We start from the raw sequence: 72,089 nt of genomic DNA, 5'->3' as shown, positions 1-72,089 counted from the left end.
ATTCACCACAGGAAGCAGCCGTCCTGAAAAATCGAGCTGCAAGCTTCGAGTTGAAAAATGGAGAACTCTTCAAGGCGGGGTTTCTGAAGCCTTTGTTAAAGTGTGTCACCCCAGAAAAGGGGAAGGAAGTTCTCGAAGACTTGCACTCGGGATTCTGCGCCTCCCATATAGGCGGCAGGTCCCTAGCCGTCAGAGCCAGACGACATTATTTTTGGCCCACTCTTGAGGCAGACGCCAAGGATTTGGTAAAGAAATGTGACAAGTGCCAAAAATTTGGCAAACTCATTCACCGTCTAGCTACTGACCTGACGGCCATCCACAACCCAATCCCGTTTGCAAAATGGGGCATGGACATTCTAGGTCCTTACACGCCTGCTCCAGGCGGAAAGTGCTACATCTTGGTGGCTGTGGATTATTTCACCAAGTGGGTAGAAGCTGAGGCGGTTAAAAACATCAAAACCTCATACGTGATTTCCTTCATCTGGAAAAACATTATCACCCGGTATAGGGTACCTATGTCTATGGTGTTTGATAATGGTCCTCAGTTTGAGACGCCTCAGCTAAAAACATGGTTGGGAGATCAGGGGATCTCAAGCTATTTTGCATCTGTTGGCCGGCCCCAAGCAAACGGCCAAGTTGAAGCCTTCAATAAACTCATCTCAGACGGCATTAAGAAGAAAATAGAAAGAGCCGGTGGCTTATGGGAAGAAGAGTTAATCCATGTTCTATGGGCCATCCGGACAACAGCGAAGGGGGAAACTGGTGAGACCCCATTTCTCATGGTTTATGGTACTGAAGTCGTCTTGCCCATTGAACATTACGAGCCGACTCTCAGAGTCATGCTATATGATGAAGAGGTAAACTGGGAAGCAATACGCCTGGCATTGGATTCACTCCCGGAACGCAGGGGCAATGCCGCCTTGCGTCATGAGATTTACCGTCTAAGAATGACTAGATCCTACAAAAAAAAAGTACACAAGCGTCCCTTGAAAGTTGACGACTTAGTGTTACAAAAAATGGAGGCAACTGGTAGGGCCAATGAGCTGGGGAAGCTAACTCTAAATTGGGAAGGCCCCTACCGGATCTATGAAGAAGTAAGGGACGGCACCTACCTCCTGGAAACTCCAGACGGCAGGCGCCTGCCTAGAACTTGGAATGTAGACAATCTGAAAAAATACTACTTCTGAGAATGTAATTTTTTTGTAAACAGTGAGTCAGTTAATGAAGATTCAGACTTTGTTTGCAAAATTGATTTGTTGTTTTTTTATTATCCATCCGGGTAATACCCATACGGATTCTTCATTTACCTAACTAAGTTCGATACTTAGTAAAGGTTACATTTGTTTGACCGCCTGGGTAATACTCAGACAGACCCTTTGTTTATTTAACTAAGTTTGATACTTGGTGTGATTTAATAATTGTTTGTCCGTCTGGGTAATACCCAGACGGGCTTATTTGTTTAAAATAACTAAGTTCGACACTTAGTGTAAATTTAAAGATGTAACAATGATCCGATTAAAAGCTAAGCACAAAAACGCTTAGTGGCTATTCAACCGGTCCTAAACAAGACCAAAGGCTAAGACAGCCGGCTGGTTGCTTATTTTATAAAACTGCCTGTCCCAACATGGACAAAGGCGTCTGGCGACACCCCTCTGGGTGCAATCGTCGCAGAGAACAGACTATTTGTCGGTTCTACGTATCCATATAGACGACAAAAATTGAACGACCGAATTGGTCAACTCATAGCCGTCTGACCAGAATGATCTGTGATGAACGATCAAGTTACCAAATACCGGATGCCCTGGGGCATCAATCGGTCTCCGGTTGAAGTTCTCACTTGGGTTATTGATTCCAAAATTGCACTCTCTATCCCAATTAGGGAAAAAGAGTTGTTCAATGGCTACGAAATCACTACCAAGACGGACAAAACGCCGCCTGGATAGTACCTGGAACGCATGTTGGTGAACGGCTGTGCACTTGGCTTGGGGCAATCACTATTGTGATTGATTGACTTACCAAATGTATCATGCTCTTTGCAGCATCAGACGTTTCCAAGTCAATCAACCAACTCCACTTGAAACCAATCACACAGCCGTCCAGGGGCAAGGACAACCGGACTATTGATTAGTTAGGCAAAAAATCGCCGCATGCTTTTGATAAGTTATGGAAAAATGATAAAATTTGCAAGAATTAAAATTCAGACGCAAAATGATCAAAACCGACTCAGTCGGTGCATTTCATAAAAGTCCACCCAACCAAACGGTTGTAGTGGATTAAATGTTAACCGGACCTCGTCCGGGAGAAAGAGAAATTGTCAATTAACCCGGCTCCTTAGCCGGTAAATACAAATACACTCGGCACACAGGCCGAAAAAAACAAGTTTTGGCATACTGCCGCTGAATAAATAAAAGACAAAAAACAGAGATTGGCATACTGCCGCTGAAAGGTCACTTCTTGCCTGCAGACGGTGCCTCCTGGTCCTCCTCGTCATCTGAGGGTATATCTTGTGCTTCACCCGGACCAGGTAGCTGAGGCGCGGAAGGCTAGTTGTTGGAGTTGACCCAGGCTTCAAAAGAGTCAGGCTCTGGCTCGCCTCTATCCCTTAAGTACACTACGTACTCGGCATAGCTGTGAGCCAGTGCCCAGATGCTGTAATCCGCGTTTGGGTACAAAGCAGCCAGGCGATCTTCATACGGGCTTCATTGTCAGCGTCACTTTCAGAAACTAGGCGGTTCTATTCCGCCTCCAGGGTTACTGCAAAGTTCTTCTGAGCCTGAGCAGCCTCCTTCACTAGCTTCTCAACCTTGGCCTTCAGTTTGGTTTTCGCTTCAGAAACACCCTGAAGTGTGCCAAGGTCCGTCTGGGCCTTCTTGAGCGCCTCATCAGCCTTTTTGGCGCCCTCATCCGCCTTCTTCCGGGCCTCCTCTGCCTAATTCTGGGTCATCTCAGCATCACTCGCCCGCTATTTGGCCGTCTCCAGATCCGCCTCCAGCTGCTAGATTCTGGACGCCTGTGTCATTATTATTGCTTTAGTTTCAAGTTCATTTACGATAGTTGAGTGTAAAGCAATATTATCAGCGTCTATGGCGGACTTCTTGGCCCTTTTTACCTCTTCCCGTGTGCGGGAATAAGGACATTTGAGCCCGTCCACTCGTAGCATAGCCTGCAAAAAAGCAAGCGGCATGAGTATTGCAGGCGGGATAAAACACTTGGAAAAAATAAAATTGGCAAGTTTCTTACCTCAGCCAGAAGGGATAGAATGCGTTCCAAATTGAACGTCTCTATCCCAGGGATGTTGTCTTTATCCCTCTTCCGGACGGCGTCAAGCATGGCCTTGGCATGCTTCTGGACGTCTGGCCAGCGGGGAGATTGATCTGCACCACAATCAATACGTGGTGAGTGCGAAACTAACGCAGCACCTATTTGTTGCCGACCGTCTAAAGATGACGTTGTTGAGAGTGGGATTTCACCCGCAAAGGCCACCCCAACTCAAGCGGGGATTCAAAAGGGTTCTTACCTTCAGAGCCAGCCAAGCGGGAACCACTTGCAGGCGTGGTGAACCCCCCGGTCGCTGTTACGGGGTTAACGAGGTCAAGAACCAGGCTGCCGCCTACCCTCTCGATCCACCCCGCTATCTGTAATTGTTGATTCCCGGCTGAGGCGCCAGGAGTTGAGGCGGAGGTAGATTTTTTGGTTTTGTTCAGAACGAAGGGGGTCTCCTCCCTAGCCCGTTTGAGTTGCTTCTCAAACGTCTTTCCAACCTTCCCCCCTGCAAAAATAACCAAGTTAAAGTTAGCATCCGGAAAAGATAATCTTTAAGACCGATTTAAGAAAGGGTTAGGCGTTTATTACCTTGGCCTTGACCTCAGCCGCAGCTTTTTCCGCAAGCTGTTTGCGGATGAGTGCAGAGGATCGCTAGGGAGTCTTCTTTGTTGGCAGCATCCTTAAAGCTTCTTCTGCAAAAAAGAAAGAAATTTATCAGCATCATAAATCAATTTTGGTACAAAAGCACTACAGGCGTATATAAACTCAGGTGCATACGTTTGGGGAACATATTCCCTAGCCTGCAGGCGGCTAGGAAGCACTCATCCCTGAACCAGGCACTTTTGGGGATCCAGTTCTTGGGAACTTTTATTGTTTCCCCGGTTGACAAGGTCGCGTCTGTGAGGCGGAAAAAGTCTGCCTCAATTATCTTGTCAAAATCCTCCTCAGGGATCCGGGGAAGAGCGCACTTCCGGCCCATCAGGTCAGGTTTTTTATTATATTGTCGGAATTCATAATTCTCCCGCCTGCTGTGAGCCGACATTAGGTAGAACCTGTGCTTCCAGGCGTCAAATTTGGAGACCTTGTCCAAGGTCATCATGTATTGAGGATGCGTGGTTAGAGTGTACCACGCCCTCCAGCCGCCTAGGCTTCGGCTGAGATAGTGCATGTTGGCAAAAGCCTCCCAGCCGGGGTTGAGCCCCTGAAATTCACAGGCGGAAACGTACCCCAAAATATTTGTCCAAGAGTTGGGGGTAAGTTGCCAGACCCCGAGGCCATAGCCTCTCAATATTGCCTTCACCGCCTGGTGAAGGGGAAAGCGAAGGCCAGCCTTGAACGCCGCCTCATAACAACCAAAGTAGTTGTTGGCGTTCTCCTGATCATCCTCCCAGTCGATGGTGCCACTCTCAGGCGGCACTCTTATCCTATACCCGTCTCCTAACGGGTGCATTTGTGTGAAGTAGTTTAAATTCTCCTCCATTTGGAGTCGGTCTTTAGCAGAGACGTGGATGTTGAAGGGGTCATCCTTCTCTTTCCATTTCTTCCTTTCCTCCTCCTCGCTATCCTCAAGCGGGGGCAGGTCATCGCTGATTTCAGAGGTGGAGGCGGAGCTGTCACTCTCCGTCTCCTCCTCATCCTGGGCCAAAGGAGCTGAGACGGCCTCATCGCCGCCTTGGTCACATTCCTCCAAAATGGAGTCAGCGGAAGTAAAGGAGGCGCGCGGAGGGGATCTCTCCAGAGCCGTCTGATCTCCCTGACCAGACGTTTCTCCCTCAGGCGTTTAGCCGCCTGAGCCTTCGCTTCTGTAATTTGGATCAATTGTCGTCTGCATTATCCAAGCCATTGTGTCCTGCACAGACACGTAACTGGTTGGAATCCAAGGCAAAGGGTGGTCCCAACACCCCGAGACGGCACTCCCAGTCCTAGACTCGGCCGTCCCCGGTGACCGGCTGGACTCTAACCTAGGTTGTGCCGTGTGTGTTGGTGATGCATCCATTTATTGCAAGAAATATGTACAAGTGGTGAAAAAAGAAAAAGAGTTGAGAGAGGCAGAGACGGTACCTTTGGATGTGATATCTGAAGATAGGCGGGTCCGGCTGGGTTGATGGAGAACAAACTTTCTTGCTTGCGCCTGACTCAAACGGATGACTTCTACTCTCTCAAAGTTTTCTCTCTAGAAAATTTTTTGTAAACGTACAAAATTATGAGGGTAAAACGGCTATATATAGAGGGTAAATATGGGGGCATTCTCGTAATTTACTCGGAAGGTGAACGGTTACTCTTCAATGGTAAAATTACCGCCAATCGGAGCGTGACACGTGTCACAGATGCCACGTGGTGTGCCACGTCACATCTGTGAGGGGCAAATGTTTAGGGTAATTTTACCCCGCCACGTGGTCCAATCAGAGGATGACACGTGTCAGCCTCAGGTTGTCCAAAGTGGACCAATCCTTGCTTGACACGTGTCACTCCAGAAATTAAGGGGAAAAGGCGGCCTTCAGGCCCAAATCCCGAGAAAGCCGCAAAACGGCGCAACCCACCAATGATTAGGGTTCAGTGACCTAATCAGGGGCACAAATTCCAAAGACCCTATAAATAGGGAGATGTCCCTCTGTTTGAGGGCACGTTTTACCATTTATTACAACAGTATTCTCTTACATCATAGAAAGACCTGAGCTTGGAATCCGAGCAGATACCCACCTAAATTTCCGCACTTATTCTCTCTCTTCAAGTTTCTAACTTGTGCGTCGGAGGCGGAGCACCACCCAACCGGTGTCTCCATTTGTTTTGTAGGTACAGCTCACGCCGGATCAGTCTTCGTGTTGTAACTCTCCCAAGGGACAAAAACACCCAAAACAATAGCCATATCCTTTCAAATTCTTTGTGAAATGTTGAAGTAATTGAATCCTCTTTAGCCTTCGGAGTCAATTGTCTATATCAAGAACAATAGCTCTTTGCTTTGTTGGTTTCAACAAGTAAGACTTGCTTGTCTTAGAACGATTCCGAATCGAGTAACTATCAAGAGCCTATCTAATAGAGTCTTGAGTACGTTCTTGTCAATGTGACATTGCTAAAGATGTTCAGAACGCAAATCATGCTCATGACTTTGAGCTTTTACCATTTTATCATGTTAAGAAAATGTTTGTTTATAATCAAGCATTCTTGACTCATGGCTTGGATAATGGCTTGGATAACCATGCCATTCAAATAAATCTCGCAATTATTGCTCATTGCTTTGAATGTGAGTCTGTCCGTGTGTAAACGGATCAATTGCTGATTATGGAACATAATAATAACCATTATTCGTTCCAGCCTTTAGCTTAAAAGGTCTTTAAACAAAGAATATGACCTTACAACTTATGTAGCTCTTCTTGCTTCATTCTAAGCTTGTAAGTCGATAACTTAGCTTAACTTCAATAGTTTTAGGTCACTTTCAAAGTGGAACACTCAAGTAGTATCCAATACTTGTGAAGATAACGAGTTGCTAAGTTAACAACAATAACATGAACTCATGGGTTGAAATGGAATCTAATTCCTTTTTCTTCGCTCCTTGCTTCCTATATTTCTTATCATACAATATCTCATAACCTTACTTTAAGAACCATTACACTTTTTTAGGCATAATCAAGCACCTAGTGCGCCATAAAACAAAGTTCCATCTTCCTTTAATTCATTCTTGAACAACTACATCAATGAGTCCTACTCATTTATGTATGAAGCGAAAAAATACGTTGGTTGTCAAATATTGACAATTTGAGTTTGCAACTCAACACTTCATGTTTTATCAAAACTACCTAGTATTTTGAATGCATGATGTCCAACCGTCCTTTTGGACTTTGTTATAAAAGTCATTTATGAGAATTGTATTTTAGAAATGCTTTTCCTTTCTGTGAGATCTATCCTCAAAGATTTACTTTACCAATCATGGAAACAATATTATTTGATTTAGAATACGATAAATATAAGTGCAAAGTATAACCATTTATCAAGAACATAAAAAGTTGGAAATTTAAAAGCATTCATGCAAACTTCAATCTTATTAAACGTCTTATTTACGCATAAAAATTTGTCCCTATTTGGCGAAAATAAGGCGATTCCAAGACCTAAAGAAACAATGAGTCGTTAAGCATGCTTTGGCTTGTCTTAACACTCAATCTTCTATGGCAAGCAACTCTTTGCTAATGGCTCCAATCCACTCTTGGTTAGATAATCGTCGCATCTAATGCTCTCTTGACGATTTATCTCTTTTGTCACGGTATGTGAGGACTCCTCACTCATACCGATGAGTTCAACCAAAACCAACATGCACACCCGGTGTGCCTTACGTTCCTTGGAGTTGTGATGGTACCTCGCTTTGGCGTAGCCCACTGTAGGGAATAGTTTCAAGCCTTTAAAATCCCACTAGCTTGAACCCCACTGTGATCATACACTAAAGTACGGTGGCGTCCAAAAGGGAAGAAGATAGAGCAAAAGAGTCGCCAACAAGTTTTTAAGGAACTTGTAAACCGTTCACGAGGTGAAGGTTACACCCCTTAACGATCTAAGAGATCGTCAACTCCATAAGGTCATGAACCAAATAAGGGTTCGGGGATGATGGTACAAATCCAACCTAAAAGAGATTGAATCTGCCCTAATAATAGGCCTCTACTTTATTCTGCTCGTATTCATGTGCGCTTTCTGACTAACATACAATCAATAGGATTAACCCTAAACCTGTAATCTATGTTGGTTGAATTTAATGCACAAATAAATCTATTATTGGTGATCACTTGAATTATAATAACAATTAACCTAACAAGATTATTAATCATCTTATTAAGCGTGATTGCAAATACCAATTCCCTTTGAGCATGCATAAAGGTGATCAAACAATAATATAAAATATAATACATATCAAGCAACATAATAAATAATCATTATGAATAATAATAATAATAATCATCATAATAATAATAGTAATCATGAATAAAAACAATCATTATCAAAATAATAATAATAATATTCATAAATTATTATAACAATTATAATCATAATCATGTTCATGTTAATATTAAGGCATAATAAACATAGCAAGATCCTAGGCATGATATTAACAAGATTAATAACAAACCCTACCATGTCACTAAACAATAAAAATCAAATCTTTAGCCCTAACATGATACTAACAATCATAAATATTAGGAAGAATATAGGAAGCATCATACTTTTAATCATACTTGATATTAAAATTACCCTAGACATGATATTAGGAATATCATAATAACAATCTAAGCATGATTTCTACATCATAATATCAATTAAACCATTAAAGTACTTACTTGGATGCCTCGTACCTCTTTCTAATAACAAAATACACACGTTAGTAACTTCAAGGAAAATAAATAATCAAAACAATTAAATTAAATAATTGAAAGAGAGATTTGGGACCAAACCCTCAGAAATTAAAACCTTTCACGTCTAGGGCGAAGGCAATTTCGAATATGGCTAGGTGTATCAAAATCTTGTGAATGCGGAATTTAGTATGAAAAAGCAAGAAAGAAAGAATGCTAACAGATATTAATGTTATTGAAAATTGATGAAAGAAAGATGATGAATCAATAAAATTGGATGAATGAAAAAGAATGAAAAAGAATAAGGAGAATTGGTGAATGTTGGTGATTGTTGATGAATGAAGAGAATTAATGAACCGTAATTGATTGATGAAAACGGAGTTTTTGATACGATATTTATAGAGAAAATCATCCAAAAAAGATAATTTATCAAAACAGAGTCTGAAGACCACAAAACCACCCTGGCGTCAGCCCTGGCTCATTGGCGTCAAGACCAGTGGCTAGCGCCAGGCGCCAATGGCTGGCGTCTGGCGCCAAGGCCTGGGGTTGGACGCCAAATTGGATTTCAACGCGTTTTCGAAAATCTGATAAATTTCCCATACTGGAAGATAAAATAATATAATTTCAGTCGAAAATGCTATTTGATCTAATTAAAACTCTGAAGAATCCTAATTAAATTAAGAATGATAAGAACCTTATAGAATGTTCTAGAAGACTAAAACCATTTCTAATTACATTAGGAATGATAAATAATATTAGGCCCTCCCCTGGATCATTGGGTCGTACTTAAAACTCAAACCGAGCCCAGTTTAGTAAATTGGCCATAAATTCCTCAATATTCATCAGAATTGGGCTTATAATATATCGTTGGAAAGGCCTTTGCAAGCCCCATCCAACTACACCACTATTGGACCCATATAATGGACCAACCAAACTGTATTGGCTGTTTTCTTAAAATAAAGTTTTCAAAAACAGGAAGAAGAGAAAAGAAATAAAACTTTCCGCAACACTAGACCTTTCCACACTTTCGTTTCATTCGATTATGATTCGACGTGAAAGGTACTCGTCACTGGGTTTGGTTTTGGGGAGACACAAATGGGTGTCTACAGAAGCCCCCACTTTGACTGAGTTTGGAGAAACGCAAGTTTCGAAAAACGAAAGTCAAAGTAACGATAGGGACAGAGAATGATTCAGAACGTTCTGCGATCCTAAATCAATCTTGTAACGCCGATACCTGCAAAACAATGTTAGTTAAACAGATAAGAGAGTTAAGAAACGCGTATCTTGCACCGTCGAGCACACGTCTCTGAAAGTAACCGATTTGTTTTGATGACCTCCTGCAAGCTAGAGAGTGTCATCCCGCTTGAAAACCGCTACGCCTTGTAACTGCTTCCAAATTAGAAGATTGCTTCGCCTGAAACGATCCTCCTCCGCAATGATAATATTCCACGTCCAAGGGAATATCATCGAAGATTATTTCTCTTGAAACAATCTCCATCCGTTTGTGACAACTCTCCACAATCTAGGGAATGTCACCTTGTTGTTTCGATGTTCACTCGTCTCTGAACAAAGAGCTTCTTTTTTATATGTCTCTAATTTCCGCTGTGATAGTCTTCAAAAAGATCACTGCTTCTTAATGTTTGCTATGCCAGTACGTCGGTGCTTTGCTGCTTGTGAACCAGTATGTCGGTGCTTTTGCTGTGATGACAATCCTCTTTTCTTTGGGAATAGTTGCCAACACAACTCTTGTATGATGTATGACAATCTGATTTAGGGAAATTTGTCAATGCCACGTAAGAATCCATCCTTGGAAATGTTGTCACGATGAAGCGACAATCCGTATCTCAGAAAATTTGCCAAAATCCAATTTTGGGAAAAGTTGCCAATGCTTCGTAACAATCTTTCATAAGAACTTTGCTACGATCGACAATCCACATCTTGGAATATAACTCTTGAAAGCAATCCACCTTGGAAATTTGCCAACTCTATGCGACAATCCTTTTAGGAAAATATTGCCACAATTGACAATCCGCGTCTTGGAACATTTGCAAAAAAGAGTCGACCGACAATCCACTTCGGGAAAATTTGCCATTTACAGCGATCTATGAATGTATGACAATCCGAATTTGGAAAAACTTGCCAACAAAGAAGGAGCACGACAATCCACGCTTGGGAACCTTGCCAGAGATGACAATCCAATCTTGGAAAAATTGTCGTTTGAAGAAGATGCACGACAATCCATTTTTGGAAATATTGTCAGTTGGGGATGACAATCCAATTTTTGGAAAACTTTGTCATTTAATAAGAATGCGCGACAATCCATATTTGGAAACATTGTCGTTTGAGTGCTTGCTTAAGAACCGATGCTTTGGTGCTTGTAATGAGCCAATACTTAGGCGCTTAAGCTAAGTGAGACGATCTTTCGTCAGGTCCCGATCACTTAGACTGTAATCAAACCGACTACTTAATCATGTCAAATTGCTTATAGGGGCTAACTGGCATACCAAGGAACCCGAAATTGCTGCATGAAGTCGAAATCACCTTTTTGAGAGGCTTCGAGCTCTGTCGTTGCTGAGATATCTCTGGCGCCAAGAATTGGAGTAGGGTCTTCCCTATTCCGCTGCACCTGTATTTATTTTTTGACTATAGAACTTTGCCAATTTCTTTAATTATCTTAGGGTTGACCTAAGGTTTAGCGTTACTTGACTCATCGACTTGACATGACTCAAGGCATAAACTTGACTCGATATGATTGACTGACTCGAGGTTGACTCGACTCGAAGTGTAATGACACATGTGTTAGACTCAAATCAAAATGATATGACACGACATGACTCAATGTGTACATGATTCGTGTGTGCATTGTAATGTGATCGCACGACTCGAAAAAAGCAAAAAAGCAAAAATTTTCCGTCAATTGTGGAGGGTACCGACTTTCTCCCGAAAAAGAAAGGCGTGAAAAAGAAAAATCAAAAGTTTGAAGATGCATGTTGAATGAGCTTAGTCAAATGTTGTTTGATACTATCTCTCAAGGTGCAAGGATTAATCCATCCTAGGCTATCTCAACTGTTGACTCCATGATGAAAGTATTTGGGTAACTTAGGCACGGAGGCTAAGCACTTCATACTTCTATGTAATGACAATTATGATTGATTTTGACGAAGCATGCTTCAGCGTTAAGATTTCATGACAAAGGGTTCTTAAGGGAAATATATTTGGTCATGTATGCGTGATGTGTGTGATAGTGACACTAAAGTTAGGCCGCAAGAGCTAAGTGTGTGGAAAAATATATTATTGAAAAGAGTCAAATGGTGGTGACTCTTAGGCTAGGTAAGCTAATGATGTAGGGATCAAGCCCCCAAGTCTAGCTCTAAGTGAATAAGGATGAGCGTTGGAGATCCCTTGATATGATCATGGTGTAAGTGTGTGAATGTGATTATGAATGCATGTTTATTACGGCCGCACCTCGATGTGAGGTTGCCTACGTATCCGTTAGGAATCAGGCCGAACGTAGCTCTAGCCGAACCTCGCACAAGTGTGTATACCTCAAAAAGGTCTTTTAAGGGTTGTAACGTGGTTTAGGCTAAAGGTTATAGAAGAAGGGGATAAAGGCTTAAGACCCTAGATAAGCCCCCAAGGTGTGCAACCTCACTTTTGAATATTTGTATTTTATGCTTGAGTTTCTACTCTTTTTTAGCTCCTTTTGCTTTAGCATTTATTTTAGTTTTATAAGTGTGGGCAATCCCGATCATGCGGTCTATCACTCACTTGGCATTCATGTTTCTCAGGCACGGTACCGAGCACTCGATAAGAGACGCAATCTAAGACGTGTTCTTATCGAAGATATTTTCACATCATAGACATTGGAACACTTGCCCTTCTGTACACTTTTATTTATTTTTGCTTTTGCTTATTTTTGTTATTTTTTGAATTACTCAAGCTTTTAATGAAATTGAAAATTGCATAAGTTGCACACCATCCCATCCCAAGGTTAGATAGATGTAGGTTGAAAAAAGAAGGGTATATCGTTAGACGAGGCTCAAAGTGGTTTATGAAGAAAGGATTGTATAATTAAAGGGCGAAAGGAGATATGATGTGGCTACAAGGGGTGCCTCAAATCATTAGTATACCTTGTGCTTAATTCGACATGTTTTTTTTTAATGCAATGTAATGCAATGATCATATATAAGGAAATAAATGCTCATTTTATTAAAAAGGGAAAAGAAAAGAAAAACTACAAAAATAATCTAAAGGAAAAGAAAAGGTGCCTATGCTAGACTTATTGGGGAAAGAAAAGATGAAAAAGAAATAGAAAAAGAGGCCATGAAATCTTGTCATTGCAGCTCGCCTCTTGTCTTGTGTCATTCGCTTCATCATCACCCAGTCTTCTCGCTAGCTAGAGGCAATGGGACCTTGTTTGCTTCTATGAGGTCTTGAATGAGATTTTGAAACCTGTAGCATTCATCAGTGGTATGACCGTTTCCTCGATGGTACTTGCAATAGGAATTTGGATTCCATCTCGAAGATCGATTTTCTGGTGTTGGATCCTCGGTAGGGCCAATAGGTTTGATTAATCCTCGATCATAAAGACGATCGAAAGTAGCATCGTAGGTCATTCCAATGGGTGTGAACTCTCGCCTGGGTTTCCTTTTAAATCCTTGATTGTCCATGGCTAAGACGTCATTATGGTCAAAGGTACTAACATTATTGCTAGAGTGGGCGTTTTCGGAAGAAGAAGGATTGTCGCTCTTCTTTCCTTTCCAGCCACCGTGGTTACTATTGTTAGTAGCTTTTTGCTTTGCGAGGTCATCTTCGATCTCGATACCTACGTCATAGACGACCTTGAAAGTATTCAAGTTGTGTTGATATTTTAAGTGCTATGAATACTTTTCTTGGAGATTCTTGATAAACATCCTCACGGATTCTTTTTCAGTGGGGACCTCAATCATCTTGGCGGAAGTTTCCCTCCACTTATTAAAGAAAGAAGTAAAGCCTTCATTCTCTTTTTGTCTTAGCATCTCAAGTTGTCTATGGTCGGTTTCAACTTGGGTATTGCACTTGTACCTATCGACGAAAGCGTTCACTATCAATTCCCAGGTAGAGGTTTTCTCCTTGTCAAGGGAGAAGAACCATTGTTGGCAAACGATTTCAAGAGATAGTGGGAACAGAGAGGGGAAAACCTTCTTATCGATACCCTTAATGCTCATTATAGTTTCAAAAGCTCTTAGATGGAAGTAAGGGTTATCTGTTGCCTTGAATTTAGGGATGTCAGTGGCGTTGAACTTATGCGGAAGAAGTTCCTTGTCCAGCGAGACCCCTTGCGAACTCATGCCCTGAAATTTGTAGTCACTAGATAGCTTGCTCAAGCTTTCTTGCATGAGGTCCATCCGTTGTTGCTTCACGGGATCATCAACTTTGAGGGTGAGTAGTTTCAGTGTTTCAGTCATGGTAACCAATTGGTTCCTAAGCTCATTGACTTCTTCTTGAGTTGCCATTATCTTCTTAGCCTTCCTCTTTTGACGAATCGGTTTATCAAAAAGCGAGACTTGAATAAAGAAGTTGTCCTTGATTAATCGCCCTTCTCTCCTCGACCAAGTACAGTGGAAAAGGAATTTGGGGATACTTATTGTTAATTATTTAACTCAAACTTTATTCAACATGCAATGGATGGAGGAGGTGTAGAAAAATGGAAGAATGTGAAGAAAGATTTAGATGGAGGGATATGAAGAATTAGGAATAGAATGTATCCCCCAACTCAAATGACGGAAAAGACCGACTCATGCATGAACCTAAGACATGGCCATGGTGACATGTGCTCAAAGTGTGTGCTAAGACTAGTGAGTGTAGATGGTACTTTAAGACTCGTGTCATGACCATGTGGCTAGACTATGTGACTAGACTCAAGCAAAGACTAAGTTAAGACTTCACGTATATGTATTAAACTGGACAGACTGTGGTATTTTAGTCATAACTTTTGATCTGCGACTCTGATTGGGATGAAACCAACGCCAAATTAAAGATAAAACTCGGGGCTACAGATCCATAGGTTTTACGACTCGTAGTTCTTTATAGAACTCGATATATGACCAAAACAAGTTGACGTTTGTGCAGTATACGGGAATAAAAATCCGGGTTGACTTAAAAGAACTATGACTCGATTTTATGTTTATTTTTTTAGCTCAAATTAATTAATTAATTAATTAATTAAAGTTCTTTAAGTCATTAATTTTAATCTCAACACAAATCAACAAACTGTTAAGAGGGACATAGAATATATATGCACAACAAATAATCCACTTTCTCTCTCTAGAAAACTTCTCAAAGATTATAAATGAGGGGAGAGAAGGAGGGGTAAAACCCTATTCATAGAGGGGTAAAACGGGGGCATCCCCTTCACACCCCAAAAGGTAAACTTTCTCATGGCTAGGATTTTACTTGTTACTTGAAGCATTTTTCCATCTTGCCAAATCCTAAATTTTGGCTCGACATTTAAGATTCTCCGACGCTCGGTTTCGACGCTCCAAGATTGAATTTCCGACGTCTAAATATTAATTACTCTGTCGACTCATTAATTCCTTCCGAATTAATTCGTCGTTTCGGCTCGTTAGTTGCTTGGGTGTGATCCGAAGGGTTCAGTCAAGATTAAGTTGTAACATTAATTATGCATTAATATTACTGATCAAAAGCGGCCTCCACCCAGGCATTCCGATCACTTGACCTTACTGAATATATTAGCTTTATAATAATTCTGAACCCACTATCAGAATAATACACTTGTTCGAAGGACACCATTCCTTTCACAAACGGTCCTTGAAAGTTGGGGACTTTGTGTCATGAAAAATGGAGGCAACCGGTAGGGCCAATGAGCTTGGAAAGCTAACTCATAATTGGGAAGGCCCCTATTGGATTCATGATGAAGTTAGGAATGGCACCGACCGCCTGGAAACTCTAGACGGCAAACGACTGCCTAGAACTTGGAATGTTGATAACTTAAAAAAAGTACTACTTCTGAGGGTTGTAAATTTTTTGTAAACAAGAAGTCTATCAATGAAAAGATGCTTTTTGTTTCAATTACATTATTGTTTTTGTTTTTATGTCGTCTAATCAATGCACAGACGGACTTTTAATGTTTACTTTAAAAAGTTAAGTTTGAAACTTGACACCAAAACAAACTAAGCACAAAAAGGCTCAGTGGCTACACAACCGGTCTTGATTAAGACGTGAGGCCTATGGCCGAATGGTTGCTCATTTTACAAAATTGCTTGTTCCAATATGAAACTTGGTGTTCGGCGACACCCCTTTGGGTGCAATCGTCGCAGAGAGCACTCTATAGTTTGCTCTACGTACACATGCAGACAGCAAAGATTGAATGACCTAATCGGTCAACTCATAGCCGTCTGACCAGAATAATCTGAAGAACGATTAAGTACGCGAGAAGCCGGATGTCCTAGTACATCAACCGGCTATCGACCAAAAGTTCCTACTTAGATTATTTATTCCAAAATTACACAGGTTTCCCTAACGGGGGCAAATGAGCTTTGTGTAATGGCTATGCAACCATCCCAGACAGTTGTTTACCGCTTGGGTAAGAGGCTGGGAATGTCTGCTTCAATGGCCGGTTGTGCACTTGGTTTGGGGAAATCACCATTGTGATTGATTGGCTTATAAACATCTCATACTCTTCAAAGTATCAAACGTTTCCAAGCCAATCAATCAATTAAAAATGAAACCATCCACACAGCCGTCCAGGGGAAAGAACAACCAAATTACTATATGTTGCATGCTTTTCATAAGTTAGGCAAAATTCAAGTATATATGTAAAATTCAAGATTCAAATGCAAGTGCAATATGTGCAAAACCGACTAAGTCGAAATACTTCATAAATAAAAATCGGCATTAAGGCCGAATAATATTGTTAACCGGATATACATCCGGTGAAAAGAAGAGAAAACTTGTTGACCCGACTCCATAGTCGGTAAAACTACAACATTACTTGGCACGCAGGCTAAAAAGAAAGATAAATGGAATACTGCCGTAGAAGAACGAGTGGCTGGCTCAAAGCTGTTGAGGCTGCTACTCAGGCTGGTCCTGACCAGTGGGTAGGGCTTCTTCAATTGCATCAGTCGCCTGGGATTGATTAGTTGGGTCCTCAGCATTAGCATCAACCATTTGGGGCTGGGGGGGCTTGATTCCCTTGGCCTTCAGCTTGCTCCCCTTCACCATCTGAGACTTCATATCCTAGCTCAATTACCCAGGCTTTGAATTGATGCGGAGCTGCCTCTCCCAGCACTTGGGATCATACACCGCTGTGGCTCAGTCATACCTAAGTTTGTAGACTTCACAGTCTACGTCTAGGTAGAGGTGACCCCAAGCAATCTTCAGGCGGGCCTCATTGTCTTGCTCATTTTCTTCCACCAGCCGGCTTTGTTCTTTGGCGAGCTCATCCCGCTACTGGTTCCTCAGGTTGACCAGCTCCACCCCCAACCAGGTAACGTTTGCCCGGAGTTTTGTATTCTCCTGATCAGCCCCCTCCAACGCCTTGAGATCAGATTGAGCATTTATCAGTTGTTGCTCAAGGTCATTGGCCCGGTTATCGGCAGCATCATTAGCAGCCGTCAGGTTCCGAATCAGCTCCTCCTGTTTCAACTCTACTACTTTAATCTTTAATTCGCACATATAGTTAGCATATTTAGTAGAGTTGAGATTTTGAGTGGCCCACTTTTTGTCATCATTTACCTCTTCTTGCTTCCGCCGGAAGGGGCCCCGTAACCCATCCACTCTCAGCATCACCTAAAAAAGAGGGGGTCAGTCGGAAAGTTCAATACTTAACGAAATAAAAATAGAAAGCATAGTGTTAAGTTGAGATCGACTTACCTCTACCAGCTAGCCCATTATCCGGTCAAAGTCCACTACCTACAGATCAGGCACATAATTCTTCTCAGATCGGGTGAAGGTCCTCACCATCCGCTTGGCAAACCCAGGCAGATGCGGTGCGTCAAAGGTAACATCTGCACCATAAGAAATACTTGGTGAGAGGGATGCAGCATAGTTGGCATTCATTTGCTGCCGGCTGCTAACTGAACCTCCAGAGGGGTCAACCTTAGTCTTGACTCGAATAAAGTCAAGCGGCCAAGGAAGTTCATTTCGATCCTTACCTTTGGTCTGGGGTTGAGTCTGGGGTTTTTGGGCATCACCCTCCCCAGTCATTGCCGCACCACCTGCAACATTGGGTGGTTGGCCACCCTTCGATGCCAGAGGCATCCGGCACATTTTTTGAGCGCTCTGAGTTTTCACTCAGAGTCTTCATAGCAGCAGGAGTTTTGCCCCCGGTCGTAGGATGATCCGAGTTGGCAGAAGAGGTTGTCTGGGAAGGGTTTTTCTTGGCAGCCTTAGCAGGGGAGTCTTTTCCAACTCCTCACCCGGTCTCTTATCAGTTTTAAGATTGAGCGGGGCATAGTTTTGCCAGCACTCTGTAGAGAAATGAGTCAATAAGATTACAAAACGGCAAAATGTTGGAGAAAAATCAAAAGTAAAAATAGCAGGTGGTCTTACCCTGCCCTTCTTGGCCTCCTTGGCCTCGACTGCTGCCTTCTTGGCTTGCAGCTGTTCCTTGCGCAGCAGCGCAGCAGACTTAGTCGGAGTCTACTCTGGGTCCACCATTTTCAGTGCTTCTTCTACAAGGAGCAAACAAACAGTTAGACAGAGCAATTAAAAGAATTGAAGTATGTAAGAAGAGACGGCAATTTGCCGGATGTATAGTGGGTCTACCCTTGGTGAACATCGTGCTAAGTCCGCAGGCGGACAGGAATCTCTCATCCTTGAAAAAATCTTGATGGGGGATCCAGTTCTTTGGCATGACTATGTGAGTCCCATTCCCTAAGGGCTCAGTCGTGGTCTCAAATAATCCCGGCTCCATTATTTGCTCGTAAGATTTGGAAGAGATGCGGGGGAGGGTACACTTCCTGCCTAGAAGAGCCGGTTCTCTATTGTATCGGCGTAGGGTCCGGTTGTGACTCAGCCTTGGAGAGGACATCAAATAAAATTTCTCCTTCCAGCCGGTCCATTGAGGCACTTTGTCCAAAGACATGAAATATTGGGGAAGTGTGGTAAGAGTATACCACGCCCCATGGCCGACTAGGGCTTTGCTCATGTAATGCATTTGAGCATAGGTGGCAAAGCTGGGCTCCAAATCCTGAAACTCGCAGGCGGCGATGTAGCTCAGAATATTGACTCACGAGTTTGGGGTGAGCTGCTAGACGCCTACGTCGTACCCCTTAAGAATTTTTCTAATCCCTCTATGAAGAGGAAACGGAGGCCGACTGCAATTACCGCCTCGTAGCAGATGAAGTAATTGTCAGCATTTTCAATCCCATCGTCCCAAGCCATTACAATATCCTCAGGCGGGACCTCTATTACCCACCCCTTTCTAAAAGGGTGCTTCTCCTTGAAAGACTCAAAGCCGCTTTGTAACAGGGCAATGTCACCCGATAGCATCCTAGTCTTTTTGGGGCTAGGGAAAGTTGAAGCTTTAGCCGGCTGTTGGTAATTAGCCGCAAAATTGTCTTAATCGGAGCCAGAAGCCTCTGCTCCAGATCTTTTGGCGGCTTTTTCACCGCCTGCTTCCTCTCCTGACCCCTGAGAGGAGGCGGCCTCTTCACCGCCTACCTCCCTTACACTTAAACTACTTGGGGAAGAGGGAGCCCCATCATCGGAACCACTTTGCCCCTCCGACTCCTCCTGATCTCCATACGGAACAACCTCATCTATGGGCACTTCCCTAGCACGCCGGCTTCTCGGCTTAATAGTCGTTTGTTTAACTCTTGCCATTGTGTCCTGCACAGACACAAAGAGGGAGGAATTCAGGGATGAGCATAACAGTTCCGACAGTCCAGAAAAGGCATTCCCTGTTCTAGATTCAGCCGTATCGGGAGACCGGCTGAATATCCTAAGCAGTGCCGAGTGTGTGGATTGAGAGTCCATTTTTAATTTTAAAGAATATGTATATTGACGGAACAAGAATGTAAACAGATGAAAAAGAAGAAAAAAGCTGAAAGAGGGTACATGCGGTTACCTTACTTTGGATCTGAACTTTCTGAAAACTGCAACAGACGGTGACCGGGTGTTGTAAGTAAGCACGCGGAAATCTTGAAAGATCTAGTGCAAGCGGGATCAGAGTATCTCTCACTAGAATCTCATTTTCTCTCTCTAGAAAACTTCTCAAAGATTGTAAATAAGGGGAGAGAAGGGGGGGGGGGGGGGTAAAACCCTATTTATAAAGGGGTAAAACGGGGCATCCCCGTCACACCCCAGAAGGTTAATAGTCGTTGTTACTGTTCAACACTCACAGGGGGACGCGTGTCACAGGCGTCACGTGGCCCGCCACGTCACCTCTGTGAGGGGCAAATGTTTACGGTAAAAATACCCTAGACATGTAGACCAATCAAAGAGGTCCACGTGTCAAGATTGCACAGGTCACCATAGATCACTCACTAGTTGACACGTGGCAGCCACATATTAATTAGAAGAATTGCGGCCTTCAAGGCCCAATTCCCGAGAAAGCCGCAATTGCGGCGCAGCCCACAAAACCTAGGTCAGAGTGACCTAGGGAGGGGCACTTTTCCAGAGTGACCCTATAATTAGGGAGATATTTTCCCATTTTGGGACACATTCAATCATTTATTACATCCATTTTCTCTCTCATCAGAACACCTGATCTCAGAATTTGAGAAGATCCCACCTAAATTTCCGCACTTTTCCTTTCATTCAAGTTCTTACTTGATTTTCGGAGGCGGAGCTCCTACCACCAGGAGTCTCCGCTGTTTTTGCAGGTACAAGTCCAGCCGGACCAGTCTTCGAGTCGTAACTCTCTCGAGGGACAAAACACCCAAAACACGTGTCATTTAAATTATTTAATTATAAAAAATTTTAATATCCTCGTATTTAATTGGATACCACTAAAATTTATAATCCTACATGACGCGTATACATATACATATACATATATACACATACATACACACACACACACACACACACACACAAACACACACACACACACACACACACACAAATATATATATATTCCTCATGTGATGCCCGGGTTGTTTATTGAATTGTAAGATAATTTTTTAATCTATATATCATATTTTAAAATATATCATTGATACAAATTAGTTAGGAATTAATGTGCTTTTGTGACGATTTTCTATCTAATAGGCATGTAATGACTAATAATAATGTTGGCGGAAATGTTCGATTTAATACACTAGAAAAAATAGCAAAAAAAAAAAATAAATGAAATAAATGTTCAAAGCCCGTTGGGTTGATCCGAACCTAAAATTTTGGGCAAGAGTTGAACATTTATTGACTCATAACTTGAAGTGATCCAATTCAAGATGACTCGTGACCCGACCCATCATTATTTTAGCCGATTAGTATTCATTATAAATGGATGTTTTAAGCTTTGAACTATATTAAAATTGTAATCTAATAATTTTTTTGAATAAAATTATAATTCAATTTGTACATCTGAAATATTGGTATTTTATCGAAAATAAAATTCTAAACTAACAACTTATCCTGAAATTCTATTTAAATAGAATTCTAAACTAACTTTTTTATTTTGTAAAGTCTAATTAAGTCTATCGTACGTGGCGCGACACTTGACTTGACAAAAAGTTGGAACACCAAGTGTCGCTGTCTTGTCACCTGACTAAAAGTTTAGCTTTATAGGTAGTATATTAGTTATTATATGATATGATATATTAGATTGATAGATTTTCTCATATTTTCGCACACTTGAATCTGTTACTCTATTAGCATCCTTGTTCTTATATTCTGACGTAACACATAATTTCGAATGTCTCTCTAAAACAGGCTCATCATAAAATCATCCCTTTAACAATGGCTGAACTGCCTGCCCATCTCTCTGCCAAAAGCTTACTTAAACTTCTCAAATCCCAGAAAAACACCAAGACTGCTCTTTCTCTCTTCGACTCAGCTACCCACCATCCAAATTACACCCACACTCCCATCATATACCATCACATTCTTCGCCGATTAACCGATACTAAACTCGTTAATCACGTCACTCGTATTGTAGATTTAATCCAAACCCAAAAATGTAGCTGCTCTGAAGATATTGCTCTTACTGTTATAAAGGTTTATGCTAAGAATTCCATGGTTGAACAAGCATTAAGTTGTTTTAAAGAGATGCCTCAAATTTTTGGGTGTCAACCAGGTGTTAGATCGTATAATACAATGTTGAATTGCTACGCGTTATCTAATCAGTGGGATAAGGCTGAATCTTTCTATAATTATTTTCAGGAATCGGAAATAATGCCTAATCTTGAAACGTATAATATTTTGATTAAGATTTCGTGTCGAAAACGACAGTTTGATCAAGCCAAGAAGCTTTTGGACTGGATGTGGAGTCATGGAGTACGACCTGATGGCTATAGTTATGGGACTTTGATCAGTGGGCTTGTGAAATGTGGTAATTTATCGGATGCCTTGAAGGTGTTCGATGAAATGTCTGACAGAGGTCTTACCCCTGATGTTACTTGTTATAATACTTTGATTGATGGATATATGAAATCTGGCCTTGTTGATGATGCTAAAGAAATTTTTCAGAGGTTGATTACTGATTCTGAGGTTTATCCAAGTGTGGTGACCTATAATGTTATGATCAACGGTCTAAGCAAATGTGGCTGTGTAAGTGAGAGTTTAGAGTTTTGGCGCCGGATGAAGGTGAATGAGAGAAAGTTAGATGTGTTTACTTACAGTAGTTTGATAGGTGGACTATGCAAGTCTGGAAATGTTTCTGAGGCTTCAATGGTGTATGCTGCAATGATTGAGAGTGGGCTTCAACCTGATACTATTTTGTGCAATGTCATGCTTCATGGGTACTGCAAAGCTGGGATGACTGAACAAATTTTCAACTTATGGGAGTTTATGACGAAAGAAGATCTTGTTAGTACCACTAGTTTCAATATTTTCATTAGGGGCTTACTTGAAAATGGTAAGGTGGGTGAAGCACTGTCTACCTGGGAATTGATGTCGGAGAGCCATTGTAATAGTGATTCAACAACTTATGGAGTCTTGATTCATGGGTTGTGTAGAAATGGACATGTAAACAAGGCACAATCAATTTTGAAAAGTGCAGAGGATGGAGGTAGATTGGATATTTATGCCTATACACCATTGATTAATGCACTGTGTAACAATGGTAGACTTAGTGAAGCAGTGGGTCTGCTAGGTGAAATAGCTAGACATGGACACACTTTAACTTCCTATACTTTCAATGCTGTAATAAATGGGTACGTTCGAGAATCCAAAATGGAGAAAGCCATAACAATATTCAAGGAAATGGTCAGTATGGGTTGCCTGCCAACTCCTGTTACATATAATATCTTGTTAAATGGTTTCTGCAAATCAGAAAGATTTGAAGATGCATATATACATGTAAAGGAGATGCTGGAGAAAGGTTTTGAGCTAGATGTAGTTTCCTACAGTTTGTTGATAGATGGTCTTTGTCAAAGTGGAAAGATTAGCAAGGCTCTTCAGTTGTGGGGTCAGATTCTAGGAGAAGGTCTTACGCCTGATGTGATCATGCATAATATTATTATAAACGGACTTTGTTCTGTTGGAAGACTAGACAATGCTGTGCAATTATTCACAAATATGAGATGCTTGGACTGCATGCCAAATCTAACTACCTACAATACGCTTATGGAAGGATTTTATAAAATTGGCGACTGTGATATGGCAGCTGCAATCTGGGCATGCATTCTAAAAACAGGACTTCATCCAGATATTATATCATACAATATTATCTTGCATGGACTTTGCTCTAGCCACAGAATATCCGATTGCATGGGATTTTTACTTCATGCCATTAGTAGTGGAGTGATTCCTTCTGTTGTTACATGGAATATCCTTGTGAGAGCTGTTACTAGCAACGGGATTCCATTTTATTAGTTATGGATGTTGCAAATTTTGGGATGTTTGCTGCTTCGTATATGAATTTTGTGACAAAACTTTGTCATGAAAGGCAAGAGAGTTACAAGTGTTGTGGCAATCTTCAACCGTGTCCAATCTATTTCTGCATTTGGATTAAACTATGGCACAGTACTTGACGTGACGGCATCAGAAATTATAGATGGAGATTGTCACGTATGGAAGTCCACTTTCCAGGTAAGGTTACACATTAAGCTTTATTTTTTTATTTTTTTATTTTAATGCACAACAAGATTACTCGCTTATCTTTTTACGTAGTATTTTAAATTGTGTGTTGATTTGGTTATAAATATATAATTATATAGACTTAGAGGTTGTTTGGTATCAAATTGATAAAGGTAACGGATTGGAAACAAATTAGAGGGAAAAGGTTAATATATATTGTTACCCTTAATAGCTGTTTGGTATCACTAAGGAAACGTAAACGATTACAACCAATTGGTTTCCTCTTGTTGGTATAGATATCTTGGAAAGAAACAGTTTTCCTTTCTTTTTTTGTAGAGCAACATAGCTTTGTCTTTTGTGTATATTTCCGCAAGAGTATCATCGTGAATGCATGGAACTCCGAACAACCCCTTAGTTTTCTTATGAGTCTGCCAGATAAGATAGAATGCAACAATTTAATGAGACAGTCTAAAGTGACTAATTCTTAAAAAATTTCTGACATAGCAATAGTGGTAGTCTGGTAGAAATTGCAGAGTTTACCCACCAACTAATTAGATCAGCTCCATAACTGGACATTAAGCAGAACAAAATAGAGTCTATTTTTCAGAACTTCAGAAATACTTTTGTCAAAAAAAATGATGCCATTTATGAAACTGACTGAACTTATTATGTAGTCAGACAAATTTTAGAATATAACTGTAAGACGCTAGTTTAATATCAGAGCTGCTGCTACTATAGTGAGTGGAGCGGTTTGTACTGCATACTGATTCAGTGATGATGATGCGCTTCTATTCTTATGATACTCTCAAGTGAAGCAAAATATGACAATTATCCTGACTCAATGACTGCAGAAGACATTTCAAACTAACAGCCAACACCTTGACAAGCAAATTTGTAATTCAAATATTGATTCATGCCAAGATATTCAATAATAAAAATAGAACATATGATAAGTGGTCAATAATGTTCCGGTAAGTTTATAAAGATGTCATCAGGCATAACATAGAATACATGAAATAATTTACAATCATACGCATCCTTTCATGTGTATATTTTCACATGACAATCAGTACCATACCGAAAACGGAATACATTCATTCATCAAAAACCAATGGCATAAATAAAAAAAACTTTATATTTTCTTATTTGTCAGGACACTGCTAAAAGGAAATGAGCAAGATAGCAAAATGCACAACATGAAACACAAGACTAGGCCATATTAGCACCAGTGAACTTTTTCGACCCTTTTCCCTTATAAGCAGTAAATGAACTCCATTAATCCTAATTAATCATACCCTCTAATTTCATATTATAAAAGTTAGTCCTAACGAGTTCAAATACTATGCAAGCCAAATAACACCCCCAAGTTAATAATACCAGTGTTACGGTTTCTCCCTTGGGAGGGTTTTTCTAGCCTCTAAATTTTTTCTGTTTTTTTTAAGGTTTTCCTTCACTCTTCTTCCTTTCTCTACTCTTCTATCTCTTTTCTTTCTGGTCTCAATTGTGAATCTTTGTAGAAACTTCCACTGTATTTTTACCGATGGTAAGCCTCAAATTTTTTTTACAATGAATAGATCCCATCTTTAGGATGGTGATTATTCTATTAGGTTTCATTTCTTTGTTTGTTATTGAAGATATAGGGTTTCATAATCTTTGGAAGTATCTAAAAGAACATACGAGTATTTTCACTCAAACAACTATGCTTAAGTGGATTTCAAGCCAAATTCGTGTTAACTCACAAAGTGTATTGTTTCGGATGACTTTTTATTAAAATAATCGTTGATTGAATATGCGATGTAATTAATTCTACGGTGATATGTACTTATATTGGAATTTTAGATTTTTTCGGAATTGTTTTTAAGCCTTTTGGCCATCGTTTATCAAAGAAACCCTTTTTCTTATTGTAAGAAAAAAAGGTGTTGATATGTTGAGTGACTTAAATTTGAGCCAGGTTAATTTTGGTGAAACAAATTTGTAGTGTGAGTAAAGTTAGAGTCTTAGAACCAATTAGTTATCTGATTTCATTTCGTCAGCTTAATTTACCAGCAAATTTATTCAAGAAGAAAAACTTAATTATCATTGACATAGTTTGAAGAAATCTAGCAACCAACATCAGGATACCCCTAAAAAAGCATATGCCTCTCATGTATCATCTAAGCTTTGTACAGACAAAAAATTAACTAGCAAACTAAAGTGGGATTCTAAGTATTATTTATATGTACAGACTTTAGTTTAAGAAGCATCTATACTAGCAGATCATGAAAATAGAACTCTAATGAAACTAGCCTTTTTATAGCTCTTGATATCAAATCAATTAAAAATTAAGGACACCATGCCCAAAATCTTCACCAGCTGCTACAGAAAAAGAAACAAATTTTGAAGAAACAAATTTGGAAGAGTGGCTTCAGAAATCAAACCTCTGGGCAACATGGTCTAGATTAGTATATTTTATGCATTTATGTATAACTGTCACATAGTTGACAAAGTACAAGCATGTAGTAAATCTAAGGGCCTAAGGCTTATTATCTTAATCTTGACTGTATTAAGTGGCTTTAATTGTATCAACCAGCCTATGACTGAACCACAGCAAGTGATTTTTGTAACACACCCCTCCGCCTACAACAACCCCAGCTACTTCACTATTGTAACAGGGTGCTGCCCTAGTGCCCTCCATTCTCAGGTCATGAAATTCTAGCAACAATTCTACAGATTGGCCTAGTTGGCTCAACATCTCCTGTCTGGTGCTCTTTCCTGGCACATGTTCATATGACAACTACCCATTTATACATAGGCATAAATCCACAATTAGAATAATTTAATTCCCACTTTTTTTTTTTTTTTTTTTTCTTTCTTTCTAAATTATAATCAATAGTAATCTATGTCCTATTTGAGGAGCTGAAGTTTTACAAATATTTGGCCTTAAAATAAAGTGGACTAATTCATTTAATTTTTTGTTTCTTTTTCGTAACTTCATAAATATCACAAAGACTTTGATCAAGGGTTAGATAGGTCGTTAAGCTACTACCCTAATCAAATTAATCATTTATAATACCTAAACTTACACCAAACTAGTTAGTGGCAAGTAAAGGGTCGAACCACTAGGGAAGCACACTAATTCAACATCAATAATCACTAATGCGAGAGTAAAAAGGGGATTGTTTTTTTTTTGTTTTGTTGAGTAAGAACACTAAAACTACAAATAAGCAAGAAAATGATGATTTAAATCATCGGAAAAAGACGCTAGGGATACGGGGGTGTCAAATATGATTAGAAAGAGATGAATATAATGATTATCATGAAACACATGCCAAAGAACACAAGATTTTACCTAAACAATTCATTCTCATGCAATAGTCAAGGCAAATCAATGAAAGAAGTCTACACTAATAAGGATCATTCTCATGCATCCTATTAGTTACAATCAAATCAAGAGAATAAGAGAGAGAAACTCTCCTAAAACTAGAGAAAAAGATCTAATAATATCCAGTCCTCCTCTACAAAAACAAGCCTCGATTATAAATAGATACGCGCAAAAACGCTGACAGGGCTCGCTGTGAGCCCGCGTACGGTAGGTGTGCGCCCGCGCCTTTGTGGGTTGGGGCTTGCTGGCTGAGTTGTGCGCCCGCGCGCCTTGGGTGTGCGCCCGCGCAAATCTCTCTGCCTTGATTCTGAAATTTACATCCTTCTGCGCGGGTTCTGACAGGGTTGTGCGCCCGCACACTACGGCCGCACTCTCGCGCACATTTTGCGCTCCCTCGCACCTTGCTTCTTTGATTCTACTCTCGTGCTTACTTGTCCTCTTCTTTGCAATCCAAGACTTCAAATACCTAAGCACAAGCACCAAGGGAAGCAATAAGGTAAAGGCAACGGTGAAAACACGCAATAAAGGGAAGCATTTAAGCATATACGCGATTTCATCCAAAACACATCGAGACATGTATGAACGCATTATTTGAACAAAAAAACTACAAAACACCTCAAGACAAGCTAAAACAAAGCATAAACACTACCCTAAGCGTGACATAAATGTCACTCATCAACTACTTCCTAAGAGTGACATAAATGTCACTCATCATATTTTGTTTTACTATTATATAACAAGAACTAAAAACTTAAAATATAAACATAGAAAATAAGAGAATTTAAATAAATTAAGAAAATAAGCTAAAAACTATTGAAATACATAAAATAAAGATCAAATAAGGAAAAAAAGAAAAAGAGAGAAGCGTAAAACTAGGGAAATTATTAGAAACTAAACCGGAAAATAAGCATAAAAGTACCCTAAAAGTGACATAAAAGTCACTTATCAAACTCCCCCAAGCTAAACTTTTGCTCGTCTTCGAGCAAATTAGCACGAAACACGAGAGAAAGGGAGAATGATTTATTCAAGCAAGAAAAACTAAAAAGAGAAAGAATATACACTAACGCACTTTCGTAGGAATCACGGTCAATTTTAGCAACTAAAGACAAGCCCTTTAAACCCCTAGATCGCCCCAGAGGACGAGTGTGCTCTCGTGGGGGTTTTCTAAGGGCTTAACCCACAACTCTAGACAAAAACCAAGGCAAAACAAAAAAAAGAAACGCAAACACAAAAAAACAAACACAACCATGACCAACATAACATAGCAAGGTTTAGGAAAACCAATCAAGTTCAAAGGCGGAAAATACTCCATTTGGACTCAAAAAGAAGAGACATGCACCAAAGAATACTCACCTTTCTCAATACAATGAGGGAAAACACGTTCTAAGATGCTCATGGTTGAAAGAGACAAACCTAAGTTAAGCATAGAGAACTAGAGAATTCATTCTCCGCCCTAGCCCCATCTAAGACGGTCCACGTTCTCTCCACTAGCTTCAAATCACCCCCTAGTTAGCTCCTCATGATTCCACGAAGGAACCGGAACAAGTAAAAATAAGAGAAAGTCGGGGCATCTAATAAAAGCTTTTACCTCATACAATTAGGGTTACGGGGATGTTTAAATAAAATCTTATCATAAGTATCTTATTAGACTTAAAATAGGTTTATAGTTTTAATAAAATAAGAAAATAAATTTTAACTTATATAAAAAAATAAAATTTATAAAATCACAAAATTAGTGGGTATTACAATGAAATTGGAACTAAACACCAAGTTTAGTCGAAGCACAAAAGGCCTTAGAATCTGAGTTCGAGTTTTTTATTAACATCACAGTACACGGGTAAAGAATTGTAAGAAATATCATGGCCACCATGAATTTCTTCCAAGGCCTTAGTTCTCACTCTGTATAAAGTGCTTGGGGCCATTTCCACTCCATATCTCTTCCATAAAAGCTCGTTAAGAGTCAGTAGGGATGTCATTATTAGGCCCGATGTCATCTAGTAACACTCTCTGAGCCCATTTCACATTCACCATATTGTTCCCAGTATGGCATGTGTGTTCTGAGTTCTGTATGCTTTTAATTGCACAGGTTGTAATGTACCATCTAGTAGTAGTACAAATGCATATAATCTCCACCTATAGTTAACATCAGAACACCTAACGGGCTAACACCATACCTCAGGTTACTAGCATAATCTACCACTATTGCAAACCCACACTGTATGCAATAGTCTCTTTCAACATCCCTTAGATGTTGCTTGTCCTTCAACACAATTTTCCCAAACCCTTTATCTTTGTACACTTCTCCATTATTATACAACTTAGTTAGGTAGTTATCTTCTTCATTCTCACACTCAAACTAAGGTTCATCAAATAGGTCATATGAATCTACAATCATGGGCCCATATTCATCCTCTTCAATCTCATCTTCTAGTTCAAGACTCTCTTCTTCTGTATCTTCACTCATCTCTTTACCATCACTCTCACTGGAATGTATCCTTCATCCTCTTCATTACCATCCACTCCATCATCATACACAACCATCATAGTGTCAACATAATCATCCCCTAAGCTAATCCCATTCCTAACTTCAGCATTATTCACATCACTCTCACCTCCACCACTTGTACTAGAACTAATCACAATGCCTTTCCTCTTAGAAGTTGTCCTAGGCATTCTTCTTTGTCAAATAGATGACACCCTAGAAGACTTAGATGATTCATTCATCTAGCTCCTGCACCAAACTCTCCAATGTTCTTCAAGGGTGGTATGATTGAATGGTTGTGTTCTGGGTAATGGTCTCAAGCACTTGGTACCAGGAAAGACTTGTTTGAGGTTGCTTAATTTGCATTGGTTGCCAATGGGGGAAATGGTGAACCAACACTCTAGTGCATTCCCTCTTCCTCTCCCTGCCCACTCTACCTCTCCTAGACTCTCTCTCACCTCTTCCTCTACCAGCACCTCTCCTATCCCCTCTCTCTCTCCTCCCATTACCTCCATCTCTACCAGCACCTCTCCCTCTCAATATCTCTCTTTCAAATCCCTCAATTCTATCTAGTTCAATGTTAGCCCAAGTGGCATTTGGGTCATAATTTAGCACCTCAGGTTCTATAACACATGGTTTGGTAATTTCTGAACATGCTTGTCAAATTCAGCCTTAGTTACTAATACAACTTCAGGCATTTGGTCCTTAGTCACAACAGATCTTTTATTCTCATAGGTGTGAGGTTTTTTGTGATGAACTCGGGTCAACCGATAAAAGTCTACAATAGAAGAGTTAAGCACGGACACCAACAAGGAAGCAAAGTAACTCCAATTGACTAGAAGAACAAGGAAGCAGGGCAACTCCAATTTTCTAGAGGATAAGTTTAATTAAAGTAGAGAAGAAGGAATGGAAGCAAGCAACTTTTAGTTGTTTTATTATGGTTTTTCTTTTTTTAGCTTAGTAATCACAAGTAAGCTCTAAGGTCAATATCCTGACCATTAGTATAAGTAATTTAATATATGCAATTGAGAAGGTACTCAGAAAATTGTGAGGAAACTTGGAGATTAGCAGCCTCCCTTGGAGAGTAGTAGCCTCAAGCTACTTTTGTATCCCTTTCATTGTTGAATATTAATGAAATCAGTTCTTCTCTTCATTATTGAGTGAATTACAACCTTAGTTTATTACAAATTGGTATCAAAGCGTTGGTCCTGCGACTGCCGGCGACCGGAAACCACCACTCCGAAACCTCTGTTATTTATATAAAAAAAAAAGGCAGGGCCCACCTTAAGCCAACGCGCTGGTGTCGTGGATGGAAAAATGCAGGAAGTGGAGTCTCGGCTTTTGTCGATCGAGGAAAAACTCACGGGTCAGGATGCCTCGATTGGGCGGGCGGTTGCGGAGGCGGTGAGTTGGGCCATGGCGGAAACTCAAAAAGCCATCACCGACAACTTTGCGTCTTTGTTTGAGGCGGAGAAGAAACGCCACGAGGAGGATAAAATTCCTTTGAGGAACAAATCGACCATTCCGGAAAGACCAAGAGGTTCACGCAAATTTGATGGCGTGTGAGAACGAGAAATTTCGAGCAAAACTTAAAGCAGCTGTGGCTGCCACCACCACGAGTCCCCGACCACCGCCAATCCACACGGTGGAGGGCGAAAACAACCAAATTCACGGCGAGAATGAGGTTCGTACTCCCATTGCGAGGGGATTTGGTATGCCGGAATGGAGGACAAGAGACCCACGTGGATGGAACGATGAAAGAGGAGGAGAGGGGCGTTGGAAGCACAAGAAATTAAATATGCCGGTGTTCGAGGGTAAGGACTTCGATAATTGGGTCATGAGGGCCAAAATGTACTTCGATTTCTATCAACTCACCGATCAAGACAAGGTCACCGCCGCGGTGGTGGCGATGGAAGGTCCAGCCCTGCAGTGGTACCACTGGGAGAACCGTCGTCGACCATTTGCACATTGGACGGATCTCAATTGTCGACTCTTAAAGGAGTTTCGTCCGGCCAACTCCGGAACCCGGAACCCTGAAGGAAGACATAAAAGCTGAGTTGAGGTTGTTAGATCCGGCAACAATTGATAGGGCTATGGATTTAGCTGTCAAAATTGAAGAAAGAAACAGAGTTAGCAAAGGAAAGGCTAGTGTTGGCCTGGGCCAAGTGGAGTGAGTGGGGGCCAGTCGGGCTCTGGGGGTAGAATTGGAGGTGGGCTCATTCAATCATATGGGCTGCCAGCCGTGGCCACGGGCCCTGGAGTCTCGTGGATCCGTTAGTGTCGGACGATCCAATTCGGTTCAATCCACTCAACGGCCAGGTAACGAGCCTAGAAGGTTGACGGAAAGTGAGCTACAAGACAAGAGGGCAAGGGGACTATGTTTCCGATGTGATGAGATATGGGGGGTTGGGCATAGATGTAGAAAGAAGGAATTGAGTGTCTTGCTTACCGGAGATGGTGGTGATGATGACGAGTTGGAAAAAAGGGAGTTCGAAGAGGAGTTAGAGGAACCCAAGGAGGCGGTAGGGGTATCACTATGTTCGGTGGTCGGAATTTCCAACCCGAAAACCATGAAGTTGAAGGGAGTGATACAAGGAAAAGAGGTGGTGGTCATGGTCGACCCCGGGGCCACCCACAATTTTATTTACTTATCACTCGTTGAAGAGGCTAAATTACCACTAACGAAGGGTGGTGAATTTGGGGTGTCACTTGGTAATGGTGATACCGTGAAGGGAAGAGGGGTTTGACAAGGTGTTCGGGTAAGGCTAACCGGTGGCATAACCGTGGTGGAAGACTTCCTACCACTTGGGTTAGGAAATACCGACGTAGTACTCGGGGTGCAATGGTTGGAAAAACTTGGGACCGTCACCACGAACTGGAAGACTCATAAAATGAAGTTCACGGTGGCCGGAGTACCGGTGAAGCTCATCGGAGATGCGTCATTAGAAACAGCCAAGGTCTCCCTTAAAGCCATGTTTCGGATTTTGGGTAAGGAAAAGAGTGGGCTTTGGGCGGAGATGAATCAAGTGGGGCAAATTGAAGTTGGGCCCCAAGCTGAAAATGGGCCCAAACCCAAGGCTCATCCGCCAGAATTTTTGAAGTCCATTTTGGAGCAATTTGCTGAAGTCTTCAACATGCCTACTGGACTTCCACCGACTCGGGGCCACGAACACTTAATCATTTTGAAAGAAGGCAACAACCTCGTTAGTGTAAGGCCGTATCGGTATCCACAAATACAAAAAGATGAAATTGAAAAATTGATCCGAGAAATGTTGGAAGCCGGTATTATCAACCCCTCAACTAGTCCGTTTTCAAGCCCGGTTTTGCTAGTAAAGAAGAAAGACGGATCATGAAGGTTTTGTGTCGATTACCGTGCCCTCAACAAGGAAACGTAAATACCCGATTCCGGTAATCAATGAGTTGTTGGATGAGCTACATGGAGCGGTAATTTTTTCTAAGTTGGTCTTGAAGTCCGGCTATCATCGAATCCGAGTTAAAGCCGAAGACACCCATAAGACGGCTTTCTGAACTCATGAGGGTCACTACGAGTTCCTCGTGATGCCGTTTGGGCTAACCAATGCCCCGACCACGTTCCAGTCGTTAATGAATGATATTTTTCGGCCCTTTTTGAGAAAATTTGTTCTAGTGTTTTTCGACGACATTCTCGTGTATAGCAAGAATGAAGAGGAACACCGAGCACACTTGCAACAAGTTCTCACGAAACTGGCTCAACATGACTTGTATGCTAATTACAAGAAATGTGAATTTGGGAAGTATGAGGTTGCTTATTTAGGCCATGTGATTTCAAGTCAAGGAGTGGCCATGGAACAAGAATAGATAAGGGCCATAATCAGTTGGGCTAGCCCACGAAATTTAAGGGAGTTCAGAGGATTGGGTTTGACTGGCTACTACCGCAAATTCGTGGCATGCTATGCCCAATTAGTCGGGCCTCTTACGTCTCAACTCAAGAAAGATGCGTTTGGGTGGTCCGAGGAAGCGGCTCAAGCCTTCGAAAAGTTGAAGGTGGCGATGACCACCGCTCCGGTGTTGGCTATGTCGGATTTCGGCAAGGAATTTGTTGTAGAAACCGATGCTTCCGGTTATGGACTTGGGGCCGTGTTGATGCAAGAAAACCAGCCCATTGCATTCGTAGTAATCTCTTAGGAGTAAGGGCTCGGGGGAAGTCCATCTACGAGAAGGAACTCATGGCTATTTGTCTAGCCATAGTCAAATGGTGGCATTACTTGTTGGGCCGACACTTTGTTGTTCGGACCGATCAACAAAGTTTGCGGTATATTACTCAACAAAGGGAGGTGGGTATGAATACCAAAAATGGATGCGCAAACTAGTCGGGTTCGATTTCGAGGTTCGTTATAGGCCGGGGGCCTCCAACCGAGTGGCCGACGCCTTGTCTCGTAAGGGGTGCGAGTTTGGAGCCTTAGTGTACACTCAAGGAATGGGAAGAGTTGCAAAAGGAAATTGACACTAATCAGTGGATCAAGGAGCTCAAAGAAAGTTTTGGGCCAGACATGAAAGGGCCCAATGGATTTACTTATGAAGAGGGATGAGTCTTGTATAAGGGAAGGATAGTTATTCCAAAATCATCCAGCATAATCCCAAAATTACTTAAAGAATATCATGACGCTCCCACAGGAGGTCACGACGGCGAGGTAAAAACATACCTCCGGGTGGCGGCGGAGTGGTACTGGCCGGGCCTCCGCAAGACCGTGGGAGAGTACGTGAGGAGCTGTGATGTTTGCCAGCGCAACAAGGCGTCGCAAAGGCAACCGACGGGGCTGCTGCAACCCTTACCGGTGCCGACGGCGGTCTGGGAAGAGGTTTCGATGGATTTCATCGAAGGGTTACCCATTCCAAGGGGGTGAACACTATTCTGGTGGTTGTGGACCGTCTATCAAAGTACGGGCATTTCATAGGGCTAAAGCACCCATTCGACGCCGTTAAGGTGGCCGGAGTTTTTGTCAAAGAGATAGTTCGGCTGCATGGTTTTCCCTCCTCTATTGTCTCTGATCGGGACCGCATTTTTATGAGTATTTTTTGGCGTGGGTTGTTCCGGCTACAGGGGACGCAATTACAAAGGAGTACCGCTTATCACCCGCAGTCCGACGACCAATCTGAGATTGTGAACCTGCGTTGCTTCGCATCCACCCAGCCCAAAACTTGGGCCCAGTGGCTGTCGTGGGCGGAGTATGCTTACAATACTTCACCACACAGCGCCACTAAGACCACCCCATTCAAGGTGGTCTATGGTTGTGAGCCACCTAAGTTGTGGCGTGTGCAATCGGCCTAACAATGGTGGGGTCCTTGGAGGAGCAATTGCGCGAAAGGGATTACATGCTCGATGAATTGAGATTGAATTTGTTGCGTGGCCAACAATTAATGAAAGAGAATGCAGACAAACACTAGAGAGATGAGCAATACGAAATTGGAGATATGGTCTTTCTCAAGCTCCAGCCTTACCGTTAGAAATTATTGGCCAAACGGCCCTTCGAGAAGCTTATAAGGAATACGGGGACAAAAACGGGTACGGATACGGGAACGGGATACGGCAAATTTTTTTTTCATCATTCATCAATTAACAACTATTTGTTGTAAATATCAAGTGTATCTATTTTTAACAAGTTGAGCTTGTAAGGAATTAAGTGATTAATGCATATTGATTAAAGTGATTCGATAGAGGTTTACATGTTTCTTGACTTGATTGGCTTAGCTACCCTTGATTGGTAGCATGATCGTAAGATCTAAGTTTGGCATGAATATGAGCTTAGGTTGTTTTAATTGAATGCATGTTGGGCTTCCAAAAAGAAGCACATTAAAAAGATGGAGGTTACGGAAATGCGCATGTTAAGGTGGATGTGCGAGAACACTCTAAGAGATAGAATCATAAAAGAGGTTATTCGCAAGAAAGTAGGTGTGATAGGTGTTGCAAACAAACTAAAGGAAAATCACCTGTGTTGGTTTGGGCATGTAAGACAAAAATCTGAGGGCGCACCGGTACGAAGACTGGAAGAGTGAGACCATGGAGGGGTTAAACGAGGGAGAAGGAGACCAAAAATGACTTGGTTGGAAGGAGTTAGGATGGATATGAAGTATATGGATTTGCATGAGGATGAGGCATTGGATCGTAAGGGATGGAGGAGGAAGATTTTTGTTGATGACTACACGGAATAATAAAATTTGGTTCATTTTGCCGACCCCACTTATGGGATTAAGACTTTCATTGATTGATTGATTAGGCCTAGGAGGGATCAAAGCTTAGGAGTTGGAGAATTGGTTTTGTATACTGTTAGTTGCTCTCTACGTTCTAGTTTTTGCTAAGCTTTAATTGATTAATTGCTCTCTACATAGTCATGGCTAAGCTTTAGTTTATTCATACCCCAATTATCTTGATTACCATGATTTTGTGTGGATCCCCATTCCCTACTGTTTTAAGTTTGATAGAACTTACCTAAGTTTGTTGCTAGACTTTGCTTAGTTGTTAGACCAAACCATTTCTCCCAACTTCGATTTAGCTTGATACACAACCTTTGCATTTCATCCCGCTTTTCCTCGTGGCTTGACCCTTCACTTGCCACTACTTGTTAGTAGCTTGTTTAGGTGTAATAATTTGTGTTTAATAGTGTATAGTTAGAAAATGACCTACTTTTACATCTATGAACATCCTTTTTTTCCTACAATGAGTCAGCGAAACCCAAATCTTGGATAGTTTAACTTATCATCTTCAATATAGAGAAGAATGTTTTGATACAAGAACAACAGAACCAAACACTTGTTATTGTTTGACATGAGACGATCGAAAATATTCTTTATCCAACCACCCTTTTTTTTAATTCTTTTTGAGAATATTTGTTCTTGAAAACAAATTTCACCTAAAACATTTAGCTTTGGTATGTCATCTTTCACTATAAAAAAGCCCATATCACCTTTAAAAGTTTGAAACCACTTTAAGTTCAAGGGTCTTGGACTCTTCTTTAAAGTTTATCTGTTCTTGAAACATGTTTCTGCATACTAGAAGGGCTAAAATAACACAAATGGGTAAATTTGAAAGATCCAGTTTATTGTATTAAAATTATAATTTTATGAGGCTTATAATTTATCTTAAATCCACTAAGATATAATTTCTAAGGGGCTTGTAATTTATCTTAAATTCACTAAGATACAGTTCTTAGAAATGTCATAATTTGTTCTCACTAAAGTCTGCTAAATATATGGAACAATTAGTTATCTTGTTTAGCTACCTGTTCATCAATGTTGTATTAGCTTTGTCAAATATACATAAAACTTTGTCAAATGCCGTACCCTGTTTTCCTTGTATCAATTTGCATGCTCATACTATTAAATATAATGGTGCAGTATATATTTTGCCTATTTGGTGTTGTCCAAATTTATGTCACATGGAAAGCCAGGGATTTCTTAAAATTCTTATTGCAATCAACGATATACGTGATTAGGCCTTTACTAAAAATAGTTGACCTCTGGTTTTAAGGACTTTTGATGTAATACACCATTTTGGATAAATCTTGATTTTTTTTTTCCCTTTTGTCAGTATAGTTTGACATAATTGCACTTTGATTGCTGTGGGGCTGCCCTCAAACATAAATTCTTCTGACATTACTTGGCTAACTTGATTATTCTGCGGTCTATTTGATCAGAGAGCTCAATTTGAGTCATTTCATGAAATTGATAAAATTCTCCAATTTTATGTTTGGATGAAGAAACTATCTTATGCACAACTTAATTTAGATGATATAAGTTGGCTGCCTGAATCAGTTGTAAATACACTCATATTGTCTTGAGTGCAATTGATAGCCGAAAACTAGTAATATATAGTAGTGATGCACCATTCACCTTATCATTGGACTTCAGAACAATATTTCTACTAATGTAGTTCTTATGTATCCAAATAATTATTTTACCTTGTTTCAAAAATTAATTTTTTACCTGTAAACAAATTTGGTACTTTGGTTTTAAATGAAATTTCATTAACTTAATTCTGACAGGTTATCTTTCTTTTCTAAATGAACTTGGTCTGTTAGAAATTTGATGGAGCTTTTCAGAATTAGTTGATGTACTTTTTTTGTTATAAGTTAACAGTGTTGGAGCCATTAATATATCTTTGATAATACAGTGTCACAGTGTCTCTTAACTAGAACAATTAACATGATTATCTCGGTAAATTTATTTTGACATGCATCACTCACTGTTCTCTTTCCCAGAAGCACAAATTATAGGATTTGTACTTGTACTCAGTTGTATTGATAGCTTGCAGCAGAGTGCAACTGGAAGCAAATTCCACTATTGAGTATATGCATAAACAATATGGATTGTGTCGATTCAAAAATTTGAACATGCAGTTCACAACATTATACATTTAAAAGTATCAACTATGCTTGACTTAATAGGTTTTGTTGCCGTCAGAATTCTCAGAAAATCCCTGAAACGGGGAAACCAATGAACAATGCAAAAGCAGCAACCATTATTATGACAGTATTAAATCTAAGTGATGTGCAATGTTTGGTTCTATGAAGTTATGCTGTATAGCCTGTATTTACTAGTTACAACATTTTAGCACATAATATTCGTGATTTTCAAATAGCTGAATGGAAGAATAAAAAACCGCCTTTACTTTTTTTCATTATCTATATCCTGTATATCATCCTTCTCGCTATCTTTTAACAAATTTTGCTCATAGATGAATTGGCTGAGCAAACCAATAAATATTGCTCCAAGAACACCTATTTTCCGCCAGTGTGAGGAAGCAATATATGAATCAGCAATACCGACAGCCATGAGACCCATCAGTGCAAGGTATATATTTCTTCTGAACTTGGATGCAGCAGTATCTTTAGTAACAGCAGCAAGTTTATTTGTTTCCTCTCTGGCCTTTTCTTTATCCACTGGTTTCTTTTTCTGCAGGCTCTGAAAGAACAATCCTTCATTTCGCCCCTTTACGATGTCACCTTCAAAGTCGGCCAACTCCTTATCCCTCTTTGCAATCTCCTCCTTGCTCATCTCTGATGATTCCTCAAAGGCTTGCATCTTGCTTTCGATATTCTCCATAATCTGCTTATCATAAATCGGATCAAGTACTGTGTTACAAAATATTAAAATTTCAAATGCGAGGAAGAAGAATTAAATTGATGAGCAGACCCGAGCACTGGCTTCATCTAGATCTTTTAACGCGTTTTCACCGATTGCATCAATCTCAATATTGGCTTCTTCAGCAAATTGAGTCAGATAAGCAGACCGCTCGTCCAAGTAATCAGTAAGTCGATACTTTTGAGCTTGAAGCATTGCTATCCTGGCCAGTAATTCTTGTTTCTTTGGGTCTCCTTGTGGTTGGGAACCCTCTGAGTTCAAGTCCTTGGGTACGGACCGGCAAAGAGGGAGTGAGCACAGCTTCCATAAGGTCCTTGGACGGAAGGTCGGATGCAGGATATTGCTGGTGTTGTTAAATGGGGTTTGAATGATCTTTACTCCAGCCATTTTCTTTCTGTTTTTGTTGTTGAATGAAATGTAAAGTGTTAGCGAGGTCGAATATTGTCGACCTCTCGCTAGAGTGCCGTATGTTATCTGTTTTGCCCCAAGTTATAGGTGTCTAGTGTCTACGCTATGTGGGGTTGCTAGTTTATATTGTGGCCGAAGTTCATGTCGTTTTGCACATTTACCGAGCTATGGAGTATCTAATTTTGTACGTAGTATTCGATTTGATATAATATAGCTGCCTTCTCTGCCAAAAATCTAGATTTGTATACGCCGTATTTTCTTAAAAAAAAAAAGAATAGTAATTTGAAAAGGTTACAATAGAGCTGTTAATTCGGGTATTCAAGTCGGGTTCCGGTTGGGTCAAATTAGGTCTCAGGTTAAATCAGGATCAGATTATGTCAATAATCTAGCCTCATATTAGGTTCGGGTCGGATCAATTTCGATCAGGTTATTTCGATTCGTTCACCCTTTCTGGTGTAGGTCGTGATTTGGGGTATTTAGTATCCCCAAGTGGATCAATGAGAGAGCGACACGTGTCATTCTCAGAGGCGTCCAAATGGACTCCCTAGATGGATGACACGTGTCACTCAGATATGCCCCCTGGGAATGGTGGCCTTCAAGGCCCAAATCCTAAGGGGCGCCGCAAAACGGCGCTGCCCTAATCCCTGGGTCATCAAACCCTAGGGTAGGGCACGTTTTCCTAAGACCTTATTGTTTTGGGGAAAATTACCCCGCCACGTGAACCACTTAAAACATGACATGTGTCCACCCATAATTGGTCCCAAAGGAGCCAATAACAACATGACACGTGGAATCCATAGTCAATAGAAGAAAATGGAGGCCTTCATAGGCCCAATTCCTGAAAAGCCGCCAAGCGAGTGGGCAGCCCTCCAAATCTAGGTCAAATGACCTACGTAAGGGCACATCTTACCAAAATGACCCTATAAATTGGGAGATTTCCCCCATTTGTAGGATAGATTGAATTTATTAAAATATAACTCACATTCTCTTACATCAGAAAAATTTCTTGATCTCGGAATCCGAGAAGATCTCGCTTTTACCTTTTTTCGCACTTTTTACTCCATCACGTTCTAACTTGATCGTTGGAGGCGGAGCTCCAACCACCTGGAGTTTCCGTTGTTTTACAGGTACAGGCGCTTCCCGACCAGTCTTCGAGTCGTAACTCTTCCGAGATACAAAAACCCCCGAAACATTTGGCGTCGTCTGTGGGGAGAGTACCTTAAAGATGGTTCAAGAGTTTGTACCACCTCCTAACCTTACTATTAATTAGCCAGAGGTCTTCACTTACCATGAGGATGAGGATCCTCAAGTTGAAACGTACATAGCCAAAGATGGCTCTTTCATCACAAAACACATCTGTAGGGAATATTTCAAGTATTACCCCAAACAAGAGTTGGCTCAAGTGGTAAGCAACTTGATGTCGCTTAAGGGAGGTCTCGGGTTCGAGCCTCACCATATGCAGAAACTCTTGTTGGGAGACTCACCCACCATAAGTCAGGTGTGCTACCCGAGTCGGATCCGGATGTAGTCGGAGCTAAGCTCTGGTGAACCGGGTGGGCAACCTTAAAAAAAATATATATCAAGCAACATGATAATAATAATAATAATAATAATTACAATTAAAATAATCATCATCATAAAATAACAATCATAATTAATTATAATCAAAACAATCATGTTAAATCATAATAATAGCAAAATCCTAGGCATGATACTAACAAGATTAATAACAAAACCTAGCATGTCACTAAACATTAAATATCAAAGCTTTAGCCCTAACATGATACTAACATGTCATTAGGAAAGAAAATAGGAAGCATTCTGTTAATCATACTTGATATTAGGAATTTTTAGTTGTTAACCCTAAACATTAATAAAACATCCTAACATGATACTAGGAATCAAAATAACTATCTAAGCATGGCTTCTATATCATAATATCAATTAAACAATTAAAGCACTTACGTGTTAGTAACTTCAAGGAAAATATAAAATTAAAGAATTAAATTAAATAATTGAAATAAAGGTTTGGGACCAAACCTTCAGAAATATCAAACCTTTCACGTCTAGGGCGAAGGCAACTTCGAATTTGGCTAGGTATGTCTAGATCTTGTGAATGCGGAATTTTGTTTGTAAAAAGTTGGTTTAGAAAAGAGAGAGAGAAAATCAAGAAATTCTTGATGAGAGTTGGTGAGAATTGATAATTAAAAACGGAGGTCTAAGGACACTATTTATAATGAAATAGTCCGCAATTGATAAAACGAATCAGAGTTCGAAAAGAAATAAAACACGCCTCTGTCGCCAACAATGGCTCCTGTCGCTAGGCGACAACCTGACGTTTGGCGCTGCAAACAACTTTTCCACACGTTTTCTAGTTTTTGATAAAATTAAGTGGTAAAAGTCCGTACGAGGGATAAAATAGTAATTTCACATAAACACTTTTTTTTTTATTTCAAATAATGCTCATAAAACTTAATTATCAATTGTAGACACCTAAAAATGTCTCCCCAAAACCAAACCCCATGATGAACAACCTTTCACCGCCATTATTGGTCGGGTTGTGTATTTAATCTTGGAGTGCATAAATCCATATTTCCATTTCATAAACCAACCCAACTTCTAGCCCATTTCCCCAAATCATAAATTATTTTCCTCTTTTCGTGCCTTTAAACCCAAAATAATTCATTTCGTGTCCTTTAAAATCATTCATTTCGTGTTCTTATTATAAAAACGTTTAATCAAGTTTATTTTGGTCCATAATCTGGGCCGAATGATTAAATAGTTGGATGGGGATTTAAAAGAGCTTTCCAACTATATATTATAAGCACAAATCCGAGTTATAACGAATAAGTTATGGCCAAAATATTAAACCGAGCCCAAACCGAATCTAAGCCCACCTTACCTACGACCCAATGATTATGTGGAGGGTTCAAATGATATAATCCAATTCCTAAACCAATTAGGATTAATTAGAAAATTCTATAAGTTTCTAAAAGATTTTAATTATTCTTTTTAAAAAGATAAGATTAAAGAGTTTGAAATTGAATAAAACTATTCATTTTTTAAAACTCCTAATTTTATTCGAATAGAAAGACATTCAAAAATAGAAAGATATTATTTTCGTGCCTCATAGTTTTTATCCAAATTTTATATGGTTGGATATCCCTTTAAATTATATTTCCAATGATATATTATAATATCAATTCCGAGCTATAACGGAAAAGATATGAATAAAATATCAAACTCTATCCAAAACTGACACCGTCTCACTATTTTGCCCATATCTTTTATTCTATAAAATATTTTTATCTTATTCTAACTGGGTTATAAAGAAGACTTCAAGATCTTTCTAAAGATATCTTATTCATCTTATTCCGATTTATGAATCAAAAGATATGATAAAAACAAAAACCGCAAAAACTGCAGTCTATCGAGTTTTATTCCGATTTAATTCGGATCTTATCTTAATTCTTCGACCCTTCTTTCTTTTTTTCCTCTATAAATAGAGGTCATGTAACCCCTTTTTCAATCATCAACAAGCTTGATCATCAAATAATTCTCTTCTCTCTCTTTAGCCTAAATACTAGCCACCCTATTCTCTCAAAATACTTCCTGTAATTAAGCACTCCAAGGAGTTCATACAATACCCAAAGTTCTATACTTAAACCAAGGCGTGAAAGGTATAATTAACTGAGGGTTTGGACCAAATCAAATCTACATTAATTTAATTTAATTTTCATTTGATATATATTTTTATTGAAGTTACTAACAGTTTATTCATCATGACGTAGCAATTCAAGGAAACGCGGAAAGTGAGTAATTAATCACTTAATTACTCTTATTTTTATTCTTGGTGCTAGTATCATGATCAGGTTAATTTATATTTGATTTGACTAACGCTATTATTGTTGAATTGCTTCCAATATTAATGTTTATTCTATTGTTATTATGATCACCATATTGCATGTTTAAAGGGAATATGTAATTGAAAATCACGCCTAATAGATAATTTGGACAACCGGTTTAGGATCCTTTTTAATCTTGTTGTTTAATCAAGTGATCATAAATATTTTAGAATTATATGTTGCATTAATATTAAACCAATTTAGCATAATAATAGTTTGGAGCAAATTGAATCTTTGTTTGCATGCCTTTGAGATTACAGGAATCACTTTTCACTATAAGAATTGAGTAGAGGCCAATACGGGCGAATGTGACTCCATGACTCACTTTGTACCATCATCCCCGATTCTCCTTTCATGGTTCCGAACCATATGGAGTTAGTAATATTATGGATTATGAATGGGGTATAACCTTCACGGGTCAATCGTTGTTGCCTTCGTTGTCCCTTTTTATCGTGGTTGTCTTTTATGATCCGTGAACGGTTTACAAGTTCCTTAAAAACTTGTTGGCGGCTCCCTACTTTCCTTGTCCCTAATTGTATACGTCAATTCCTTCTTCCTAAGAGTACCAAGCATATTCACACATGCTTTAACATAGGCGCATTTCGAGCGACGCCTACAATTTGGCGACTCCATTGGGGACGATTCTTGATTATTTATTGATTTGAGTGATCGGTATTTAATTAAGATGAGTGGATGAGACTTGAAAGATTCTTGAATTGTATTCCTGCGATTTAATTGGCATTGTCACATATGCATATGCTTTTTAGGTTACCTATTTTTCCACAATAGTACGTGTTCTACGTATGTAGCTAGCCCGGGGGGTTTATGCTCTATCAACCCAAAAACGTTCATGACAATAAGGGTTCATCCGAGTTTTTTAAATCCACCCAAACCATGGAATCGAGTTCGGATTCATCACGAACTCGCAGAGCCGCCCGTTGGCATACACCCTCAAGGGAGGTTGCCTTGCTAACGCGTCCAAACTCTTAACCATGGTACCCTTTGACACCAAAAAGCTTGACCATAGTGGAACTTCGATCTTGACTTTAGATTGCGAACTTCATTGCATCATTCGTGACGATGTGCTTATATGTGCATTTTCTTATTCATTTTTAATATTTTTTTTTATTAAACCCTTTTTATTTTTATTTTTTTTAGAGCCAAGTCATAGAATTTTTTTTTTTAATTTTTGAGTCACCCAGATTTTTATTCTCGTATACTGCACAAGAGTCAACTTGTTTTGGTCATATCCGGAGTTCTATAAAGAGTTACGTGTCGTGCCACCTATGGATCTGTAGCCCCGAGTTTTATCTTTCATTTGAAATTAGTTTCGTCCCAATAAGAGTCACAGATAAAAATTTATAACCGATATACTACATCCTGTCCAGTTTAGTTGTCTTTTTAGCTTCAACTTTCTTTCTTTTAATTTTTTTTTTTAATATCTTTTAGTTTCAAGCTAGTCTTAGCCAAGTCCTTTAATCCGTGTCAACTCGTATAACATAGGATTATAGTTTTTTATTTTTTTATTTTAATTTTTTTACCTATGAGTCATAACTCTTCTAGAATTCTAGTCCTCTTCCTAGTTTCTTGTGATTTTTTGTGCTAACCTTAACATGTGTTCTTTGTCTTTAATTGTGGTTGACCTTATTTATGACTAACGATTGCCAGTGGACCGTTTTCACCTAGTAAATAACATAAACATTAAAATTGAGCAAAATTAATCAAGTTAGTTTGTCGCTTAGTCTTCCATGCTATTTGGTCATTGGGTCCTTCGTTTTTCACAAAGTCCTTATGTCTAGCCATGCGATCATACCACAAGTCTTAATAAATTCACCTAATAACACATGTTGAGTCATTGCACACACTTTGTCTTCGAGTAATGCACTATATTGTTTATGATCGTATACTAGGACCATGATTGCGTCGTTTTCCGTCGTAATAGGAATGAGTGGAGTATTTCCCATCAGTTTTCAAAAATGTTTCATACACTCTTCCTTTCCAATTCGAGTATTGAGTGAATGCATTAAGTAAGTTCATCCTTACACAGTACTTGAGTCTAAAATCACTAGGCAATAGTTGGAAGAATAAGGGGAACATCACTCCTTCCTTCTTTCCTTCCAATCAAAGCATCAACAACAAGAAACTTTTTTCCTCACCAGGCGGCAAGAAGTTACTCAGAAACAGCCATGAAGATAAAGCACAATGCAAGCTTCTCACCAAGATTTCATGTTTTCTTGTTCTTTTGTTTCAAACCCTTCCCTCTAAAAGTCTAGCATAGGTTCTCCTTATCCATGTGTCTATGTGTCACATTTCTTACCTTCTTCATAAATGAGCATCTCTTTCTTACATTCGATCACGTAATTAGCAATAATAAAAAATTGCCGAACTAAACACAAGGTACACCAATGACTTGAGGCACCTTTGGAACCCTGTCATTCCCTATTAACCATTTAATCACATATCCATTTCTTCGTCAACCACTTTGAGGCTCGTCTAACGATTGACCTTATTAATTCAACCCACATCAACTTAACCCTGGGATGGGAAGGTGTGCAATTTGTGTAACAGTCAGAAAGCAAGTTCAAATTTAAAAAAAAAGGGAGAAAAGAATAAGTAAATAATAATAATAATAAAAAAAAACAATGTCTAAAGGCAAGTGTTCCAATGTCTCCGATATGAGCATGTCTCAAATTGCGTCTCTCATCGAGTGCTTGGTACCGTGCTTGAGAAACATGAATGCTAAGTGAGTGATGGACCGCATGATATGAGATTGCCTAAATTGATTCACAAGAATGGAAAAAAGAAAAAAAAAAAGAAATTCATAACAAAAAAATATATGAAAAATAAAACTTACAAAGTCTAATACATAATTGCATATCTTGGGAGCTTCTCTTGGGTCTTGAGCCTTTTACCCCTTTCTTCCTTAAACCTTCAGCTTAACCACATTACAACCCTTGAAAGACCTCTTTGAGGTTTACATACACTTGTGCAAAGTTCGGTTAGAGCTACGTTCGGCCTGATTCCTAATAGATACGTAGGCAACCTCACATTGAAGTGCGGCCACATTCATATGCATGATCGAGTCAAAGAATATCCAATGCTTATCCTTATGACCTTATTCATCTAGAGCTAAACTTGGGGGCTTGAACCCACATCATTTAGCATACCTATCCTAAAGAGTCATCATCTTTGACTCTTCTCACATATATTTCCATCACCATAACCCTTGCAGTCAGCCTTAGTATCACATTCACACACTTCACTCACACATCCATATCATCTTTCCCTTAGGAACCCTTTTTCATGAAATCTTGTTTCAACACTGTGCATGTTTCATCATCTTTCAAGACAACATTCATTAGAAGAAACATTGTATACTTCCTTAGCTTCCTGACCTGAGCAATGTACATTGTTTCACGCATCTCATAATGTGCTGAGAAACATTTATATATATTTTTAATACAACGCATTTCATGCTTACCTCCTTGACCTAAGAAACATTCATTATGCAATACTCATCAATCATTTCATCTATATACGTGCTTAGCTTCCAGACCTAAGTGACGTTCAAGATCGCTTCTCTACACCATATATGATGCTTAACTCCATGACCTAAGTTCATTTATCTATCGTATCACATGGTCTAATTATCCTTACCCTTCTGGCCTAAGCACATTCATCATGCATACATTATTTTCAAGACAAGCAATTCAATCCATACGATTCATTTTGTCTTGCTTTAGGAGGAAGTTCAAAACTTCTTCCCTTTTTCATTATTTTCTTTTGGGGAAGTTCAAAAACTTTTTCAAAATTTTTATCGAGGGAAGTTCGAACACAAAACTTCATTTTTCACGTCTTTCTTTTTCGGGAGAAAGTCAGTACCTTCCACTCGTCTTATGACAAAAATGACGGAAATTTTTTGCTTTTGCATCTTCGTTTGCTTGTGTCTGCACAAACACATACACACACACACACTCACAAGTCATACACATGTCATGTCACATCAAGTCAAACTTAGTCAAGTTAATGGTCAAGTCAATCACAATATATACGATTCCATTGGAAAATTTATTTTTTCAGGTCTCATCTACAGCCCACGTTCGGGGACAAGCGAACCAACTACAACCGACGTCCGGGGACAAGCGGACCATCTACAGCTAGGGGTGGCAAACAGATCAGGTCGGGTCACTTTCGTGTTCGGGTCAATTCGGTTTCGGGTCAAAGAACATCAACCTGAATTTGACTTGTTTAGTTTTTCGGGTCAGAATGCTTGACCCGAACCTAATCTGTTCGGGTTCGGATCAGTTTTGGGTCAACCTGATTTAACTTGATTTTTTCCACCAATTTTATTATTAATTTAAAAACAATTATAAGAGGATAATTTTGGTTTTATATAGATATATTTACACTTACAAACACTATACGGAGTATCTAAAATCACAAAAATGGAATTCATAAGATAGGGTTAGAAATAACAAATTACAAAATACAAGTATGTTGTTTATTTTTTAACTACATGTGTATTTCCATCCAAAGTGCTAGGCTTCAGACTTTGTGAGCACAAGAAGCATGAGTATTGATCTGAATCTTGTGCATGCATCATCCAATTAAATCACAAAATAAAACAAAATATATACATATATGCAGCATAATGTGTAAAATTCCAAAAATCTAAACTATTCCCCAAACACAATTTTAGCAAAATTATTTCTCTAACAAAGAAACAAACCAAACTCAAACAAAATTACATAAATAAATAATTCAAAGTTATGAAACATAATGGTGTTAGATCGATGATGAATTGAAGTTGGACCGATAATGTGGAAGTGCAATTTAGAGTAGCTTCAAAATTAAAAAGGAGAAGATTTTAAGGATTAAAGAGAGAGAAAATTTAAGAAAGAGAGAAGGGCAGAAAACTGAAAACGGCTGGGAGAAATGACAAAAAAATAGAATGATTTTAGGGTTTTTGAGTTTATAAGGTAGGCTTTTTTCGAATTTGGGCTGGGCTAAGGTTCCTTTAGGGTTTTTTTTTTTAAAAAAAAACTTAAATGTGTTCGGGTTATGTGGGTCATTTTCCAAAGTTTCAACCTAAACCTAACCCATTTAATTTTCGTGTCGGGTTCGTGTTGACCCATTTAAGTTTTCGGGTCGAAAACTTCAACCCTAACCCGCTATTTTCAGGTCGGGTTCAGGTCGGGTTTTTGGGTCGGGTCAACTTTTGCCAGCCCTATCTACAGCTCACGTCCGGGGACAAGCTGACCATCTATAGCCCACGTCCGGGGACAAGAGGACCATCTACAACCCACGTTCGGGGACAAGCGAACCAACTACAGCCCACATTCGGGGACAAGCGAACCATCTACAGCCCACGTTCGGGGACAAGTGGACCATCTGCAGCCCACGTTCGGGGATAATCGAACCACCATCATTTCATGACGCAAGGTTCTCGATACACAGAGACTAGAAATCTCTTCATCTGTCGGCTTTCCTCAAGAATGGAAAGTATTATCCGGTGGATTTCTTCAAGCATAGAAAACCGCTAAATTCCTTTGTCGGCTTTCCTCAAGCATGGAAAGCATTATCGGTGGATTTCTTCAAGCATAGAAAAATGCCAAAATCATATGATGACTTTCCTCAAGCATGGAAATTGTCATCCGGTAGGTTTTCAGGCTTAGAAAGCTACCAAACTCATCTGTCGGCTTTCCTCAAGCATGGAAAGCATTTCAACACATGTCATCCGGTGGATTCCTTCAAGCATAGGAAAATACCTAACTCATTTGTTACCGATACACTGGTGTCAGATAAGCGTTCTACCCCTTTACTCTTTTATCTGTGGAATTAACATTTTTTGCAGGTATCGGCGTATATAGAGTGATTTAGGATCGCAGAACGTCTTAAATCATTCTCCGTCCCTATCGACTAATTTGAATATCATTTTTGAAACTGACGTTTCTACAAACTCAGTCAAAGTGGGGGCTTCTGTAGACACCTAAAAATGTCTCCCCAAAACAAAACCCGATGATGAACATCCTTTCACCGCCATTATTGGTCAGGTTGAGTATTTAATCTTGGAGTGCTTAAATCCATATTTCCATTTCATAAACCAACCCAACTTCTAGCCCATTTCCCCAAACCATAACTTTTTTCTTTTTTCATGCCTTTAAACCCAAAATAATTCATTTTGTGTCCTTTAAAATCATTCATTTCGTGTCCTTATTATAAAAACGTTTAATCCAGTTTTTTTTGGTCCATAATTTGGGTCCAATGATTAAATATTTATATGGGGATTTAAATGATCTTTTCAACAATATATTATAAGCCCAAATCCGAGTTATAACGAATAAGTTATGGCCAAAATATTAAACTGAGCCCAAACCAAACCTAAGCCCACCTTATCTACGACCCAATGACCAAGTGGAGGGTCCAAATGATTTAATCCAATTCCTAAACCAATTAGGATTTATTAGAAACTTCTATAAGTTTCTAAAAGATTTTAATTATTCTTTTTTAAAAGATAAGATTAAAGATTTTGAAATTGAATAAAACTTTTCTTTTTTTGAAAGTCCTAATTTTATTCGAATTGAAAGACATTCAAAGATAGACAGATATTATTTTCGTGCCTCATAGTTTTTATCCAAGTTTTATATGGTTGGATAGCCCTTGAAATTATATTTCCAATGATATATTATAATATCAATTCCGAGCTATAATGGAAAAGATATGAATAAAATATCAAACTCTATCCAAAACTGACACCGTCTCACTATTTCACCCATATCTTTTTTTATATATAATATTTTAATATTATTTCAATTGAATTATAAATTAGACTTCAACATATTTCCAACGGTTTCTTATTCATCTTATTCCGATTTCTGGATCAAAAGATATGATAAAAACAAAAACCGCAAAAACTGCAGTCTATCGAGTTTTATTCCGATTTAATTCGGATCTTATCTTAATTCTTCGATCATTTTTTTTTTCTATAAATAGAGGTCATATCACCCCTTTTTCAATCATCAACAAGATTGATCATCAAATAATTCTCTTCTCCCTCTTTAGCCTAAATACTAGCCACCTTATTCTCTCAAAAATACTTCCTGTAATTAAGCACTCCAAGGAGTTCATACAATACCCAAAGTTCTATACTTAAACCAAGGCGTGAAAGGTATAATTAACTAAGGGTTTGGAAAAAATCAAATCTACATTTATTTAATTTAATTTTCATTTGATTTATATTTTTATTGAAGTTACTAACAGTTTACTCATAATGTAGCAATTCAAGGAAACGCGGAAAGTGAGTAATTAATCACTTAATTACTCTTATTTTTATTCTTGTTGCTAGTATCATGATTAGGTGAATTTATATTTTATTTGACTAACGCTATTATTGTTTAATTGCTTCCAATATTAATGTTTATTCTATTGCTATTATGATCACCATATTGGTTGTTTAAAGGGAATATGTAATTGAAAATCACGCCTAATAGATAATTTGGACAACCGGTTTAGGATCCCTTTTAATCTTGTTGTTTAATCAAGTGATCACAAATATTTTAGAATTATGTGTTGCATTAATATTAAACTAATTTAACATAATAATATTTTGGAGCACATTGAATCTTTGTTTGCATGCCTTTGAGATCGCAGGAATCACTTTTCACTATAAGAATCGAGTAGAGGCCAATACGGGCGAATGTGACTCCATGACTCACTTCGTACCATCATCCTCGATTCTCCTTTTGTGGTTCCGAATCATATGGAGTTAGTATTCTTATGGATTATGAATGGGGAGTAACCTTCACGGGTCAATTGTTGTTGCCTTCGTTGTCCCTTTATTTGTGGTTGCCTTTTATGATCCGTGAACAGCTTACAAGTTCCTTAAAAACTTGTTGGCGGCTCCCTACTTTCCTTGTCCCTAATCGTATACGTCAATTCCTACTTCCTAAGAGTGCCAAGCATATTCACACATGCTTTAACGTAGGCGCACTTCGAGCGACGCTTACATCAATCCTAATCCCATTAGGATTAAAAAAACCTTCTAGAAGATTCTAGAAGACTATAATCAATCCTAATTGCATTAGGAATGATAATTCATAATAGGCCCTCCTCTAGATCATTGGGCTGCATATAAAGATCAAGCCGGGCCCAGTTTAGTAATTTAGTTATAACTTCCTCATTATTCATCAGAATTAGGCTTATAATATATCGTTGGAAAGCTCTTTTCGAGCCCTATCCAATTACACTATTAATGGACCCTTATAATAAACCAAACTAAACTGGATTGACTATTTTTATAAAATAGAATAGGTTTTCGAAAACAAATAGAGACATTTATAATAAAAATTGACCGCAACATTAGACTTTCCACACTTTCACTTCATTTCGATTATAATTCAACGCGAAAGGTATTCATCACTGGGTTTGGTTTTGGGGAGACACAAATGGGTGTCTTCAAAAGCCCCTAATTTGACTGAGTTTGGAGAAACGCAAGTTTTGAAAACGAAAGTCAAAGTATCAATAGGGACGGAGAATGATTCAGAACGTTCAGCGATCCTAAATCGTTCTTGTAACGCCGATACCTTCAAACTAGCGTTAGTTAAAACAGATAAGAGATTTAAGAAACGCGTTTCTTCCACCGTCGAGCACACGTCAATGGGAGTAACTGATTGTTTGCATTGCTATTGTGACAACCTTCCACAAGCTAGGGAATGCTATCCTGTTGCTTCGACGATCTTCCTCAAGCTAGAGAATATCGACTGAAGACTGCTACGCTTGTAACTGCCTCCAATTTCCACTATGATAGTCTTCTGCAAGCTAGAGAATCCTATCGAAGATTGCTTCGCTTGAAACGATCTTCATTTGCCTTGTGACCATCTTCCGCAAGCCAAGGAATATGATCGAAGATAACTTCTCTTGAAATCACCTCCAGTTGTTAATGACAACCCTCCGTAAGCTAGGGAACGCTGCCAAAGATATCTTAGCTTTAAGTCATCCTCATCTGTTGCGATAATATTCCAAAGAATATGACAGAAGACCAATGCTTTTCGATCCTTTAAAAGTTCGCTTGAACTTTTGCTTTTGCTATGCTAGTGCGTCGGCACTTTTTATGCTTGTGAACCAGTATGTCGGTGCTTCTATTGTTTATGAACCATTATGTCGGTGCCTTTGCATTGAGCCAATGTTAGGCACTTTAAGCTAAGTGAGACGATCATTTATCAGGTCGATCACTTAACATGATTGTAACCGAGCCGTTACTTAATCATGTTAAGTTGCTTAGAGGGGCTAACTAGTGTACAAGGAACCCAAACTGCTGCACGAGGTCCAAATAATCATTTTACGAAGCGTCACGCTCTATCGCCGCTCTAGCGGTTGCCGGAAGTTGCTGTCACCGCGAATTCTTCCTGTCGCGCGGCGACAGATTAGTCGTGCGATGCTACTTTTGGGTTTTTTGAATAAATCCCCTTTCTTCCTCATTTCGCCGCTGATGTTGTTTTCCACTCGCGAATCGCCTCAAGCTTCAATCTACTCGTTCTTGGTCATTTCTCAACCAAATTCGCTCAAAATTTTTAGAAATTGAAGCTTAGTTCATCTAGTTTGCTGATCTATGTAAGTTTTCTTCAAATTCACTCGAATTTTGCTGAATTTTTGCATGTTAATTCACGAATTTTCTGAAAGGTATTTTCAAGCCTCATCCAACTACACCATTGTTGGACCCTTAACATGGACCAAACTAAACTGGAATGCACATTTTTCATAAATAAGGTAAGAAAAGAAATATTTTCAAAAACAGAAAGAAGATATATTTGAATAAAAACATCCTCATCACTAGACTTTTCAAACTTTCGCTTTGTTCTATAATCAAATGACATGAAAGGTATTCATCACTGGGTTTGGTTTTGGGGAGACACATTTGGGTGTTTACAGAAGTTCCCACTTTGACTGAGTTTGGAGAAACAAAAGTTTCGAATACAAAAGTCAAAGTATCAATAGGGACGGAGAATGATTCAGAAAGTTCTGCGATCCTAAATCATTCTTGTAACGCCGATACCTGCAAACTAACATTAGTTAAACAGATAAAAGAGTTAAGAAACGCGTATCTTGCACCGTCGAGCACACGTCTCTAGAGGTAACCGATTTTTTGTGACGATCTTCCGCAAGCTAGAGAATACCGCCTGAAGACTGCTACGCCTGGAACTTCCTCCAATTTCCGCTGTGATAGTCTTCGAAAAGATCACTGCGTGTTGATCCTTAATGCTGCTATGCCAGTACGTCGGCGCTTTGTTGCTTGTTAACCAGTATGACGGTGCTTTTGCTGTGATGACAATCCTCTTTTCTTTAGGAATAGTTGACAACACAACTCTTGTATGATGTATGACAATCCGATTTAGGGAAAGTTGTTAATGCTTCGTAACAATTCATCCTTGGAAATGTTGCCACGATGAAGCGACAATTTGTATCTCGAAAAATTTGCCAAAATCCATTTTTGGGAAAAGTTGCCAGTGCTTCGTAACAATCTGTCATAAGAACTTTGCTACGATCGACAATCCACATCTTGGAATATAACTCTTGAAAGCAATCCACCTTGGAAATTTGCCAATGCTATGCGACAATCCTTTTAGGAAAATATTGCCACAATTGACAATCCGTGTCTTGGAACATTTGCCAAAAAAGAGTCGATCAACAATCCACTTCGAGAAAATTTGCCAGTTGTCGAAATGAATGACAATCCACGTTGAGGAACTTTTGTCAAAATTTATGATGAGTGGAGACCTACGACAATCCTTAGGGAAATTTTTCCACAGGGAACTGGGTGTATGACAATCCAATCTCGGAAAACTTGCCAAAGATCCATGAATGTATGACAATCTAAACTTGGGAAAAAATTGCCAAACAAAGAAGGAGCACGACAATCCACGCTTGGAAACTTTGCCAGGGATGACAATCCAATCTTGGAAAAATTGTCGTTTGAAGAAGATGCGCGATAATCCATATTTTGGAAATATTGTCAGTTGGAGATGACAATCCAATTTTTGGAAAAATTTTCGTTTAAGAAGAATGCGCGACAATCCATATTTGGAAATATTGTTGTTTAAGAAGAATGCGCGACAATCCATATTTGGAAATAATGTCTTTTAAGAAGAATGCGCGACAATCCATGTTTGGAAATATTGTGCTTGCTTTTAAACCGATACGTTGGTGCTTGTAATGAAATAGTGTTTTAGGCGCTTAAGCTAAGTGAGACGATTTTTTGTCAGGTCAATCACTTACTACGATTGTAATCAAGCCAATTACTAATCATGTCAATTTGCTTATAGGGGCTAACTGGCGTACCAAGGAACCCAAAATTGCTGAAAGAGGTTGAAATAACTGTTTAGAGCGGTTGAGCTCTGTCGCCGTTGCAATGCCTCTAACTTTGAACTTATTCTACTCTTGCTGCCTAGTTCATTGCTCGGTTTCGCTTCGAACTTTGAACTTGGTCATTTCCTTTCAACCAAATTTGCTCAAATCTTTTGTAAATTAAAGCTCTTCATCTCTAATTTACTGATCCATGTAACTCCTCTTATCTTGGAGGAATCTCCTGTATCATATTCGCGGTTTTTTTTCGAAAAAATCTGGGAATGTCCTCGCTTGCTGGGATGCACCAGCATTTATATCTTTGACCATAGGAATTTGCTTATATTTCTTTAGGGTTGAACTAAGACTTAGTGTTTCTTGACTCATTGACTTGTCGTGACTCAAGGTATGAACTTGACTCGCTGTGATTGAATCGAGGTTAACTCGACTCAAAGTGTTTGACACATGTGTTAGACTCAAATGAAGGTGATATGACACGACATGACTTGACGTGTACATGACTCGTGTGTGCATTGTAATGTGATCGTGCGACTAGAAAATGCAAAAAAGCAAAAAGCAAAAATTTTCCGTCATTTTTGTGGAGGGTACCGACTTTCTCCCGAAAAATGAAAGACGCGAAAAAGAATCGAAGTGTAATTTTTTGAAGATGCATGTTGAATGAGCTTAATCCGTTAACGTTGTCTCTCATAGTACAAGGATTTGAACATCTTAGACTATCCTAGTTGACTCGATAATGAAAGTATTTAGGTAACTTAGGCGCGGAGGCTAAGTACTTCATACTTTGTGATGCAATGATGATTGATGAGCGATTTTGACATGACAAGGCATGCTTCAGCGTTATGTTAAGTTTTCATGACAAAGGGTTCCTAAGGGAAGGACTATTTGGTCATGTATCTGTGATGTGTGTGATAGTGATACTAAAGTTAGGCCGAAAAGGCTAAGTGTGTGGAAAGATATTATTTCAAGAAGAGTCAAATGATGGTGACTCTTTAGGCTAGGTAAGCTAATGATGTAGGGATCAAGCCCCCAAGTCTAGCTCTAAGTAAATAGGGATTAGTATAGGAGATCCCTTGATATGATCATAGTGTGAGTGTGTGAATGTGAATATGCATGCATGTTTATTATGGCCGCACCTCAATGTGAGGTTGCCTACGTATCCGTTAGGAATCAGGCCGAACGTTGCTCTAGCCGAACCTCGCACAAGTGTGTATACCTCAAAAAAGGTCTTTTTAAGGGTTGTAACATGGTTAGGCTAAAGGTTATATAAGAAATGGATAAAGGCTCAAGACCCTAGATAAGCCCCCAAGGTGTGCAACTTTGCTTTTGGATCTTTGTATTTTTATGCTTGAGTTTCTACTCTTTTTTAGCTCTCCTTTTTTTTTTTTTTTTTTTTTTTTTTTTTTTTTTTTTTTGCTTTAGCATTTATTTTATTTTTATAAGTGTGGGAAATACCGATCATGCGGTCTATCACTCACTTGGAATTCATGTTTCTCAGGCACGGTACCGAGCACTCGATAAGAGACGCAATCGAAGACGTGTTCATATCAAAGACATGTTCATGTCAATGACATTGGAACACTTGCCCTTTTGTACACTTTTATATTTATTTTTGCTTATTTTTTTGCTATTTTAATATTTTGAAGTCACTCAAGCTTTTTATGTAATTGAAAATTGCATAAGTTGCACACCATCCCATCCCAAGATTAGGTAGATATGGGTTGAAAAATGAAAGGTCTATCGTGAGACGAGGCTCAAAGTGGTTTATGAAGAAAGGATTGTAAATTAGAAGGGTGAAAGGCAATATGATGTGGCTACAAGGGGGTTCCTCAAATCATTGGTATACCTTGTGCTTAATTCGACAATGATTTTTATTTGTTAATTTATTTATTTATTTTTAATGCAATGCAATGCAATGATCATATGCAAGAAAATAAATGCTCATTTTATTAAAAGAAAAAAGGAAAAAATCCTACAAAATAGATCTAAGGAAAGTGAAAGGTGCCTATGCTAGAGTTGTTGGAGAAAGGGTTTGAAAAAAAAAACGAAGAAGAAGAAGAAAGCATGAAATCTTGGTGAGAAGCTTGCCTTGTGCATTTGTTTCATCATTACCCTCATTTTTTTTTGTCAATCACAAGACCCAACTCGATCCAACATCCATGTTTGGAAGAAGGTAGGAAGAATGAAGGTCGTAGTATGGAGAAAGCATGTAGAGAATGGAAAGATGATGTAGATGGAGAGATATGAAAAAAAAATAGGAATAGAATGTAACCCCAACTCAAATGACGGAAAAAAACCGACTCATGCATGAACCTAAGACATGGTCATGGTGTGAAATGAGTATGTACAAAGTGTGTTCTAAGACTAGTGAGTGTAGGTGACATGCTAACACTTGTGTCATAACCATGTGGCTAGACTATGTGACTAGACTCGAACAAAGACTAAGTTAAGACCTCACGTATATGCATTAAACTGGACAGGCTGTAGTATTTTAGTCATAACTTTTGATCTGTGACTCTGATTTGGATGAAACCAACTCCAAATTAAAGTTAAAACTCGGGGCTACAGATCCATAGGTTATTCAACTCGTAACTTTTTCTAGAACTCTGGCTATGACCAAAACAAGTTAACATTTGTGCAGTATACGGGAATAAAAATCCGAGTTGACTTAAAGGAACTATGACTCGATTTTAGAAATATTTATTAGATCAAATTAATTAAATAATAAATTAAGAAAAGTCCTTTAGTCATTAATTATTATATTAAGACTTATTTACAAGTACAAGTCAAACCAAACGGTTAGCTTAGTCACATAATAAGTATGCACAAGTAAGAGATGCACAAGTAGTCACAACATGATGCAATGAGTTTGCAACCTAACCATGGCTCTAGTTCTCTAAAGTTCGGGATATGGGTTAGTCAAAGAGGGTCCTTGGTTAATTGTCCGGATGCACCGCGCGGAAGCCTAACTGTGAAGGGTTGGCACGAGTGGCTGGGACACCGCGAATTTAGAAAAACTCGCTTCCATGGTTTAGTGAATTCAACATTCTCGGATGTACCCTTTGTTGCATAGAGCGTTCAATCAGGTAGATGGAGCATGAATTCCCAGAGGGTTATGTCCATATGTAGAACACATATGAGTTTCAGAAAAGTGAGTGTAGGGAATAATTTCAAGCCTTAATCCCACTAGCTTGAACCCCACTGTGATCATACACTAAAGTACGGTGGCGTCCAAAAGGGAAGAAGATAGAGCAAAAGAGCCGCCAACAAGTTTTTTTAGGAACTTGTAAACCGTTCACGAGGTGAAGGTTACACCCCTTAACGATCCAAGAGATAGTAAACTCCATAAGGTCTAGAACCAAATAAGGGTTCGGGGATGAAGGTACAAATCCAACTTAAAAGAGATTGAACCTGCCCTAATAATAGGCCTCTACTTTATTCTGATCGTATTCATGTGCGCTTTTTGACTAACATGCAATCAATAGGATTAACCCTAAACCTGTTTAATCTATGTTGGTTGAATTTTAATGCACAAATAAACTATTATTGGCGATCACTTGAATTATAATCACAATTAACCCTAACAAGATTATTAATTATCTTATATAAGCGTGATTACAAGTATAAAATTCCCTTTAAACATGCAATAAAGGTGTGATCAAGCAATAACAATAAATAATCAAGCAACATAATAATCATCATAACAATAATTATAATCATCAAAATAATAATAATAATAATATTCATAATCGTCATAAATTATAACAATTTTAATCATAATCATGTTCATGTTAATATTAAAGCATAATATTAATAGTAAGATCCTAGGCATGATACTAACAAGATTAATAACAAACCCTAGCATGTCACTAAGCAATAAAAATCAAATCTTTAACCCTAACATGATACTAACAATCATAAATATTAGGAAGAAAATAGGAAGCATCATAACAATCATATTTAATATTAAAGTTACCCTAGACATGATACTAGGAATATCATAATAACAATGTAAACATGATTTCTACATCATAACATCAATAAAACCAATAAAGCACTTACTTTGATGCCTCGTACCTCTTTCTAATAACAAAATACACATGTTAGTAACTTCAAGGAAAATAATAAACAAACAATCAAATTAAATAATTGAAATAGAGATTTGGGACCAAACCCTCAGAAATTAAAACCTTTCACGTCTAGGGCGAAGGCAACTTCGAATATGGCTAGGTGTTTCTAGATCTTGTGAATGCGGAATTTAGTATGAAAAAAGAAAAGTTTAGAGAAAGAAAGAATTGATGAATTCTAATTAAAACTGATTGTAGATGAATGTAGATGAGAATTGATGATGAATGAAGAAAGAGAATTGGTGATTAATTGGTGAATGACTGATTGTAGGTGAATGAAAACAGAGTTTTTAATACGATATTTATAGAGAAAATCAGCCAAAAAGATAAATTCAACAAAACAGAGTCTGACGCATAAAAAACAGAGCTGGCGCCAGGCACCAACACTAGCGCCAGGCGCCAATGGCTAGCGCCAGGCACCAGGCCTGGTTCCAGGCGCCAAGGTCTGGAGTTAAGCGCCAAGCCTAAATTTAACACGTTTTCGAAAGTCCGATAAGTTTTCCGAATTGGAGGATAAAATCATATAATTTCCTCGAAAATGCTATTTGATTTTGATTAAAACTCTGAAAAGTCAACAAAAGTCAATTTATCAATGCTAATTGAATTAGGAATGAAAAGAACCTTCTAGAAGAATCTAGAAGACTAAAAACCATTCGTAATTGCATTAGGAATGATAAATCATATTAGGCCCTCCCCTAGATCATTGGGCCGCATATAAAGCTCAAACCGGGCTCAGTTTAGTAAATTGGCCATAACTTCCTCAATGTTCATCGGAATTGGGCTTATAATATATCGTTGGAAAGATCTTTGCAAGACCCATCCAACTACACTACTATTGGACCCATATCATGGACCAACCAAACCGGATTGGCTATTTTCTTAAAATAATTTTTCAAAAACAAAGAGTAGAGAAAAGAAAATAAAACTTTCCGCAACACTAGACTTTCTACACTTTCAATTCATTCGATTATTATTCGACGTGAAAGGTACTCATCACTGGGTTTGATTTTGGGGAGACACAAATGGGTGTCTACAGAAGCCCCCACTTTGACTGAGTTTGGAGAAACGCAACTTTCGAAAACAAAAGTCAAAGTATCGATAGGGACGGAGAATGATTCAGAACGTTCTGCGATCCTAAACCACTCTTATAACACCGATACCTGCAAAACTAGCATTAGTTAAACAGATAAAAGAGTTAAGAAACGCGTATCTTGCACCGTCGAGCACACGTCTCTGAAAGTGACCGATTGTTTTGATGCTTTACTGTTTTGATGACCTCCTACAAGCTAGAGAATGCCATCCCGCTTGAAAACTGCTACGCCTGTAACAGCTTCCGAATTTGGAAGATTGCTTCGCCTGAAACTATCCTCCTCCGTATTGATAATATTCCATATCCAAGGGAATACTATCAAAGATTATTTCTCTTGAAACAATCCTCATCCGCATTGGTAATATTCCATATCCAAGGGAATACTATCGAAGATTGCTTCTCTTGAAACAATCCTCAGTTGTTTGTGACAACTCTCCACAATCTAGGGAACGCCACCTTACTGTTTCGATGTTCACTCGTCTCTGAACAAAGAGATATGTTCACGCGTCTCTGAACAAAGAGCTTCTTTTTGATATGACTCCAATTTCCACTTTGATAGTCTTCAAAAAGATCATTGCTTCTTAATGCTGCTATGCCAGTACATCGGCGCTTTGCTGCTTATGAACTAATATGTCGACAATCCTCTTTTATTTGGGAATAGTTGCCAACACAACTCTTGTGTAATGTATGACAATTCGATTTAGGGAAAGTTGTCAATGCCACGTAACAATCCATCCTTGGAAATGTTGCCACGATGAAGCGACAATCCGTATCTCGAAAAATTTGCAAAAAATCCATTCTTTGGAAAAGTTGCCAATGCTTCTTAACAATCTTTCATAAGAACTTTGCTACGATCGACAATCCATGTCTTGGAATATAACTCTTGAAAGCAATCCGCCTTGGAAATTTGCCAACGCTATGCGACAATCCTTTTGGGAAAATATTGCCACTATTGACAATCCGCGTCTTAGAACATTTGCAAAAAGAGTTGACCGACAATCCACTTCAGGAAAATTTGCCACTTGCTGAAATGAATGACAATCCACGTTAAGGAACCTTTGCCGATATTTATGATGAATAGAGACCTACAACAATCCTTTGGGAAATTTTGCCACAGGGAACTGGGTGTATGACAATCCAATCTCGAAAAACTTGCCAACGATCTGTGTATGTATGACAATCCGAACTTGGAAAAACTTGCCAAACAAAGAAAGAGCACGATAATCCACGCTTGGAAACTTTGCCAGAGATGACAATCCAATCTTGGAAAAATTGTCGTTGCACGACAATCCATTTTTGGAAATATTGTCAGTTGGGGATGACAATCCAATTTTTGGAAAACTTTGTCGTTTAATAAGAATACGCGACAATCCATATCTGGAAACATTGTCATTTAAGTGCTTGCTTTTGAACTGATGCTTTGGTGCTTGTAATGAGCCAATACTTAGGCGCTTAAGCTAAGTGAGACGATCTTTCGTCAGGTCGATCACTTAGACTGTAATCAAATCGACTACTCAATCATGTCAAATTGATTATAGGGGCTAACTGGCGTACCAAGGAACTCGAAATTGCTGCATGAGGTCGAAATCACCTTTCTGAGAGGCTTCAAGCCTTGTCGTTACTGAAAAGATCTAGCGCCAGGCGCTGGAGTTGGGTCTTCCCTGTTATGCTGCACCTGTATTTATTTTGACTATAGAATTTTGCCAATCTCTTTAATTATCTTAGGGTTGATCTAAGGTTTAGCATTGCTTGACTCATCGACTTGACACGACTCAAGGTATAAACTTGACTCGCTGTGATTGACTCGAGATTGACTCGACTCAAAGAGTTTGACACATGTGTTAGACTCAAATCAAAGTGATATGACACGACATGACTCAATGTGTACATGACTCGTGTGTGCATTGTATTATGATTGTGCGCCTCAAAAAATGCAAAAAATAAAAAAATTTCGTCATTTTTGTGGAGGGTACCGACTTTCTCCCGAAAAAGAAAGACGTGAAAAAGAATCAAAAGTTTGAAGATGCATGTTGAATGAGTTTAGCCAAATGTCATTTGATACTATCTCTCAAAGTGCAAGGATTAACCCATCCTAGGCTATCTCAACTGTTGACTCAATGATGAAAGTATTTGGGTAACTTAGGCACGGAGGCTAAGTACTTCATACTTCGTGATGCAACGATGATTGATAAGTGATGTTGATATGACAAGGCATGCTTCAGCATTATGTTAAGATTTCATGACAAAGGGTTCCTAAGGGAAGTATATTTGGTCATGTATCTGTGATGTGTGTGATAGTGACACTAAAGCTAAGCCACAAGAGCTAAGTGTGTGGAAAGATATTATTTGTTAAAAGAGTCAAATGGGGGTGACTCTTAGGCTAGGTAAGCTAATGATGTAGGGATCAAGCCCCCAAGTCTAGCTCTAAGTGAATAGGGATGAGCATTGGAGATCCCTTGATATGATCATGGTGCAAGTGTGTGAATGTGAATGTAAATGCATGTTTATTACGGTCGCAACTCGATGTGAGGTTGCCTACGTATCCGTTAGGAATCAGGCCGAACGTAGCTCTAGCCGAACCTCGCACAATTTTGTATACCTCAAAAAGGTCTTTTAAGGGTTGTGACGTGGTTACGCTAAAGGTTATAGAAAAAGGGATAAAGGCTCAAGACCCTAGATAAGCCCCCAAGGTGTGCAACCTTGCTTTAGAATATTTGTATTTTCATGCTTGAGGTTTTCTACTCTTTTTTTAGCTCTTTCTTTTGCTTTAGCATTTATTTCATTTTTATAAGTGTGAGCAATCTCGATCATGCGGTCTATCACTCACTTGGAATTCATGTTTCTCAGGCACGGTACCGAGCACTCGATAAGAGACGCAATCTGAGACGTGTTCATATCGAAGACATTTTCATATCAAAGACATTTGAACACTTGCCCTTTTGTACACTTTTATTTTATTTTTGCTTTTGCTTATTTTAATTTTGATCTTTTGAAATCACTCAAGACTTTTGAAATTGCATAAGTTACACACCATCCCATCCTAAGGTTAGGTAGATGTAGGTTGAAAAAAGAAAGGTCTATCATTAGACGAGGCTCAAAGTGGTTTATGAAGAAAGGATTGTATATTTGAAAGGTGAAAGGAGATATGATGTGGCTACAAGGGGTGCCTCAAATCATTGGTATACCTTGTGTTTAATTCGACATGGATTTTATTTATTTATTTATTTATTTTTTTTATTTTTTTTAATGCAATGCAATGAAATGATCATATATAAGGAAATAAATGCTCATTTTTATTAAAAGAATCTACAAAATTAATCTAAGGGAAAAGAAAAGGTGCCTATGCTAGACTTATTGGGGAAAGAGTAAATAAAAAAGAAATAGAAAAAAGAGGTCACGAAATCTCTTCGTTGAAGCTCGCCTCTTGTCTGGTGTCATTCGCTTCATCATCACCCAGTCTTCTCGCTAGCTAGAGGCAATGGGACCTTGTTTGCTTCTATGAGATCTTGAATGAGATTTTGAAAACTGTAGCATTCATCGGTAGTGTGACCGTTTCCTCGAGGGTACTTGCAATAGGAGTTTGGATTCCATCTTGAAGATCGATTTTCTGGTGTTGGATCCTCGGTAGGGCCAATAGGTTTGATTAATCCTCGATCGTAGAGACGATCGAAAGCAGCATCGTAGGTCATTCTGATGAGTGTGAACTCTCGCCTGGGTTTCCTTTTAGATCCTTGATTGTCCATGGCTAAGACACCACTATGGTCAAAGGTACTAACATTATTACTTGATTGGGCGTTTTCGAAAGAAGAAGGATTGTCGTTCTTCTTTCCTTTCCAGCCACCGTGGTTACTATTGTTAGTAGCTTTTTGCTTTGCGAGGTCATCTTCGATTTCAATTCCGATGTCATAAACGGCCTTGAAAGTATTCAAACTGTGTTGATATTTCAAATGCTTCGAATACTTCTCTTGAAGATTCTTGATAAACATCCTCACAGACTCCTTTTCGGTGGGGACCTCAATTATCTTGGCGGAAGTTTCCCTCCATTTATTAAAGAAAGAAGTAAAACCTTCATTCTCTTTTTGTCTTAGCATCTCAAGTTGTCTATGATCGGTTTCAACTTGAATATTGCACTTGTATCTATCAACGAAAGCGTTTACTATCGATTCCCAGGTAGAGGTCTTCTCCTTGTCAAGGGAGAAGTACCATTTTTGGCAAACGGTTTCAAGAGATAGTGAGAACAGAGAGGGAAAAACCTTCTTATCGATACCCTTAATACTCATTATGGTTTCAAAAGCTCTTAGATGAAAGTAAGGGTTATCTGTTGCCTTGAATTATGGGACGTCGTTGGCATTGAACTTCTGCGAAGAAGATCTTTGTCCATCGAGACCCCTTGTGATGTAAGCTCTTGAAACTTGTAATCGCTAGACGACTTGCTTAGGCTCTCTTGCATGAGGTCCACCTATTGTTGCTTCACGGGGTCATCGATCTTGAGTGCGAGAAGCTTCAGTGTCTCAGTCACGGTAGCCAGTTGGTTCTTAAGATCATTGACTTCTTCTTGAGTTTCCATTATCTTCTTAGCCTTCCTCTTTTGACGAATCGGTTTATCAAAAAGCGAGACCTGAATAAAGAGGTTGTCCTTGATTAATCTCTTCTCTCCTCGACCAAGTACTGTGGAAAAGGAATTTGGGGATATTCATTGTTAATTATTTAACTCAAGCTTTATTCAACATGCAATGGATGGAGGAAGTGAAGAAAAAATGGAATAGAATATGGAGGAAAAATGATGTAGATGGAGGGATATGAAGTATTAGGAATAGAATGTACCCCCCAACTCAAATGACGGAAAAGACCGACTCATGCATGAACCTAAGACATGGTCATGGTGATGCGTACTCAAAGTGTGTGCTAAGACTAGTGAGTGTAGGTGACATGTTAAGACTCTTATCATGACCACGTGGCTAGACTGTGTGACTAGACTCAAGCAAAGACTAAGTTAAGACTTCACGTATATGCATTAAACTGGACAGACATTAAAACTGTGATCATACACTAAAGTACGGTGGCGTCCAAAAGGGAAGAAGATAGATCAAAAGAGTACCCCTTAATTCTCTTTCTTCATTCATCATCAATTCTCATCTACATTCATCTACAATCAGTTTTAATTAGCATTCATCATTTCTTTCCTTCTCTAAACTTTGCTTTTTTCATACAAAATACACAAGTTAGTAACTTCAAGGAAAATAATAAACAAACAATCAAATTAAATAATTGAAAGAGATATTTGGGACCAAACCCTCAGAAATTAAAACCTTTCACGTCTAGGGCGAAGGCAACTTCGAATATGGCTAGGTGTTTCTAGATCTTGTGAATGCGGAATTTTGTATGAAAAAAGCAAAGTTTAGAGAAAGAAAGAATTGATGAATGCTAATTAAAACTGATTGTAGATGAATGTAGATGAGAATTGATGATGAATGAAGAAATAGAATTGGTGATTAATTGGTGAATGACTGATTGTTGGTGAATGAAAACGGAGTTTTTAATACGATATTTATAGAGAAAATCAGCCGAAAAGATAAATTAAACAAAACAGAGTCTGACGCACAAAAAAAACAGAGCTGGCGCCAACCCTGGCTAGCTGGCGCCAGGCACCAACACTAGCGCCAGGCGCCAATGGCTAGCGCCAGGCGCTAGGCCTGGTTCCAGGCGCCAAGGCCTGGGGTTAGGCGCCAAGCCTAATTTTAACACGTTTTCGAAAATCCGATAAGTTTGCCGTACTGAAGGATAAAATCATATAATTTCCTCGAAAATGCTATTTGATTTTGAATAAAACTCTGAAAAGTCAACAAAAGTCAACTTATCAATGCTAATTGAATTTGGAATGAAAAGAACCTTCTAGAAGAATATAGAAGACTAAAAACCATTCCTAATTGCATTAGGAATGATAAATCATATTAGGTCCTCCCCTAGATCATTGGGCCGCATATATAGCTCAACCCGGGCTCAGTTTAGTAAATTGGACATAACTTCCTCAATATTCATCGGAATTGGGCTTATAATATATATCGTTGGAAAGGTCTTTGCAAGCCCCATCAACCTACACTACTATTGGACCCATATCATGGACCAACCAAACTGGATTGGCTATTTTCTTAAAATAAGTTTTCAAAAACAGAGAGAAGAGAAAAGAAATTAAAACTTTCCGCAACAATAGACTTTCCACACTTTCACTTCATTCGATTATGATTCGACGTGAAAGGTACTCATCACTGGGTTTGGTTTTGGGGAGACAAAAATGGGTGTCTACAGTGAGTAAAACTCAATCAGGAAGTGGGATCAAGCAAACAGTGCTAAAAACTAGTCAAAATTAGAACGCATATTTCTGGCTCGGTATTGGAAGAACTTGGCGCCAGTGAATAGAGGCCGGCGCCAACGATTTGGCTTTGGCGCTTGGCGACAGAAGTTGTCGCCTGGTGCTAGAGTCAAATCAATGGCGCTAAGCTCTGTTTTCTGACGCTAGTTCCTACATGCCTCAACAGCTCTCTATGCTCGACAAAATTTTCCAGTTTCACGCAGCATTATTTCGATCCTAGTTGTGAAAGATATTCCTCAAATTTCCTACGTTTAAAAATCCTATATTTTTAACTCATTACGGATGGTTTTTCCAATGAGATCTTTTTTATGCATATGACAATAATGTTAATCAAAATTACGCACATGAAATACTTAGAACTTTTTGAGTCTCATCCACTCATTCTAAATAATTTCCGAAATAAATTTCAAGAATTAAAATATAAATCCTCCCCAGTGGAGTCGCCAAAATACTATAGGGAATATTTCAAGTATTATCCCTAGCTTGAACCCCACTGTGATCATACACTAAAGTACGATGGCGTCCAAAGGAAAAGAAGATAGAGCGAAAGAGTCGCCAACAAGTTTTAGGAACTTGTAAACCGTTCATGAGGTGAAGTTTACACTCCTTAACGATCCAAGAGATCGTCAACTCCAATAGGTCAGGAACCATGACTGGTAGTTCGGGGATAAAGGTACAATTCCAACCTAAAAGAGACTGAACCTGCCTTAATAATAGGCCTCTACTTTATTCTTATCATATTCATGTGCGCTTTCTGACTAACATGCAATCAATAGGTTTACCCTAAACCTCTTTATCTATGTTGGTTGAATATTAATGCTGAAACAAAACTATTATTGGCGATCACTTGAATTATAATAAATTTAACTCTAAACAAGATTATTAATTATCTTCTTAAGCTTGATTACAAGTATCAATTTCCTTTAAACATGCATAAAAGGCGTGATCAAGCAATAACAATAAATATAATCAAGCAACATAATAATAATCATGACAATTATAATAATAATAATAATAATAATAACTATCATACTAATAACAATAACAATTATTATAACAATTATAAAAATAATCATGATCATGTTAAAGCATAATAATAGCAAGATCCTAGGCATGATACTAACAAGCTTAATAACAAACCCTAGCATGTCACTAAGCAATAAAAATCAAATCTTTAACTCTAACATGATACTAACATGAATATTAGGTAAAGAATAGGAAGCATTGCAGGAAACACAATTGTCATATTTGATATTATAAATTACCCTAAACATGATACTAGGAAGATCAAAACACCCTAACATGACACTAGGAATCATAACAACCTAGACATGATTTCTATATCATAATATCAATAAATCATTAAAGCACTTACTTGGATGCCTCGTATTTCTTTCTAATAAAAATATACACGCGTTAGTAACTTCAAGGAAAATAATAAACAAACAATTAAATTAAATAATTTAAATAAAGATTTGGGACCAAACCCTCAGAAATTAAACCTTTCACGTCTAGGGCGAAGACAACTTCAAACAGTGCTAGGTATGTCTAGTGCTAATGTGTGAGAAATTGTTTTTGTAAAAGGCTAGTTTAGAAAAGAGAGAGGGAGAGAGTAATAAAGAGATTCTTGATGAGAGTTGGTGATTGAAAAAGGGGAGATATGATAAAAAAGAGGGTCGAAGAATAAGAAGAGAATCCGAATTCGAATCGAAATAGAACTCGATGGACAATAGTTTTTGCGGATTTTGTTTTTATTATATCTTTTGATCTAGTAGTCCAAATAAGGCATATAATATTTTTTTGGAAAGCTCTTGAATTCTACTTTCCAACACAATTAGAATCAGATTAAAATATTTTTTAGATAAAACGATATGGCCGAAATAGTAGGGACGGTGTCAGTTTTGGATAGAGTTTCATATCTCATTCATATCTTTTTCGTTATAACTCGGATTTAATATTATACTCCCTCTGTCCCCGAATGATAGTCACTTTTGCCCTTTTTGTGACCCAAAATGTTAGTCACATTTGCTTTTTTCAAGTACCATTAATATTATTTTTTTACCAAAATTCTCTCCAATTTGCAAAAACATTTGTGCAAATTTAACTTTTCCATGTACTTTAATTACTTTTTCTCTCTACCTTTTTCCATACCTAATGTAAATTTACTTTTTCAATGTATTTTTGATTCTTCTTATTTATGTTTATTAATTCCCGTGATTTTCTACCAAAAGTGACTATCAATCGGGGACGGAGGGAGTAATATATCATTGGAAAGATAATTTCAAGATCTATCCAACCATATAAAATTTGGATAAGGATTATGAGGCACGAAAATAATATCTAACTGTCTTTGAACATCTTTAAATTCGAATAGAATTAGGATTAAAAAAAGGAAAGTTTTTAAAAAAGGAAAGTGTTTATTTAACTCAAATTCTTTAATCTCGTATTTTCAAAAAGGATAGTTAAGATCTTTTAGAAACTTATAGAAGCTTCTAATTAATCCTAATTATTTTAGGAATATTATTAGACCTTTGGACCCTCCACATGATCATTGGGTCATAGGTAAGATCCGGTTCGAACCCAATTTAGTATTTTGGCCATAACTTCCTCATTATTCATCGGAATTGGGCTTATAATATATTGTTGGAAAGGTCTTTTCAAACCCCATCCAAATTCACCATTATTGGACCCTCATCATGGACCAAAATAAACGAGAATGCACTTTTTTCATAAATAAGGTAAGAAAAGATATAATTTCAAAAACAGAAAGAAGATTTATTTTAATAAAAACATCCTCATCACTAGACGTTTCACACTTTCGCTTTGTTCGATAATCAAATGAAATGAAAGGTATTTATCACTGGTTTTGGTTTTGGGGAGACAAATTTGGGTGTCCACAATTATAATATCAATTCTGAGCTATAACGGAAAAGATATGAATAAAATATGAAACTCTATCTAAAACTGACACTGTCTCACTTATTAGCCATAAATTTTATTATATAAAATATATTTATCTTATTCCAATTGGGTTAGAAATTAGACTTCAAGATCTTTCCAACAATATCTTATTCATCTTATTCCGATTTCTGGATCAAAAGATATGATAAAAACAAAAACCGCAAAAACTGCAGTCTATCGAGTTTTATTCCGATTTAATTCGGATCTTATCATAATTCTTTGACCCTTCTTTTTTTTTTCTCTATAAATAGAGGTCATATCACCCCTTTTTCAAAACTCTTAGGAAATCTAGGGGTCATATCACCCCTTTTACAAGAGCATCACTTATCCTCTAGGGTAATCTAGGGGTTTAAATGGTTTGTCTTTAGTTGCTAAAATTCACCGTGATTCCTACGAAAGTGAGTTAGTTTACATTCTTCTATTCTCAAATCTTTCTTGTTTCTTGCTTAGCTAAATAATGTCATCATTTTCCTTGTAAGTTTGATTTTTGTTTTGCTCAAGGACGAGCAAAAGTCTAGCTTGGGGGAATTTGATGAGTGTCATTTATGATACTCTTAGGCTAGGTTTTCTCTATAGTTTTACCCTTGTTTTTAGTTCTTTTTGTCGTGTTTTTATGAAATAATGCTCGCTTTGCATGTTTGTGTGTAGACACCCATTTGTGTCTCCCCAAAACCAGACCCGGTGATGAGTATCTTTCACGTCAAATCATAATCGAATGAAACGAAAGTGTGGAAAGGTCTAGTGTTGCGGAAAGTTTTATTTCTTTTCTCTTCTCTTCTCCCTGTTTTGGAAAACTTTATTTTAAGAAAACAGCCAATCCGGTTTGGTTGGTCCATGATATGGGTCCAATAGTGGTGTAGTTGGATGGGGCTTGCAAAGACCTTTCCAACGATATATTATAAGCCCAATTCCGATGAATATTGAGGAAGTTATGGCCAATTTACTAAACTGGACCCGGTTTGAGCTTTATGTACGGCCCAATGATCTAGGGGAGGGCCTAATGTGATTTATCATTCCTAATGCAATTAGGAATGGTTTTAGTCTTATAGAATCTTCTAGAAGGTTCTTTTCATTCCTAATTCAATTAGCATTGATAAGTTGACTTTGTTGACTTTTCAGAGTTTTAATCAAGATCAAATAGCATTTTCGAAGAAATTATATTATTTTATCTTCCAGTACGGTATATTTATCAGATTTTCAAAAACGCGTTGAAATCCAATTTGGCGTCCAACCCCAGGCCTTGGCGCCTGGAACCAGGCTTGGCGCCAGGCGCTAGCCATTGGTGCCTAGCGCCAGCTAGCCAGGGTTGGCGCCAATCCTGTTTTGCGATCTTCAGACTCTGTTTTGTTAAATTATCTTTTTTGGCTTATTTTCTCTATAAATATCGTATCAAAAACTCCGTTTTCATTCACCAATTCTATTCATTCGCAAGTTATCATCAACAATCATTAATTCTTTAACATTCTTTAGCATTCAATTCTTTCTTGCTTTTTCATACAAAATTCCGCATTCACAAGATCTAGAAACACCTAGCCATATTCGAAGTTGCCTTTGCCCAAGACGTGAAAGGTTTAATTTCTGAGGGTTTGGACTCTATTTCAATTATTTAATTTAATTGTTTTGATTATTATTTTTCCTTGAAGTTACTAACGTGTGTATTTTGTTATTAGAAAGAGGTACGAGGCATCAAAGTAAGTAATTTATTGATTTATTGATTTATGATGTAGAAATCATGTTTATATTGTTATTATGATATTCCTAGTATCATGTCTAGGGTAATTTTAATATTAAATATGATTGTTGTGATGCCTTTTGTTCTCTTCCTAATATTTAAGATTGTTAGTATCATGTTAGGGTTAAAGATATGATTTTTTATTGCTTAGTGACATGCTAGGGTTTGTTATTAATCTTGTTAGTATCATGCCTAGGATCTTGCTATTTTTATTATGCTTTAATATTAACATGAACATGATTATGATTATAATTTATAATTATTTTGATGATGATTATTATTCATGATATTGATTATTTATTATGTTGCTTGATACATTATTTATTCTTTATTGCTTGATCACGCCTTTTATGCCTGTCTGAAGGGAATTTGTACTTGTAATCACGCTTAATAAGATAATTAATAATCTTGTTGAAGGTTAATTGTGATTATAATTCAAGTGATCGCCGATAATAGATTTATTTGTGCATTAAATTCAACCAACATAGATTAAACAGGTTTAGGGTTAATCCTATTGATTGCATGTTAGTCAGAAAGCGCACATGAATACGAGCAGAATAAAGTGGAGGCCTATTATTAGGGCAGGTTCAATCTCTTTTAGGTTGGATTTGTACCTTCATCCCCGAACCCTTATTTGGTTCATGACCTTATGGAGTTGACGATCTCTTGGATCGTTAAGGGGTGTAACCTTCACCTCGTGAACGGTTTACAAGTTCCTTAAAAACTTGTTGGCGACTCTTTTGCTCTATCTTCTTCCCTTTTGGACGCCACCGTACTTTAGTGTATGATCACAGTGGGGTTCGAGCTAGTGGGATTTAAAGGCTTGAAATTATTCCCTACAGTTTTTGGCGACTTCACTGGGGAGAAATTCTATTTTAATTCCTGAATTTGTTTCGGCAATGATTTAGAATGAGTGGATGAGACTCGAAAAGTTCTAAGTATTTCATGTGCGTAATTTTGATTAACATTATTGTCATATGCATAAAAAAGGTTCTCATTGGAAAAACCATCCGTAATGAGTCAAAAACATAGGATTTTACACGTAGGAAATTTGAGGATTGTCTTTCACAACTAGGACTGAAATAACACCGCGCGAAACTGGAAGATTTTATCGGGCACAGAAAGCTGCTGAGGCATGTGGGAAGTAGCGTCAGGGGCCAGAGCTTGGCGCCACACTTTTAGCCGTAGCGCCAGACGCCAGTATTGGCGCCAGGCGCTACATTTAAAAGTTGGCGCCAGTCTCTGTTTGCTGGCGCCAATTTCCCCAATACCGAGCCAGAAATATGCGTTCTAATTTCGACCGGTTTTTCGTATTGTTTGCTCGATCCTACTTCCTGATTGAATTTTTTCTCACTTTTCTGAAACCCATATGTGTTCTACATATGGACATAACCCTCTGGGAAT

The 72,089-nt window shown here is 38.7% G+C and overlaps 2 protein-coding genes across 2 annotated transcripts; one reads left to right on the top strand and one right to left on the bottom strand.

The window, feature by feature from the left end:
• Positions 1-21,449: 21,449 nt before the first annotated feature.
• Positions 21,450-38,418, top strand: LOC110724053 (pentatricopeptide repeat-containing protein At3g09060-like; the record flags this gene model as incomplete). Its single annotated transcript, XM_021903452.1, has 2 exons — positions 21,450-23,789; positions 38,331-38,418. A coding segment is annotated over one exon (2,124 nt), but the record flags the coding sequence as incomplete, so codon positions are not given.
• LOC110724178 lies at positions 38,105-39,523 on the bottom strand. Its single transcript, XM_021903579.1, has 2 exons — positions 38,789-39,523; positions 38,105-38,701 (listed from the first exon to the last, which is right to left on the bottom strand). Exons 1-2 carry the CDS (start codon positions 39,122-39,124, stop codon positions 38,261-38,263), a joined length of 777 nt encoding a protein of 258 aa, XP_021759271.1. The 5' UTR covers positions 39,125-39,523; the 3' UTR covers positions 38,105-38,260.
• Positions 39,524-72,089: the final 32,566 nt, after the last annotated feature.

Source organism: Chenopodium quinoa, unplaced genomic scaffold (assembly GCF_001683475.1).
Source record: "Chenopodium quinoa cultivar QQ74 unplaced genomic scaffold, ASM168347v1, whole genome shotgun sequence".
In the NCBI taxonomy this organism is placed as follows: domain Eukaryota; kingdom Viridiplantae; phylum Streptophyta; class Magnoliopsida; order Caryophyllales; family Amaranthaceae; genus Chenopodium; species Chenopodium quinoa.
Note: the sequence above shows the minus strand (reverse complement) of the source record. Positions and strands in the feature narration are given on the sequence as shown.

What these genes read in the sequence shown, in the direction of transcription:
- LOC110724178 (XM_021903579.1), bottom strand. Translation starts at nt 39,124, where the DNA reads ATGGCTGGAGTAAAGATCATTCAAACCCCATTTAACAACACCAGCAAT. An exon ending in TAGATGAAGCCAGTGCTCGG is followed by an intron (nt 38,702 to 38,788) that starts GTCTGCTCATCA and finishes TATGATAAGCAG; the next exon opens with ATTATGGAGAATATCGAAAG.